The sequence below is a fragment of the Lactuca saligna genome, chromosome 3 (assembly GCF_052625555.1).
Source record: "Lactuca saligna cultivar CGN05327 chromosome 3, ASM5262555v1, whole genome shotgun sequence".
Taxonomy (NCBI): domain Eukaryota; kingdom Viridiplantae; phylum Streptophyta; class Magnoliopsida; order Asterales; family Asteraceae; genus Lactuca; species Lactuca saligna.
In genome coordinates this window covers 8739667-8811755 of record NC_136419.1, presented here as the reverse complement: position 1 = coordinate 8811755, position 72089 = coordinate 8739667, and the positions used below count along the sequence as shown (strand labels likewise).

Sequence of the window (72089 nt, the reverse complement as noted above, 5' to 3'; positions counted from 1 at the left end):
CATAATGAGAACAGTAGAACAGAACATGAGTTTAAAATACTATAGGAGTATTTTGTAATATCATAACTTATATGAAAACTAAATAGATCCTTAATAATAGGTCTATAGTCCCTAAGTGGATACTTTAAGGTTATATGTAACTTAGAAATTATAGACTTAGAATTTGTGGTCATTACTTTACTTCCGTTTCCTTGTTTGGATGTGGACCTAGAGTGGGATCACTTATTCAAAGGTCTATCGTATCTTGTTATATGTAATTAGTATGCACTATGTCATTATAAAAGTAACTAATAAAGATCACCCCCTATAAGTAATTGATAATAGAGTTAGACGCATAGTACTTATCTCCTCCACTTCTATTCTCGCAATTACGGCATAGCAAAATCCTACTTACCGGACGACCGTTACTTTCCTAATCCGAACTCGAGGAATAGTGAATGGTTATGAGAAGAATCATAAGCGGGACCGGAGGTAATCAATCCTCCATGCATAGCAAGGGTTCCGTGAACCGTTTCGACTATAATGAACCTGCGACCCGTTGGGCAATCGTGATCGAGCGTGGAATGTCGACAACAATGACAACAACCACCACGTGGAGACCAACGAGGGTGCTATGACCTCAACCACGGGGGACTGACGGACAGAGCCCTCCCGGCAAAGACCCGGCGGATCGCGATCATTGGGGATCAAAACAGGATGACTACAATATGAGTTCAGAAAACTGCGCACTACTATAAACCCCACCATCTCATGTACCGGTGACTCAGAATTATACTACTATTCCCGAGACCAACTCTCTTTTTAGGACCTTATTGCCACTCGTGAAGAGGAAAGAGAGTAACGGGGTAGGACACACATCATTCAAAGAAAAGATGATTGTAGCCAAGCGTTGATTGGCAAAGTTACAAAATTGCATCGACCTTGCCTCAGGCATCACAAGGGATGGATCATCGTAAGTAGAGTTCATGCCGCTCACCAGACCTGGTAAATTAACTTCATAAGTATGCGTTGGTGCTACTCTATTGTAAGTAAAATCACGACACTACAAATTAAGTGACCATACTAACCCAGAAATCTATCTACTATCAGAGCCCGCCCATGCTCAAATGTGAAGTAGACCTGCATCGAGGTCAAAATTTTCACTGAAACCATGATTTCTAGAGTCATATTAACAAGATGGGTTTAGGATGTACCTAACAGACTCGAAGGACTATCTAGCCTTAATTATATAACTAAACATATATCAACAGGTCGTGATGAGGACTTAGCTTGGGTCAAGTATAAGGTTTCACTTGGAAACAGAACCACTAAAACACATGAGTTTATTATACAAAGAATCTCGTTATAAATTGTTTTCAGAACACCCTAAACAACCGAACTTTGATACAAATCGATATGAGATAAACTTAGTTAGAAAACTCGCGACATATAGCCATCCTAGAAACTCATTATCGTCTCACCTTTAAGCATTTGTTGAGAAGTTTATTCTTCATAGACCTATGGGTGCGATCATACCAGCACTAATGCACCGGATCCCCTCAAGATTCCTCAGCCAAGATTGTTCGGACAAACATGATTCTAAGAGGAGTAAAGCTTAACGTCCGTATGAAACCTACTCCTACCTACTGCCATAACTCCATCTCGGGAGCGTTAGTAGAAACACTAAGGGTAGTACAGTAATGTGCAAAAAAAAAATTATATGCGTAAATATAAATTGTAAGGATGCACTTAAGACAATCAATTCCACTAACGAAGTCATTTTTCGTCATGAAACAGAGCTATGTCTGCACCAAGAGGCGACAAACCAACTAGAAAGGCGCCAACACTTCAGATAGACGCTGCTACATTTCAAGCTGCAGTCGTGGCAGCCGTGGCAGCCATCATGATGCATTTCAATACTAACAACATCAACAAGGGTGGAAGCGATACTTACAATACAAATTGTGGTAACAATCAGGGACACCAATGGGTACCTACCAGCAAAAATTCATCAGGCCACGAACCTTCGAACAAGAAGAGAAAGTTTTGGGACATGAAAAAGCGCCACCAATCTAAGGGATACACTAAAAGACAACAACCTAGGGCCGTCCCTACCATTACAACAGTAGTCATGACAGATGCCTCGACACTAGCCTCGGGGTCTGCCACCCAAATGCCTGCCAGACCATATGAGGGATCACTCCCAAAGTGCAACAAATGTGGCTTTCATCACCATGGGGCTTGTCGGGAGATGCACTGTAAAAACTGCAACAGGAAAGGGCATACCGTTCGTTTCTGTAGGGCCTCGGCCCATCACCTCCCTTCAATCAACTGCACCAAGGTAGGCCCAGTATGCTACCTTGTATTCTCAGGAATTCAGTGAAAACAGGAAATCAACAACGTTTTGAGGATGGGACGATAAATCGTCAAACAGTACATTTTGTATTATAATGTAATTGATGTGAATCATGTAAACATGTGCTTTGATGTAACGTTTTCAATTATATTTGTGTTGGTTGTATTTACTTTGAACACTATTATACTCATTGTTGTGATACTCTACATGAAGTCCTCCACCCCCGGACGTTTCCGCCATCCTTGGTTTGGGGGTGTGACAAGAGTTATGTTGTTGTGGACAATAAATGAATTTCCATCTCGTAGTAGTCTATTAGGTTTGAGGGAGCAAGGGTACATAGCATGTCCTACTTGCAATGAAGACACTCCTTTCGTACCATGCACCAAATAAAGTCATATATATTGTTCATCGTCATTTCCTAGATGCTAATGATCCGTTAAGAAAGAGGTTGGGTTTAACAAGATGGAGGAGACAAGACACGCTTCAAGACACTTTAGTAATGACGACATACAAGAACAACTAGGTCGTCTACAAACTCGTCAACCGGGTAAAGATCCTCAGTACGGAGGTGGGAAGATAAAGCGGCAAGATTTTGAGTTAAACGGGTCGAAACGGAGCATTTTCTTTGAAATTGAGTATTAGTCTTCTTTGTAGCTGAACACAACATAGATTTCATGCATGTCAACAAAAATGTAGACGAGAGTTTGTTAGGTACTCTTTTAATGAACGATAAAAGTAAAAACACATCAAATTAATGAGAGGGCTTGAGAAGTCTTTTGTAAATTTATAAAAGATGTTAAAATGCCAATAGGTTTGGGTGTAACATCAGTAATAAAGTGAACGATACCACTACTAACATTATTAGGTTGAAATCTAATGACCATCACATTTTTATGCAACGTTTGATACTGATTGGAGTTAAATGGTAGCTAGAAAAGACACTTATACACCTATTTTAGACCTTTGTACATTTTCATTCAGCTTTGCAATAGAACACTAAAGGTAGATGAAATGAGGAAAGCAGAATTAAAAATTATTGCAATCTTGTTCAAGTTAAAACTTATTTATCCTCCGTTGTTTTTTGACATTATGCTTTATTTAGTTTTGCATTTACCTGATAAAATGAGATGGGTGTATCTCTTTAAAAGGTATATGAAAAAACTAAAAAACTATATGAAAAAACTAAAAAACTATGTCTGAAACAAGGCAAGGCCGGAAGGTTCTATAAATGAGGGTTATGTTGCTGAACAAGTTTTATCATTTTGTTCGATGTACCTTCGAGATGTGTAGACTCAATGCAATCACCCTGAAAGAAATGAAGATGTTGTCGTTGAAAAAAACAAAGTTTTAGACGTTTGAGTCTAAATGTCGACTGACCAACGCAACTCAAATCAAAATCTAAATCTAACAGAAATGCGTAACATAGAATGGTTTGTACTAAATAACTGTGAAGAAGTCGGACAATATATGTTGTAGTCTTCTTTATATCCACAAGGGCTATTTTAAAAAGACAATCTTAGACTCCACAAATATGTTGGAGAGACAATCTTAGACTCCACAAATATATTGGAGAGACAATCTTGAACTTCATAGTATTCAAAACCGAATACCCAAAATTTCAGATATTCTAATTTTGGTTTTGAAAATTTCGGAAAGTGGATATTGATATCCGAATGTATCTAAAATTTTGAATATTTAAAGTTTTGGATACGGATTCGATACAATATGGGATTTCCAAAAACTCTTAACTTTCTAAAAAAAATCTCTCTATTTAGACCTTATACATTATAAACCAAATTTGTTTTCCTTTTCATTTGACTATTAATTAAACAATTATGTGAATATAGTAAGTCACCACAAAAAATAATGTTAAATAACATATATTTAAAAAAAAGTAAAAAAATAATAATAATAATAATAATAAGACATAGCAAAGTCACTAAGCTACATCAAGTCTCCAAACTCTCCCCATCGATTCGGAGAGTATATCTAATATCTGAAATATTCAAAAATTTAGAAAAGTACTATTTGATAACCAAATCCGAGAAGTCGTATATTCGATATGTCCTAAAATTCAAATAATTTCAAATCGGATTTTTAGATAATCATAATTTTTAACATATATATATATATATATATATATATATATATATATATATATATATATATATATATATATATATATATATATATATATATATAGGGTTAGGTTCATGTGACACGGCTTAATTTTGTGAGACCGTGAGATGCATTTTTTAATTTCTTTTTATTTTTTTTAATTTTTTTTAATTTTTTTTAGTTAATTCAAGTTCCGAAAATAATATTTAAAAAAAGAATTTTTTTTATTTTTCCATTTATTTTGCATTTTAAAATTATTTTTAAAATATGTATAATATAATATTCTATTTAGAATATTTCACGTATTTTTCAAAAAAATAGGATTTTTTTTAATTTTTTTTAGTTAATTCAAGTTACGAAAATAATATTTAAAAAAAGAATTTTTAGATTTTTTCATTTATTTTGCATTTTAAAATTATTTTTTAGAATATGTCAGCGTAATATTCTATTTAGAATATTTCACGTATTTTTCAAAAAAAAAACGAGATTTTTTTTAATTTTTTTTTATTTTTAAAATTTTTTTTATTTATTTTTAGTTAATTGAAGTTCCGAAAATAATATTTAAAAAAAGAATTTTTGGATTTTTCCATTTATTTTGCATTTTAAAATTATTTTTAGATTTGGTCTCACGGTCTCACAAAATTAGTATGGTCTCAAATGAACCTAAACCTATATATATATATATATATATATATATATATATATATATATATATATATATATATATATATATATATATATATATATATATATATCTTCTCCCTATACTAATAAAAAAATAGTTCTTTTGCCACGTGTCACAATATTAGGTCTTCTAATTAATATCATGTCATTTATCAATCTATTGATTTTTTATTTCAAATTTCAAATTTTAAAATTTTCATTTTAATTACATTAAATTAATAACATTAGAACAGAATAAAATAAAATTAATACAAATTATAAGATGATATAGTTTTATGTATTTATTTGAATCAACGATTATAATTTTATATATAACTAAAAAAAAATATCTTTTAAATGATAAGTTATATAAAATATTTAATTAATAGTTTTAAGTTTTTATTTAGAAATTTTAATTAGTTTTATAACCATAATTCTTACGGGTTAAAAACTAGTGTGTGTGTCATATATATATATATATATATATATATATATATATATATATATATATATATATATATATATATATATATATATATATATATGTGTGTTAATTTAAGACCATTATATTTTGTAAGACATGAGGGCACAATCCAATGGAGATAAAAAAATTATTTTTAAAATAAAAAATAATTGAAATTTTTTGAATTTTTTTAAATATTATTTTCGTCATTTATATTTTCCAAAAAAATTTTAAAAAATTATTGTGTTTTTTTTTTTTTTTTTTTTTGAAGTATTTGTGAAATATTCTAATAAAATATTATAGTATAAAAATTACTACAAAAGTGTTAGAATTTTCATATATTCTATTACAATATTAGATTATAAATATTTAAGATATTATTAGTGATTTTACATCTCAAAAACTAAAATAAGCATTTTTTTTTAATATATGGGTTTTTATAATCGAAAGAGTAAATTATTGAAATCGTCCCTATGGTTTGGTCAAAATTGCACGTTTGGTCCCTAACTTTTTTTTTGCACTCGGATCGTCCCTGTGGTTTGATTTGTTGCGTTTTTCGTCGCTATGGTTTGGTAAAAATGCATGTTTGGTTCCTAACTTTATGTATGTAAGGGACGAAAAATGAAACAAAATCAAATCACAGAAACGAAAAACGCAACAAAATTAAACCATGGGGATGATCCGAGTGCAAAAAAAAAAAAGTTAGAAACCAAACGTGCAATTTTGACCAAACCACAAGGACGATTTCAGTAATTTACTCTAATCGAAAATATTATATTTAGAAGCTACTATAAGTAAAAAAGAAAAAAAAAATTATTAAGTTAATATAAAAAAGTTGATGAAATTTATATAAGTGTCTTTTTTCCTCTTTCGTATTGGGTCCAAAATATGTATGGACAACCTTGCATACGGAAGATTTAAAGTTTTTTTTTTAACAAAAAAAAAACTAACGAAAAGATTAGAAAATTTTTCTAACATAACTTTTCTAACAAAAATTGAATTTTTTCTATAAAAATTAAACCGAAAGGCTCTACTTCAGTTGAAGTTGATATTTTTTTATGAACGGATGACGACAGATTCGTTATAAAGTAATCTCAAGTAAAATATTGCATTAAAGGATAGGTGTGATATATTATAGTACAAAAATTCATTAACATAATAGAAATCAAAATGAAAGTAAGGGGACTTCTGAAAAATAAAGATGGAGATGCGGGGTATCGATCCCCGTACCTCTCGCATGCTAAGCGAGCGCTCTACCATCTGAGCTACATCCCCATTTGTTATTAAATGTCCTAAGAGTATAATATTAACTCTCTTCCATAAATGCAAATTATACAAATTTAGCAATCTACACTCTACCAAAAATCTATGCCTTTTGTTGAATTAACCGACGAAAGTTGATCCAAGTTAACTTTAAATATTATTTTGCTGGTAATTTGCTTTTCAAAATCTTTTATTCCATGTTGTGTTCTTTAAACCTTTATTTATTTGTTAGACTATTCATATGCATTACATTCACAAGCAAAAATTTACTATTATTACTCATAAGATTATCACGATTTCGTTCTAAACATTTCATTAAAAAAAACAGAACCTTTACTTCTTTTACTAAGACCTAATGAAACTTTTAGCTTTTTTTTTTTTTTTTTTTTTGAGAAAACACATACATCGGTAACAAGATGATACTACATTAACTTAGATTAAATACCTAAAACACGAAAGAAAACCAAAAAAAAAAAAAAAAAGGTGAAATTTTTTTATCCCTCCAGTCCTGTTACATATATAGTTACAACAAGCATGATGGGAGCCAAAGAAAGAAACCAAAAGTCTCTCTCCTTCAATGATGTACACCCAACAAGGGAAACTTTCCCTTTCCTGTACTACTTACTACACCAACACCATAAACCCTAAAATTATGTACACCAAACTACCAAATTCATAACCAAAAAAAAAAAAGATACAACGAACTACCAACAACATAATTAATTAACCAAAAAGAATCAAACTTTTTAATACTTCCCATTCCCATTACCTTTTTGGTCACCCCTGCTGCTTTTCCACTCCATTGGTACAAGTTTCCGAAGCTTTGGAGGCTTATTTAGTAATTTCCCAGGTGGAGTTGTTGTGATGGATCTCTTCATCGGGCTACTGTTGCTTTGTTCCATGGATACATTCTTGAAAGATTTATTGGGTGACGATCTGCTGGATTGCGGCGTAGTGGTTGGCCAATGGTAATGCGCCGCTTTGTTTGTGGGGTCATTTGTGGAGACACGGAGTTTCTTTTGAGCATGTGTCTTGATGTCACTGGTGGGACCCACAACAGGTCGTGAAGATGGGATCGCGAATAATGCTTTTTCTAGTTTTTCATCCGACATTAATTTGGCGGTGGTTGTTGTCGTTTGTCTTATGGATTTTTGGGAAGATGATTTCTTTTGCCATCTAACGGTCCCGATTTGATCTTGCTTGCGATAGCGCGCTGCAATGTCGCATAATGTCTGCGCAGCAGATAATACCCCTGCAGAATTCCCACCTGTTGAACATCAAACGATTATATACTATTTATGTAATCTTACTTTTAGAAAACGGGGACAAAAATGGAAATTCACCTGGATTTTTAGAAGCCCCACGATCAACCATTGCATTACTGGTAGATGGTAGTTGAGATTTTTCATTTTCGGTGGGCCCCATCCATTTACGACCTAATGGAACTAGGTTTTCATTATAAGTTAAAGACTCAAAATCTGCAAGATAAGTTTTTGTAGTTGTTGTGTCTCCTGATGAAGTATTTGTTTTCCCCATTTTGGCCCATCTGCCTTGACATGTACTTTTACTTGGGGTTGACTTGACCACATCAGGGTTAGCTTTAAAATGGCCTCCCGAGATATGTGACCATGGAAATGTTGGTAAACTACCTCCGTTTTGTACTGGAATCAATCATTAATCATCAATCATCATTCAAGAATGTTAATAGTTTAATATCGTATTATATGAAGATTTGTTATTGATTATGGAAAAATGTAATATAAAGATTTTACCTTTTGAGGTTGAAGTAGGTTTCATGCTATCGAGGAGCATAAGATCGAGATCCTTGGGTGGAAGAAGAGAGAGGCGATCTAAAACATCTTTTGGTGGAAATAACGGGAATTGAAGTATATTTGTGTGATCAGTAACAGCAACCTTAAATAAAGCAATTAATAAAGTAATTAGTAGGGCTTTCTTGTAAATAAAAGAACGATTGTCATGATTAAAAAGATTATTCGGTTTTTTTATTAAAAAAGGGAAAAAGAGACTAACCTTTTTACAAGAAGATGGATCTCCTGCATCTCCTTTATTGTCATCATTCATGTTAGCTCCAGAAATGGCAGCATTTGGTAAGGAAGAAGAAGAAGCATTATGATTATGATTATGATTTCCATCTACAGGTGCCACATTTGGGGTTTGACTAGTTTGACCAGGCTTCTTAAGTTGAAGAATTGAGCAAGCTTCTCTAACTGATAGCAAAATTCTTCCATTTACAGCTTCTGTTTTCTTTTCCTTGTCTTTCATGGAATCAGGACACTTGTAACTACCATCAAGAAGCTCATTCAGTGACACTTCATCCAAATGCTTTCCAAAATCGCATATATCATGTTTCGAACCATATACCCCTGACCAAAAAATCAAAAAAGATTTTATAAAACGTGTTAACAACGAAAAAATTTAATGCCAAAAAAATAGAAGATATACCAAGTATGTTGTTTCCACCAGCGGATGAACTGAAGCTTGACAAGCCTGCTTTTACAGAAAAAGAATCACATTTGCTTTTAGGAATTTTGCCATTTCTTTTATCGCTTCGTTTCCCAGATACAGTTGTTTTCTGTTTAGCTGCAAGTGTAAAAAGTGAGAAAAAAAAAAATACGGGAATAATGGTAAAGTATTAGTGATAGTATTTGTTTTTTATTACCTGAAACGTTGTATTTTCCAGGATAAGAAGATCCTTGCTCCTTTTGTGGATCATTTGCTTCGATTACTCCTGTTAGATTCATGGAAGCTTCCATATGTGCTGCTCGTGACCTTTTAGAACTACTTCCATTGCTTCTAGATGATTTCCCAGACTTTCTGTGTGATTGTTTAGCCTCTGGTACAGAGGCCATATCATGGTCAACAAATGTTTCTTCACTACGATGACTGGACAGTTGACCGGTTGACCTGTAGAGGTCCTCTTCTGACATCTTGTTCCAGAAAACTGGTCTTGAACCATTGGCATTACAGTTGTCATCTGTCCATGTACAGATACATACATCATTTCAGTTCAGGGTGCATCGTTTATTTACTTGAATGGAAATCAAGTAGCATAAAGTAAAATGTGATGTTGTGCAAAGTTGCAAACCCTAGATTGCAGAGATGACTTGTTTATATCCTCTATGACTTCAATCACTAAACAGCAAATGCTATTTCAAAGAACATGTGCAATTTAGATGATATCAACACAAGATTACTGCCCATCTTTACCGAAAAGCTACGTTTTGACTTTTGATGTCAAAAAAGAGTTGCTTTACAGCTTCGAAATTGACATGGATTTAGCTCTCGGAGGAAAAAGAAAAAAAAAAAAAAAACTCTAACGACATCAAAAGGTATATGACAAGAACAGTTAATTTTGAAGTAAAACCCGAATCAATTTTGAAAATGTTTTGCATTAGGTTGAACACCCAAATTTGAAGACTAACCGTATGGAGAACGAAAGGAGTAGAGAATAAATTTGAAGAGGAACGGATCTCAGATAAACTAAATATATAAGTATAGATAGGAAATCAACACCTTTCTCCGGAAGAAATGAGCCACTGCACGTTTCACGCTCCGATTGATTCCCTAGCAACTCCACCCTAGTAACCCCACCTCCACCACTGCAACCTGACGATCTCATGATCTTTGTAACAATAGCAGCTGGAAGTGGTAACTCCACCGCGTCCATGTATTTCACCACCGCGAAATCCAAAACATCGTCGCTGCTTCCGCTATCGTCAACTTCGATCTACCAAACCAGCGATTGACGACCCAATTTTGACCATTTTGTATTGTAAACCCCGATTAGTTAAAATTGATCAAGTAACTAGAATGAAGGCATCGAGTAATTGAGGGTTTGTGAAGAGAACATTTGGGGATTTTCAGGAGAGAGAGAAAGGGGAAAGGGTAGTTGCGGCTGGGCTAGGGCAAAGAAATTATGAGGAGTATATATAGTTTTCGGGAAAAGGGCGGAGTGTGGGTTGGTAGGGTTCGCCGGTAAGTATATTCCGGCGAGTAGTGGGACCCGCTTATCCAAGGAATACAATAAGCTTTGAAGTGTGAACGTCATTTCATATAAAAAGTTTATTCTATTCAAATTTCAATTCCTAAATAAAAATCAAATCTAAAATAAAACTCAAACTCTACTGATTACTTGATTATGTTCATACTTTCCTTGCTTTCTTCTTTATATTTGATCTTAGCAAATGATCATTAATTTACCAACACACATTTGCAAGATCAACAAAAGACAAATATTTCAAATTATATAACAAATTTGAACAAATAATTCCAATTAAGTAAATACTAAGATTTCCTCACAAATAGACAATTAAACACACTTTGTGTGTCACCTAGGATAAATAGTTACAAAACTTCTACATCACACTCGAACCACATATGATTACTATGGAGTATGAACATATAAGAACACAAATTGTAAATTACAATACATAAAGTTTTCTTCCAAATAAACATAATATAATATAAAATGCCCAATAACTTAAATTTTAATTTCACAAAAAATAATAATAATAATAATAATAATAATAATAATAATAATAATAAAACAAAACAAAACAAAAACAAATGAATGTAAAAAAAATGAACAATTAATTTTTTATACATTGAGAACTAACAAGAAACTAGAAAAACAAAACAAAACAATTAATTCATCCAAACCACCCAACTTATTTTCAGTTTCGTAAATCAAAAAATAGACAAATTATGCATGCTAGCAACTATATTATCAAACAATGCATCATTCCTCAACGGCTTGGAGGCATAAATGACCAAGTTACAAAACTTCTATATCACAATCGAACCACAACAAGAAGAAAATAAAGAATTAACATCAATCTATTTGTTAGATTAATCGATTATCTTAGGGAGCCGATAAAAAAGAAGCATCCATACAAATATGTTAACTTTTTTTAAGAACAAAGTTGCACCATCTAGTTTGGAAAACACCATCCACCAAGGATATATTATCAATATGACTCATGAACAAAGCTACTATGAACTACCATCTAACTCCCAACTCCAAGTGTTCATAGTGTCCGAAATATGAACTAGCCCCAACAAGGACATCAAGGCCGAGAATTGTCCCTCCTCGATACCACCTCTTATTTGCCTTCTCCAAGACCATGCCCACTCTCTCATCCTCCTGCGATCATTGTGTACTCGTGTCCTACAACAAAAAAAATTCAATGATACAATTGCATAATAGGAACATCCACAACCCACATGTCCTTTTCAAAAGAGCAACAAACTTACATCTTCAACCTTATATTTCATAGTAGAGTGTGAAATAATACATTTGCATTGTAGATGACTGATAGAGCCAACAATTCGACTCGAAGCCCCACATATTTTACCACCCGCCTCCCAAGGGTCAAGCGCTCTTCCTCCCATGAATAGCCTTGATGAATGTTACCCATAAACCTCCAACACCATCCTTGTAATAAAGCCTTGTTCAAAGCTTTTGCACTACCGTTAAATTGCCTTTTTTTTTCTTTGGAACCCAACGTGACATCCCATTTCACCTAACTTATTTTCTCCCTTTTTCATCACATACCGAAAAAAAATAGATATGGTTGATTTTAGTAAAATCAAACGACCCTCAATAGGAGCGAATTCCACTTAGACAAGTTGGATGTAAACCTTTCCATGCTTACATCCCATGCCTTTCTCGAGCCATATTTACACCAACTAAAATACCAAGATACTTGGAAATGCATCATATCTATACCATAGACAAATCGCATGAGCATTGAACCTCATTTGTACTCAGACCCACACCAAGTAGCATATAAATTTGTAAATTAAGACGGAACCTAAATAAAAACAATGCAACACACTAACAAGATTCTTTATATTTTGTCGAGCCCAATGCCTTACAATCAAGTCATTATCCGTATAAAATAAATGAAAATTGGAACACCGCAAAACAAAAAAACACCACAAGTAGCATCATTCAAAGCCACATGCAAACCCTCCGTCAAGAGAATAAACAAAAAACAAAGATAGTTATCACAAAAGGAAAAAAAATATATCACAACATTTCCTTAAATCAATATATTTCTAATTATGTAAAAATCTCCATAATATGTCAACGCTCTTCTTTACCATGCATATATAACAACTAGGATGCGAACTCATGTTACACATGGGTTAGAGGTGTTTCATTTTTATTTTTATTTTGAAATTTGTCTATAAAAATAAAGACAGTGTCAAAATTAAGTAGAGTACACGAACAACAACACGTTGTAGGTTAGAATCATGAAATGTCATCCAAACAAAACTATAGTTCAATAAATAAGTTCACATTTACATCCTATTTTACTTAATCAACATACAACTTTGATTTGATGCCATCTTAAAACAATAAAAAAAGGTTTCAATTCGAAAATTCTATACTCATTTAGTTTCACTCTACATCAAATAAATAAAAGACTAAGTTGAAAAATACTAACTCTTGAACTATCTTCTTTTGTCTAATTTTTAGCATGGAAATGGATTACCTACTGAGACAATCCAAAGCAGGTTTTAACGGTCCCAGTCACTTTCCTAATCATGTCAAGATTCCATAATGCGTTCAAATCTTTTTGAAGATTGTTCCGCGGAGCTTTCCAAAAAACCAACCTGCATCCGAATGAAAAAGGAACTAAATCAAGAGTCGAGATACAATAAAATAAACAAATTTCAAAGTTATTTCTATGTCTAATTATCTATCAATACTTGTTGTACCAAAAAAAGTATAATGTTATTGCTATAACAAATGGATATTCAAATGTTTTTTTGAGCAACATTTCAACTTTTTACCATGTTATGAGACAATTCGTCACATTTTTTTAACATATTGTGCAAGAATGCTTCGTATTTTTACCAACTCAACAATACCTACAATTTAAGGCTTTAATAATTAGATATTGGACATTGTAAACAAAAGAATTGAGGATCAAATTACCAAAATCTAAACTATTTAGCTTTAAATTTGGAAAAATGTTAGCCACATCAAAACCTTATCATTTCTATAATATTCTATGTTTAGTAGTTATAGATTACCATGATTGAAGTCAAAAACCGCAGCTGCAACCACCTCCAACATCAGCAGCCATCTTTTTAACATTTTTTTTTGCATATAAGCAAATAAAACTTGAATACCATAAAAATTTTATGGATTCTAACTTAATGATGTTCGTCGTGATGTGTGATGTGTGTAAAGTATATCAGTTTTAATCCTAACAAACTCAAATAAAAACAAACACATATAGGCAGTGTACCTATCGATAACAGTTTAGTTTAAGCAAGTATGGTATCGAACACAAGGAACGGTAAACAATTAAAAGTAATACTAATATTATCTAAATAAAACAATTAATTAAAATGAGGGTTTTTCTCTAGTTTTACAAGACTAGAAATTTAAGTAACTTCCTAAACATTTTAGCAAAAAGGCAATTAACAACTAAAAGAGGAACAAAGACAACTATATTCAATCAAATTAAAGAGACTTCCTTTTAGATTCGATTCACTTATTCATATGGTTGATTTTGTGGCAAGTGCAATGGATTAATATGTCAATGGTTACCGATTTCTAATATGATTAGGTTAATGTTCACTATTACTAATCCTTTAGCAAACAAGTTAATTCAAGCAGTGATCAAGTGATTAAACTAACAAGTTTCCTAGTGTTCGGTTCGAATCAAGTAAGACTTATAACATTAGTTAACCAAGTTGGTTGGTTTAATTAACTCATATGAGGTTGTTCATCACATATGCTAACACATTAACTTACTTATTTTCTAGTTAACCCTGGGTTCATGTTCAATAATACTAGGCATATTGTAACACCCCGATTCTCGAATACCAAATTATGGTCATAAATTCTTGTGAGTTCAAGATCTACCGACGAGTTGGTTGCCTAACTCGTTGAGTAGCAGTGGGTTTGGGCCACGTGTTTAAGTGACCAACTCACCGAGTAGGAAGAGTGACTCGACGAGTTGGAGCTGGCGGGTGAAACCCTAATTTCCAGGTTTGGCACCCTATTTAAGGGATCATTAGCCTCCCTTAGTCCCTTTGCAGTCTCTTGGGAGTCCAGAAACCCTAATTCGTGTGAGTGTGCTCCATTTGTGTGTTGTAAAGCTTTGGAAGGTGTATCCTTGTAAGAAGAACTTGAAGAGCAAGTGTCCATGAGCAAAGGACTTGTGGGGATCTGATATCTACCTTAGATAGAATCTCTTGGAAGGTATCAAGTCGTTACCTTGACCTCATTTCATTCTAGATATCATTGGTTAAAGTTTTGGGCTTTTCTAGCATATTGTGAAGCTATTGTAGGTATGAGCTCAGATCTGAGGTTGTAACTTCAGATTTGAACTCTCCTTGGTCTCTAAATCCATAAAGTTATCAGCTTGGGCAAGTATGAACCCCTTCTTAAGTGTAAAACCCCATTTCAAGCTTGGTTTTGGCATTTTGAGTCATTAGAGCCTTGCATGCACGTAAAGTTTGCAAATTTATGTGATAAGCATGCCTTGGAAAGTTGGATCTATAGTATGAATCCTTGGCATGGCTTAAAAAGCATATATATGGATGAAGGACTGAAGGGACTCGGCGAGTCACATGAAGATGGTCATGAACTCAACGAGTTGGATGAACAACTCGGCGAGTCTGATGACGATTACCTTGGGCTCGACGATTGGCATGGTGACTGGCGAGTTGGCAAGTTATGCAAGGAACTCGGCGAGTAGCTGAGGGTACTCGGCAAGTTGAGGTCAACATGGACTGTTGACATTGATAGTTGACTTTGACTTTGACCAAGGGTTGATCGTTTTGACTTTTGAGGATAATTGGTAAGAGGGTATTTATGAATTGGATCGTTGATGGTTATAGGTGTTGGAGTTAGTGTTTCGGGAGCATGATTTTGTGGTTCAGTCTGGCATTGCAAGGTGAGTTATCCTCACTATATCAACAGGGTCTAAGTCACCAAGGCCGGCCCTTTTCTCGGATTGTATACTTGTATTTGTTTGATATGCTTATTGATCTGTTAGATCGGCATCCTGGTAAATTATGATTGTATTATGTTAGTGACCTGGTTTAGGTCGGTATCCTGGTATGTAGGATGTTGCTATGTTAGTGACTGGTTAGGTCGGTATCCTAGTTAGGATTGTTGTTATGCTTTGTGATCTGTTAGATCGTTTTGACTGTTATATATATACATTCTAGTGTTATATGATATCTATGTGTACATGATTGTCCTGGTTATAGGATGATGCTATGTTAGTGACCGGTTAGGTTTTTACCCCGGTTATTGGGATGTTGCTATGATTAGTGATATGTTAGATCGGTTTGACTGTTAAATGATATGAGCTAGAGTATGATACTTATGTGCACATGTTTTTTTGGTTGGGGGTTGGGTTGAGGAGGTCTTGCTTTATGATATAGGCCAACATACCCGGTGAGCGTTCCGGATAGGTTGTAGGCCCTGCGAGGCGGTCCAGTCATGACAAAGGCTCGGGAGCTGTCCAGTCAAGCTGAAGGCTCATTATGCATGTTGCTATGTATTTGTTGATATGGTGTGATTATGATTATGGTTATATGAGGTTGGTATTTTGGGGGTGACTCACTAAGCTTTCGGGCTTACAGTTTCAGTTTATTGTTTCAGGTTCAGCAGATGGTCGCGGGTGCGAAGGCGTGACCGTACACTTCCTCGATTGACGATTATGATTTCTGGAAACTTTGATGTATAAACTAGTTTGAAAACAAATTGTAATAATTGAATGGTTTCAAATGATTTAAAGAGTTTTAAATTGGCTGGAATTTTATGGGTGTTACGCATACAATCTTATTTTCACAAAACTATAAGATTCAAGCAATCAAGAAGATGTTCATGCAACTAAATTACGTAGTTATTAACATAAAATAATTATCATTAGCATGCAATGATCTTTTAACAAGCCTAACAAGACAAATAACCAAATCTATATAATCCAAGCCACTCAATCAAACCATATTCATAAGATCATCTAGTCTAAACAGAAGTATGGAGTATTTAGCTCATAACTACAACAAATAAATCGCTAAAATCGAAATCTGAGGGTTCAAATATGATTCACATAAAATATTAAGAGAAAAGTAATGTTGTTTGCCTTTGATATTTTTAAAATTTCCTTCTAATTATTTCTGGTTCCCAAAGCCTCTTGGTAATGTCTCTGGTCTCCAAAAGTCGCCAAAATCCTCCAGCATCCGTTAGGGTTCGAATGAGAAACGATCTATATAGAGATTCCAAAAATCAATTCCAACTCATCGAGTTTTATGACCCAACTCGATGAGTTTTTCTTAAAACACGCATGTCTGAGAAGTCACGAATTCGGCGGGAAACTTCTTGAGAACTCGTCGAGTTGAAACAAACTCGACGAGGTCTTCTTCATTCCTGCATTCTTTCTTCAATCTCCAATTTCCAATCTTCCAATGCTCAATCCACTTTAGTTTTCATCCAAGCATGTCTTTAAGGCTGAAAATGAAATTTTAAACTAATTAAGCACATTTTTTTCATAAATTAAGACAAAAACAACAAAAGGTATTAAGATATTGTATGAATTATATGACTAAATATGCACATACCAAAATACCTCATAATTGACTTTTTCTTGCCCCCAAACAAAACTAAATTTTAGCACACTAATATCATATAAGACAATCCTAATCGAACCCAGTCATTATTCCAAGACCGCCAATGAATGCATTTGTGTCTAAATTTTTTCCTAATGACCCCCTAACCCTAAGTACTCACAATTTTCATAAACACTCGTCCACTTTTTCCGAACAACGCTCATTTTATGCATCCCTCCGAATCCATCCCCAAAAAACTTTCTTAACCTGAAGGAATATTTGGTTAAACCCCCAAGAATACATATGGTAAAATAACCTAGAAAATAAAAATACAGTTAATATAAATAACTTGATAACTTTTTGCCTTGAATCTTCAATAATTTGCAGCTTTTCTTCATAATATTTCTTCATTCTTCAAAGCTTTGTAGATTCTTTCAAACATTTCATCACTTTTTTTTTCAAACTCACTTTTTCACTCAAACTAAAAACCTATAAAAATATGCTTAAGTAAGGGGATTTAACTTCATCATTTATTGATTAAAGGCATTATTCTTATGTGCAATGACTACTTAAGCTCTGGATATATTTCTGATACACGATGCTAAACATATTGCATCCTTCAAAATAAGCAAGGTTGAGTTTTTGTTCGATGATTTCACTAGAATAAAGGGGGCTACAAATGCACTATAACGTATATAGGCTCAATTAAATATTTAGTTCCTCAAAGAATCATCAAACACAATACTAGCATGGAATCCTAATTGATTTTTACCATAATTTCCTAATTTAATCCTAGCAATTTTTTATGCAAAACATTTTAAAATTATACCTACGATTCTAATGTTACTAATGTAATTAACCCCCTACCCCACACTTATTTATGCAATGTCCCCATTGCATGTTATGCATGATAAAGAACATAAAAGTAAAGAGAGAATTAGAACATACTCCCCTGGGATAAAAGTTGCGAGGTTGATATTCTTCTTTTTAAGCTCCATCTTCAACTGAATTCGGCATGGGAACAACTCATCCACTCCTTGGGTGTCAAAATCTCGTGTGGTTGACACCTCTAAATATTCAAGAAAGATCTTCTTAGAATCGCCTAGAAATGGACCTCATAAATATGTATAATGACCGCCTCGAATGGAATCAAAATTCAGACTTGGAAACAAAAATTATCCAAAGCACGAAGCCTAACTATCATACAAAATTGTTATCTTGTCACACCCCGAAATTTCTAAATCTTGTAAAGGTCAGACATATCAATCAAAGGTAAAACTTATAGGTTTCTAAACCGAATATACGTAAGGGTAGTGTGTAATAAAGTTAACCATGTAAGAACCGAGAACTACATTCGAGCCATAAACCTCAACAAGTGAGGTTCACGGCCGCAAACTAGGTTCATGGTCGTGAAGCCTCCTTTGGCCATGAACCCTACCTTATATATATATATATATATATATATATATATATATATATATATATATATATATATATATATATATATATATATATATATATATATATATGAGTTTGATTCATTTATCCCTCACTTCTTCATTTCTTGGCCGAAAACCCTCCCTTCCCTCTCAAGTATCATATACCAAAAACACCATTTTCACTCTTAAACATCCTTTTTCCTTTGAATCTCCTTAGTATACCACTTAAGATCTTCAAACACTCACCAATCATCAAAGATCTTCAAGTGTTATTCCCTTCTATTGGGTCGTGAACCATTCTTAGGGTCGTGAACCATTCTTGGGCCGTGAACTCCTTTCAATCTTCCAAACTTGCTTCTAACACTCCCGTGGTAAGAAGTTCTTACATCCTAGGTTGTTTTCTAAACATCTTTGTGGTTATATTCACTAATTTCATGCCTATATGTATCATAATATGCTATTTAGGACTCGTTTGTGCTCTGAGACTTCGTTCGTGAGTATAACACCCTTATTTCAGTCTTCAATTGAATCACTCACATAAGGTGAGCTCATACCCCCTATGTTTTTACCATTTTTCAATGTTTTAAGGAGGAATACAAGTTAAAACACAAGGAAATCTTGTGTTATCATTCTAAAAAGTATTTCACATGTTATATAAACTATTAAATTACTAATATTTTGCTTTCATGAAGAACATACTAGTAAACTATAATAGGTATAGTTTAGGGAACACTAATGCTATTTCTCTAATTCATGAACATCATACTAATACAATTATTTAAAGGTATAATGATTGTACATTAATAATGCAAGGTAATTCATACATTTTCAAAGCACAAAAGTACATTTGTATTCTCTTCGTGTCAAGTTATATAGAGATGTGAGGTACTACTTGGTTGTGCCCATCAGGGTACAATCTCCTAAGTCTTATAATTTATAACTAGAGTCTCCTGGAGGGAGAGCGTGAGTTTGTGTATAGATCTATATGTGACTGACAATCCAACACCTTGTTGTTAGCTACAGTGGGACCTGCAGGTCTATGGGTGACAAATGTCATATCTTTTTTGTCGCATACAGAACGTCGTGTTTAACCGGTCCAATTGGAATGGTTATATAAAACTCACAACAATATCAACTAAGGCGTTTAGATTATGGGATTTCATAACTTCTAGTGGTTTTATTAAACAATAGAACTACACCACATAACTTTTTCTAGTAACATGAACATTCAGTTAGATAGGGGCCTATGATGCTTAATTTATGATTCCTTGGTTCATACACCAGGATTATATATCAATAGGATTCGATAGATATTAGACTGTGTGCTTTCCGCTTCATTTCATGTTCCTTGTTTAGTTGTGGGCTTAGAGCAGATTCACCTAGTCTACTATCCATTCGATCTTATATATATATATATATATATATATATATATATATATATATATATATATATATAACCTGTATGCACTAAGTAATCATATGGGGAAACAGGTATGGGTCAGGTCACAACAAACAGGTACATCATATTATCTTCTAGTACAAAAACATCTTTTTCAGATGGAACATTAACTAAGTACATTCATATACAATAGAGTTCATACAAATGCATCAGTTTTACATTACTTTCTAAGTAAAATGTAGATTTCACTCAAAAAGGGCCTTTATTCGTTAATTCATTAATTCCTTAGTTTATACATTAGGTTTATATATAAATAATATCTGATAGGCAGTGGAATGTGTGACTTCCGCCTTACTTCCTGTTCCTTGTTTAGTTGTGGGCTTAGGGCAGATTCACACATTTAACTGTCCATTCGATATTAGGTTATATATAGCTAGTATAAACTAAGTGATTATAGAAGGAACTATTTTGGTTACCATTTTACTAAATAAAACAAGATTTTCTTAAGGAATATGTTCATCACATATTAAAGAACTATTACAGTTAACTATGTAAGCACCTAATGAATACGTCGGGTTTATATACATTGAGGATTTAACAAACAATGGGATGCGTGACTTCCGCATCATTTCTGTTCCTTGTTTGGTTGTGGGCATAGGACGAATCACACAATCAATTGTCTGTTTGATCTGGATTGTATATAACTTGTATTCATTAAGTACTCCTAGAAGGAATTGTAAGAGTCATTTTACTTATAATTAATTACATCAGAAAATATTGGATTTTATGGAGGAACAAACTAAGGTTTTCAAGGAACAAAGTACATGCTTTCTAAAACAAAATATTGTCACACCCCCAAACCAAGGATGGCGGAAACATCTGGGGGTGGAGGACTTCATGTATAGTATCATAACCACAATGGCAATAGTAATTCAAGCAAACACAACCAACATATATATATATATATATATATATATATATATATATATATATAATTGAAAGAGATACATCATTGTATGAATTACATGTTTCCAAATCAATAACAATATGTTGACAAAATATGAAATGTTGACGCCTTAACGTCCCATCCTCAAAATGCACTTGGTTACCTGTTTAGTGATTTCCTGAGAATACAAGTTGTTTGAAAAAGTGTCAACACAAAGGTTAGTGAGTTCATAAGCTTTTGTTTTAACTTGATAAAAGCCTTTATCTTGTAAATGTAATGTTTGTTCCAGAAAAATCCGATATTTTCCTTAAAATGTGTAATGTAGTCTTATATCCAGAGACCAAAATGTATAAGCAACCTTTCTTACGTATAGTAAATAATGCAAGCTTAAATCGGCATAAACTCTTTTAATTTCAATGAAATTTCCGTAAATTCCTATGTTTGTTAATACTTTATGTGAGTTATTATAACCATGTTATGACCTAGTTTTCCTGAAACGACGTTCTTCAGGCGTCGGAAATGTTATGACATTTGTCACCCCAGACCTACTGGTCTAACTGTTGCATGCAGTTAAGGTGTGGGTTTGTCAAACCCAATATAGATCTATATACAACTATCACACTCTCCCTCCAAGAGACTCTGGTTACAATATAGGATTTAATGGTAAATGTGAAGCGAATGTCTCACAAAGTCATTAACGAATTTACATGTAATGTAATGAACATCCCTTTTTGTATAAATGTACTCTTTTTGTATGAGTGTGTTATGTAATGTATAATAAATTATACCTAGTATAGTTTATCAAAACAAGGGTAGTAGTGGTAATGTACGCAAACTATATTTAACATAGTTTATTCAAATGTTTGTATGAAATGGATGTACTTTGATTATAACAATTTGTTATCTTTTATATTCCATATATATGTATCAGAATCCATTTATTAACTGATGCATGTCAAGACAAAATGTCATTTATTTTCAATAACATATATTCACATAAAGATGTACACCTTGCTCGACATGTTACAAGGTAAAATTAAATTGTTAGCATTCTTCTGTTATTAACATTTTCCATTACTATTCTTAGAAAATTTATAGAAAATTTATAAAAGGTCCAAATCAGAATTTGTAAATTCTGGGAGTTAGCAAAATGAGTCTAGTTTGTTCATAAATTTTCCCATGATTTTTAGTGACCTCCAACTTAGGTGAAAACGTCCATAAACACATACTGGTCCAAATTGGTTCTTGAAATGATAGGCAGTTTTGTAAAAATCGCCATAAATTGTAGAAAAATCGTATGGAAATGTGAAAGTAGCCATTTTAAATATAAGAACTTGAAACATTTGCACCTTGTACAGTTTTGAAAACTATAATGTTTTAGTTGACCAAAGCATCCCGTGAATAGAGTCTAACTTTTCTGATGAAAGCTGTTAGAAGCATTTAGTTATGTTCTTGGTGATTTAACTTGTATCCCCCCCCCCTTAAAACTTAAGAAAATATGAAAATATAGGGGTATGAACTCATATTGTATGATTTTGGTGGATGGATGTTGGAGAAGGGAAGTGTTCAACTCAAGAACACTTAGAAGATTTCTTGAAGATTCAAAAATCTAACACAAATATGATGAAGTTTGTGTAAGTAACCCATGAGTTGAGTAGAATGGAGTGTAATAATCACAAGGAGTATGAATTATACTTACCAAGAGTGTAAGAAAGCTTGATGATCAGCCATGGAATCTCGAATTTTTAGAGAGAGAAAGTGAGAGGAAAGTTTTGTTTGATCTTTGGTAAAATGAGAGGAAATGAGTGAAGTGAGGAGTAAGAAGTGATGTTCCAGCTCTAAAATTGTGGGAAAAGGTTTGAAGTGATGAAAAAGTACATTGACATGACCTAGGCATGGTAGAAGGAGTGTGGCTGGTCAAGGAGTGAGTATGAGGGGTTGCTTGTGTCATAAGCTAAAGGAAAGTCAACACTCCACCTTTATTACTCCAACTACTAAATCTTGGATAAGATTTGCATTAAAAACGTGATTAATTAAGACATATGGGTCTTAATATGTTAAAATAAAGTTTTGGGTGAAAATACCGCTTTAAAATGATGAAAAACGGGCTTAAAACGTTAAAAATATTGAAAACCGGGCAAAAATTGTAAATATCTGAAATTCTGGCCGAAGATGCGAAGGTTCGGCTCCTTAGGAGCTTAGAACCGAAGGTGAGGTGAGGTTGTACCTGGGGACCGAGAGTAGAAGAGGGACCGAGAGAAGGGAAAGAAAGAACCGAAGGTGCGAAGGGAAGGGCCGAAGGCAAGATTCAGTGATCAGGCGAGTTTGGGTTCTCAAGGGTTTCGGTCCTAGGGGTTTCGGTTCTCGGCTGCTTCTCGGTTCCAGGGTTTCGGTTCTCGGCTGCCTCTCAGTTCTAGGGTTTTGGGTCTCCTAAGGTTCGGCTCTTAGGAGGGTCTCGGCTCCTAAGAGGGTTTCGGCTCCTTAAGGTTGTTTTACTCGTTTTTACCTCGTTTCAAGCTGTTTTTGACCCGGTTAAGGGTCGGGATGGCACGAAAGACTACAAAAAGTTATGGGAACTTTTGAGAGATATTTGGGAGAGATTTAAAATAGAGAGAGATAGAGTGAATACGATTGAGAGAGGTTTTATTTGTGATATTTTTTAGTGTCCGGCTTCGCAATGCAAGGTCCGTAAACCCCATTAAGCCATGTTTTAGTGTCCTACACACTCCCGATGAGTGTGAAATAGTGTTTTATCGCTTGATTCATTGTTTGGCATTATTAAGGCTAAGGAAATTTAAACATACGAATTTTCCAAATGATATTTTCTAATTAGAATAATGAATTGTACAGTAATTATATAACGTGAACCCTAATATACAAGGGTTAATTGAGTCATACGGTTTAACTTGCTGACTTTGTTTGACTTTGACTTGACCCGAAATTGACTATTGTCACAAATACTTATGAACTCACCAACTTAAATTTTGATACTCTCTTTGAAAATAACTTGTATTCTTAGGAAACTAGTAGACAGGTACACGCACAGGGATTCAGAAGATGGAGCATTGTAGCTTAATGTCTTTGTTTTGTTATTTACTTTTGGAGTCAATCCTGTGTGATTCGAATACAATGTAAACACTTTAATATTAATTCGATGGATTTTGTTGCTTGTTTTACTATGATACATGTGTTGTGATACTTAACATGAAGTCATCCACCTCGGACGTTTTTGGCATTCCGGTTTGGCGGTGTGACATATATGAATCATAAAAACTAGTTAAAAGAATATCTCTTATTTGTAGCTTGTAGTTCTTGGCCTTTCAAGAGCTTAACACCTCAAGTGTGATGCCTCATGTAACACCCCCCTATGGCACGTATCACAATATTGTCCGCTTTGGGCCACTCGGCACAAGGACTTCCCAGGGGGTCACCCATCCCGGTACTACTCCCGCCCGAGCACGCTTAACTGCAGAGTTCTTATGGGATCTGCTGCCCTCACGGCTTTAAAACGCGTTGTGTTAAGGAAGGTATCCACACACCTTATAAGGAATGCTTAGTTCTCCTTCCCAGCCGATGTGGGTTCAGGTGCAACCCACCTTCACCCCCCATTATAGGGTTCGACGTCCCTGTCGAACACATCGACCCGTGCCCTAGCTCTGATACCATTTGTAACATCCCCCTCTTGCACGTATCACAATATTGTCCGCTTTGGACCACTCGGCACGAGGACTTCCCAGGGGGTCACCCATCCCGGTACTACTCCCGCCCGAGCACGCTTAACTGCAGAGTTCTTATGGGATCGGCTGCCCTCACGGCTTTAAAACGCGTTGTGTTAGGGAAGGTATCCACACACCTTATAAGGAATGCTTAGTTCTCCTTCCCAGCCGATGTGGGTTCAGGTGCAACCCACCTTTGATGTGACAATCGTCAATCTTGAGTCAAGTCAAGTCATCAAGTCAAGCCGGTCAACTCTATTAAACCTTGTGTATTAGGGTTTGTGTTATGTTCGTACTGTATAACTTGCTATATTAATGGGAAAACATCACTGGAGAAAAGTTTTGTGTTAAAAACTTCCTAAGCCTTAGTACTAATCAATGAATTAAACTGATGAAAACCATGTTGCATACTCATTAGGAGTGTGTGGGATCCTTAATCATGACTTAACGGGCTCAAGAGACTCGCATTTCGGAACCAAACACTCACAAATGCCACACTTGAAATCTCTCAAATACCTCTCTGTATGAGAAATCTCTCCAAGAATGTCAAATCTCTCCTAAATCTCTCCAAGTATGTGAAATCTCTCTCAAATATCTCTCTGTATGAGAAATCTCTCCAAGAATGTCAAATCTCTCCTAAATCTCTCCAAGTATGTGAAATCTCTCTCAAATATCTCTCTGTATGAGAAATCTCTCCAAGAATGTCAAATCTCTCTTAAATCTCTCCAAGTATGTGAAACCTCTCTCAAATATCTCTTTGTATGGGAAATCTCTCCAAGAATGTCAAATATCTCCTAAATCTCTCCAAGTATGTGAAATCTCTCTCAAATATCTCTCTGTATGAGAAATCTCTCCAAGAATGTCAAATCTCTCCTAAATCTCTCCAAGTATATGAAACCTCTCTCAAATATCTCTTTGTATGGGAAATCTCTTCAAGAATGTGAAATCTCTCCCAAATCTCTCTCAAAAGTTTCCCGTAACTTTTTGGAATCATTCGGGTCATTCCGGCCCTTAACCGGGTCAAAAACGGCTTAAAACGGGGCGAAAACGAGAAAAATAGGCTTTAGGAACCGAAACCGGAATGAGAGGCTTCTTAGGACCAGAGACCGAGTCTCTGGTGGCTAAGAGACCAGAGGCCGAGCCTCTGGTGGCTAAGAGAACCGAGACCAACCGAGCGATCGGTGCCTCTCGGTGCCTCTCCGTCCGCCCCCACTCTCTGTTCGCTATCCCACTCTCTGTTCGCTATTCTGCCTCTCTGTTCGCTATTCCACCTCTCGGTTCGCTATTCCGCCTTCTCTGTTCGCGTCGCCTTCTGTTCTTTCTTCTCGCTCGGTCTCTATTCGCGCGCTCTGTCCCTTCTCTCCCCTCTGCCTCTCGCGCGCTCTGTTCCTTTCTCTCCTCTCTGTCTCTTCGTGCTCTCGGTTCTTCCCTCCTTCTCCTCTCCTCTCGGTTCCGCCTCCCTCTCTCTCTCGGTTCAGCATAAGAGGGCCGAGCCTCGGCCAGATTTCGCATTTTTGTCATTTTCAGCCCATTTTTGATATTTTTAACATTTTAAGCCCGTTTTTCGTGATTTTAAAGCGGGATTTTCTCCAGAAATTTTATTTTAACATAATAAACCCTAAATATTCATAATTTAAACATATTTTTATAAAAATCATTAATTAAATAATAAAGATCTAATGGGGGATTTATTTAAGGTAGAGTGTTGACTTTGCCTTAACTTATGACACAAGCAACCACCCCACACTCACTCTATGACCAGCCATACCTCCCCACCTTACCTATGTCACTTCAATGTTCCCTTACACTCAAATTTCACTCACTCCCACGTTTTTGAGCTGGAACAAACAACCACACTCCTCATTTCTCTCATTTCTCTCATTCCACTAAGTAACAAACACCATTTTTTCTCTCAAACTCTTCTACACAAATTTTCGAGATCCAAGGCTGATTTCAAGTGTTCTTCCACACTTAGTAAGTAAAAATTCATCCTCCCTATTACTATTTCACTTCATTCTACTCAAATCTTTGGTTGCTTACACAAACTCCCTAACTATGATGTTAGATTCTCGAAAACCTTCAAGGCATCTCCAAGTGTTCTTAAATTAAACACTTCCATTCTTCAACAATCATCTAGTGAAATCACTCAAGGTGAGTTCATACCCCTACATTTTCATGTTTTCTCAAGTTTTCAGGGGGGGAATACAAGTTAAAACACTAAGAACATATCTAAATTTTTCTAACAGCCTTCATCAGAAAAGTTCAACTCCATTCACGGACTGTTTTGGGCATCTTAAATATTTTTGTTTTCAAAACTGTACAAGGTGCAAATAGTTCAAGTTTTTAGCTTTAAAATGGCTACTTGCACATCTACATACGATTTTTCTACAATTTATGGTGATTTTTACAAAACTGCCTATCATTTCAAACAACAATCCGGACCAGTCTGTGATTTTGGACTTTTTCACCCAAGTTAGAGGTCATATTAATTTGTGATAAAAATTATGAGCAAACTAGACACATTTTGTGAACTCTCAGAATTTACGAATCTAGTTTTCTACTTCGTATGATTTTTCTATGATTTTTCCAAAACAGGGCAGAATTGCTAAATTTTGCCAACAGCATGTAAATATCATAACACTTTGTATTATGTTGAGCAAAGTGTATAATCATAAGTTCTAATATTTGAATGTGTTTCCATGTTAGTTTATTATTATGAACTGAAATTAAGACATTCATATTAAATATTATTCATTCATTTTAGAACACGTATTATTTAACTATAAAAAGTATAGTTTGATAAATTCATAACACTAATACATTTCCATAAAAGAATTCATACATATTACATACATTTTAGATAAACTATAATAGGTATAGTTTATGATACATCACTCAACGCACTCGTACAAAAAGGGTACATCCATACAAGAAAGATTTATATTCACACACATTTCACGTAAACTTGTTAACCTATGTTGTGAGACTCTCTCTCTCTCTCCCCGTACGTCCGAGTGCGGGATATAATTCCTGGTAGTTATAATCAGAATCTCCTTGAGGGAGAACGTGATACTTGTATATAGATCTATATTGGGTTTGACACCCCACACCTTGCTGCTAGCTACAGTGGGACCTGCAGGTCTACGGGTGACAAATGTCATTTCATTTTCGCGACGCCTGAGAAACGTTGTGGCAGGTTCACATAGTCACAGTATGATTATAGCGACTCACTTAGGGGGATAACAATTCATGAAGTTTACGGGGTTTCATAAAACCGAAGTAGGTTTTAGGTTGGTAAAAGAAATTTACATTCCATAACATTTTAAACTCACAACATTTTTACTAAGAAACGATGATTTCTCATACACTCTAGTCTTTGGCTATAAGGCTACATTTCTCGGATTTCAAGGGAAATACCGGATTTTTCTGAAACAAACGCGACAGTTACATGTGAAATACTTCTACTAAGTTTATTAATAAAAGCTTATGAACTCACCAACCTTTGTGTTGACACTTTTCAAACAACTTGCATTCACAGGAAAACACTAATCAGGTTATCAAGTGCTTTTGAGGATGGGACGTTAAGGCGTCAAACTTTTCATATTTTGACAACATATTGTAATTGATTTTGAAACATGTAATTCATACAAGTGATGTAACTTTTTCAATTATATATATATGTTGGTTGTGTTTGCTTAAATTACTATTAAAATTGTGGTTATGATGCTATACATGAAGTCCTCCACCCCCGGACGTTTCCGCCATCCTCGGTTTGGGGGTGTGACACCTCAAACAAGTCACAAACACCAATAACAATTAGAGGAATAATGAGAGTGAGGTTATGAAGCATAAATCGGCTAGGGTTTAACCTTGGAGTACTAGTCACCGATTTTGCAAGCTTAGTGGTTCAATTTATAGTTTGGAATTCCTAGGGTTTCACCTTGTAAACCCTAATTCACTTGGGCTTTTAATCCAATAACTCATTAGCCTTTTGTACTACTCTTCATGGACTCTCACAAAGATTTAGTCCATGCCTAATCAACATGGATTATTGGCCCAAACTATAAGTATTATTGATTTGCCTAATCAGTCCCTGTTATTTAATCAGTCTCTATTGATCACTAAATTAATTCCAAATTAATTATTGATCAATACCAATTAAATAATATGATTCCTTAATTAATATATTATTCTTATAATATATTAATAAATCACAAATAACCTCTTTCTCAAATATCTTTCTTATCAAATTGTTCTAGTGAAGGCAACCCGAAAATAGGCCATGCTACTATCGGGTCAAGTACATACCAATTATAGTTATGGGCTTAGACACCTAATACAATAGTTTTCATGTCTAGAAGTGAACCCTAAGTGATCTAACCGCATTTTGAGTGTTCGTGAGGCTAAAAGTGTGTTGTTGGTGCACTTCTTGAAGAAATTTGAAGAGCTAGCAACTTGGAATGAGAAGGGGCTTGTAGATCCAGTATCTACATCATTTTGGCATATATTTGAAGGTAAAAAGTCATTACCTTGATCATTATTCTAATATATCTCTTCATCCTTTAGTTTAGGCCATTTCTAGCTTAATGTTGAGGCTATTCCAGTATTGAGCACATTTTGGAATGGGGAGTTCAGATCTGGAATCCTCTAAGTTATCAAAATTTTCAAGCCTTGGCCTTCTCCTTACCATAAAACCTCTTCCTTAGCTTGGTTTTGGCAATCTGGGATTTTCATGCACGTAAAGTTTGCAACTTTATGTGGAAACTATACCCTAGGAAGCTAGATCTATAGTTTGGAACCTTGGTTTAGCTTAGAAACGTATAAATGAGAAAATGACTTAAGGAAATCAGCGAGTTGTATAGTCAACTCGACGAGTCGGATGATGGTTTCCCGTTTTTTGGATTCTGCATGAACCCGACGAGTTAGCAAGGTGACTCGACGAGTTGGTTAGGGTTTTCCCGACATATTGGACATTGCATGGACTCGACGAGTTGTCTGGAAACTTGGCGAGTCAATTGGGATTTTCACAATTCGTTGAGTTATGAAGAAACTTGACAAGTCAGTAAGCTGCACTCGACGAGTCGGGTCAACATGGATTGTTGACCTTGATTGTTGACTATTACTTTGACCAAAGGTTGACCAGTTGACTTCTTAGGGTATTTTGGTAAATTAGGTATTTATGGAAGTAGATCGTTGGTGGTTGTAGGTTTTGGTTTTTGGAGCTGTATTTTGGGAGTTTGACATTTCAGTTTCGATCGGCATTGTGAGGTGAGTTGTCCTCACTATACTAACAGCGTTGAAGGAACCAATGACGACCCTTTTCAGATTTGTATTCGGGTTTATTGCATGTTGATATGCTTAGTGACCTGTTAGGTCGGTATCATGGTATATAGGATGATGCTAGATTAGTGACTTGTTAGATCAGTATCCTGGTATATAGGATGATGCTATGATTAGTGATCTGTTAGATCAGCCTGACTGTAGTATATGCTAGCTTATGATATTATGTGTTGATTGTGTATGTGGGGTTGGGTTGAGGCGGACCTGCTTTATGTTGTAGCCCAACATACCCAGGGCGGCCGGGATAGACTGTAGGGGCTGGGGGCATATCAGTCAGGCCAAAGGCCCAGAGAACAGTCCAGACAGACTAAAGGCCCGGTGAGGGCAGTCCAGTCATACTGTAGACTCTATATGCATGTTGTTTGTTATTATATGGTTATGGTTTGTATGGTGTTGGTATTTTGGGGAAACTCACTAAGCTTTGGACTTACAGTTTTGGATTTTGTTTTAGGTACTTCGGATGATCGTTGGAAGGTGAAGACATGTGTGACAACCCGAACTATTTGGATCAAACAAGGTCTAAATTGTAACCCTATTACAATGAACGCTAAAAGGGAATAGGTGCTTGCACGTGAAAGTGTAAGTCACATACAAGGTAATCTCTTGAAAGTAAGTAAGTGTATCAAGGTAAAAACTAGACAAATGGATCACATTGATATAGATATAAAAACTTGTGTTTATGTTCCAACCTTGAATAGTTGAGCTTTAAGGCTATTATTTTGAGTTTCCTAATCACTAGAAGCATATATACAATCATAAAAATTATATGGGATGTAAACGAAAATTATAGAAATCAATCTCGACCATACACATTCCTATTGGGCCATTAAGGAGTGAAAACACCTTTGTTTGGGCCATCTTGGGTGTAAACACCTTAGTGGATCACACATGGGGTGAAAACTCAAAAGGAAACTACATTAGGGGTGTAAACTAATTAGGGGAATCCATGCCATGGCCATAAACACCATGGTGGACCACACCATGGGTGCAAACTCTATTCTAGGCAGCATTTGGGGCGAAAACACCTTTGGTGGACCCCATATTGGTGAAAACACATCAAATGGAAGATATAAGAGGCGTAAACCCTTCCATCGACCACTCAAAATCCGAAAACAACTTCATATATTAAGGGGTTTACGGATTAGGGAGGGAATAAGACAAAATCAATTGACTTTAAGATCTGATATCTTTTGCCATTTTCCCATGCACTCACAATTCTCTACGTATTTACAAAACATATATCCAGGAAGCAACCAACAGTCCTCAAGGCAAACTTCACATCAACTCAACTCCTCTTATATGAACGAAAACCCCTCCTGTCCCATTCCACAAACCCATTTTCATTTACTGAGAAGCTCCAAAATCTCTCAAGAACTTAAAGCCCAAACCTTAGAAGGTATATTTCATCAAAGCACTTCCTAGATCTTTGTAAGTATTTCATGTTTAGCTAAGTAGTTTCACACATTATTTTGTTAATTTCATCATATTTACACTTCAAGGCTATCACGCCACCAATTCCATTGAATGTTCAAGGCTATCACGCCACCAGTTCCATTGAATGTTCTACGCTTGATATTTGAGAAATCTTTGTAGGTGCAGATCCTTGTAGACCCTTGGTTCATTCCTTGGTTTGTGCTCCCAGTTCCCTAACCATTACCACCACCGTTGTTTCCATTATGAATATGTGCTAATGTTGCGGTAACCGCAACCGATACTACTGTTTGGAATGTAGCAGAGTTTACCTCAGGCGGATGCGGTGGTGGTAGTGGTGCCGTGTTGTTGTTTCTGCGAATCAATCTTCAAGGCATCTTTTGTCACGGAACAGAAAGATGCTGAGTACATAGGAGTTTGTGGTTTCGAGTTCCTTTGGCATATAGTGGTTTCGGTGGTTCAGTTGTGCATATAAGTGAATTCATACAATATCATGAAACAAGGAAAATATAGCACATAGCATATAAAAACGTCACAAATAAAACATAGAACTATTTCATTAATGATAGACTTTATAGTACAATACGTGAAAATTCACCTTGGAAGGCGTATAGTACATAGGGAAAATAAAATTCGTCAGCATAACAGCTCTATGAGTAGTGTAGTCACTTAATCATAGAGTCGGTTCTACATACACTAGTACTTAAAAGAGAACCGTAACAATAGTGGTAGTGGATGAAGCTGATCCTAGTCATGGAGGGAAGTATCTGGTGGTGCAGATGATGAGGTGGATGCACTCTTCAAGTGTTAGAACTCGAAATCTCTTCTCAACATCCCTTCAAATCATCCACTAAAACAAACTAAGGTGAGCTTCATACCCCCATATTTTCAAGCTTTTGTATGTTTTAGGGGGGGGGGGGGTTACAAGTCAAACTATGTTTATTCCACAAATAACTACAAGTTTTTCATCTTTATGTTAAGGATAAATTGTTGTTTGTACAAATTGTTGTATACTTTAGTTTTTGGTATAAATTGTTGTTTGTACAAATTGTTGTACAAATACTTTAGTTTTTGAATGATTGAAATTTTTTTAAATTTTCATGAATTTTATGGATGTTACAAGTACGCCGAGCATACTAGGCCAATACCCCGATTCTAGATCATTAGCGTACGTCGGGCGTACAAGCCATGTATGCCGTACATACGCAGTATATGGGCTTATGAGATTTTTGGGCTTTTTGACTTGTTTTGGTTTAGGTCTCAAGCCCACCCGTAGTAGCAGGACATTTTTGGGCTTTAGGCCACTTTAGGTGCTCTTGGGCCATATTGGGCCTTAAGAGCCTTGTAGCTGGGCATGGAATGCCTTTTTGGACTAGTTGGATTTGGACTTTTGTAGGGAAGGCCCAATAAGGCAAGTGTTAAGCAACCCTTTCTGTTTTAAGACAATAATTAGGGTTTGGACCCTCAGATTAGAATATTGGCCTAATTTCTAATTAGGGTTTTATACTCGTGCCTTAGGGAGAGGATTTCGCAAGTTAGTCGCTAAGTGTGATTTGATACCTTCAGTCTGAAGTGAGTTTCCTTCTTTGTATCTGTGGGTCGAAGGCACCAATGTCGGCCCACTAGTTTATGTTGTAGTATGATGTTTGACTTTGTGACAACTTTCAGTTATGCTTGTGTTTGCTTGATGACACTGTGATTCTTTGTTATGATATTATATGGTAGTAGTAGGGATGAAATAGACTCGATATCCTATTGAAATAGACTGAAGGGGTTTCAAGAACCCATATATGCTAAATAGTATCCGACTGAAATAAACCGAATAGGATTGCAAGCATCCATATATGCTTAACAGTATCCGATTGAAATAGACCGAAAGGGATTGCTAGCACCTATATATTTGCATTCGGTTAAAATAGACCGAAAGGGATTGCAAGCACCTAGATATGCTTGGCTGTATGTTTGTATGGTGGGGGATTTTTGGGGGAACTCACTAAGCTTTGTGCTTATTGTTTCAATTTATGTTTTAGGTACTTCCAGTTCGAAGGGGAAGGGCTCATCCTGATCGCGCCGCATCAACCTATGGTTTCCGCATTTTAAGATTTTGGGAATTTGTACTATGATAACATGTTGCCATGATACAATTTTGACTATTTTGATATAAGTATCATATGTTTTGAATGAACTTAAAAACAAAGTTTCATCTGTATTTTTGGGATGTTACAGAAATAAGCTCATAAATGATGCCTAGGCTTAAAATAAGTGAGAATATGTTAGGGTTTTGAGTTAAAGACTCAAGAGGGTGGAGGCTCATGATAGGAAGGGTCCCTAAGGGGTTAGAGACATTATATAGGGCTCAAAACCATGAAAATATCATTTTTAATTTGTGGAGGTATGCCCAACGAAGTACCCTAAAAACGCGTTCTTCAGCCTAGTACGCCCAACATACTACCATACTTCCTATTTCAAGCTTAACTTCAAACAACCATAACTTTTTTGTTCCAACTTCGTTTTCGATGATCTTTATATGCATGGAAAGGTATTGAAGAGCCCCATAATGCTATCTAATTACTTTTAACTTAAAACGTACCAAATTAAAATCCTTATTACAAGAAAGAAGTCCAAAACATCACTTTTCCCGTTTCACCCCTTGACACCAAAACACAAACCAAGGGCTCAAATTGCATAACCAATATTATCAACATCCAATAGGGTTTAAACCCTATTCCCTTGAATCCCAATGCTTTTACTTGCTCCATTTATTTTCCAAAATCCTGAAATAAGAAACTTCTCGAAACAGGGTGTTACACATAGCCAGAAAATGGTAACTTGCTGGTGAATAGATAGGTTGATTGAGTGAGAGTTGATCACACATAAAAGACGAAGGGTTTTGTGAAGACTTGTGGTAAGGTTTTGAATATTTTTTTCTTGTTTCTTTTTGGAGTTTTTGTTTGCTAGGTGAAAACATGTTGTGTTTGAAAGATTGGGTGATGTTTTGAGAGAGAAAAATGAGATTGGGTGTAGTAAAATGTGGAGGTTTATGTGTGTATATATAGTGGTTAAATGAAAGATTGAAGTTTTGAATTTTATATAAAAAAGACTAGTTTTTTTTTCTTTTTTTCTTTTTTTAACTGGTTAAAATGTATAAAAAAGAAGGGGTCAAAGGATGCCACCATATCAAGAGGTGGTAGTTTCTACCCAAACAAGACTGTAGACATACTCAACAACTTTACATTTGGCATATTATCCACCATGAAAGCTAAAGAATTTGGTATTGGAAGAAAGTGGATCATACAAAAGAAAATCATATGTGTATAATCGGAAAACAACCTCCTTATGTGATGTAAATCCATATCGAACTATATCACCACTAACCGGAGGAAACACATGATGTTTCACCCATGATTCAGCCTCACTCATCACTAACACATCGCATTCACCTTCCTAAATGGCTGGCATCACACAAATCTTTCCACGAAAAACTTTTAAAGTATCTGTGTGGAAATGCATGTTGTCTGGGTTCACTCATATACAATCTAGAAAATGTATCTCACTAAATGTATTTGAATCCAAATTAAATGTGCATATCCTTTTCTCAAAAGCATCATCAAGCCAATGAAGATGGCTACTATAGACATCCGCATAAACTTCAATTTCATTTAAAGTCATTTGATAGGTACATTTTATGCACCTATTTTGCATGTTTATTTCCGTCCTTTCATAGCATCCTACTTCATAATTCTTGCATTTAGTTAATTATTTGGACAATTGCATATTTTTATTAAGAATGCCTGGCACTTCACTATTTTTGATTTATTTTGTAGGCATTATGGAGCATGGAGCATGGAACATGGAGCTTGGAGCATGGAGCTTGGAGCTTTGGAGCATGAAGAGAAGATGGACCGGTCATGCCATGGAACAAAACATGAAGACATAACACAGATCCTTGTTACATTATCATCATAAAAAAGGACTACGTTTGAAACACAGTTCGTGTCATACCGACACGGGTTATGTTTATCCTTTCTCATCTTATATTTGAGCAGTATGACTCGTGGTGAAGCTAGACTGAAGAAGGAGCCAATAATAAAGACTTTGGACTTTTAGAAAAAAAACATGGGCCATGCTAAAAACACATGGTCAAGACAAATAGACATGCCAAAAACACAAGAGCAAAATGCATGGCCATGTTAAAAACACATGGTCTCATGGAATGCATATGAAAAGTTAATTATGGTGCTAAATGGGAGGAGATCAACATTTTTCATAGACAAACGGTTTTTGGAGTTTCCTTTGGCGATTTTGGGAGATTTTTGGGAATTATTGAAGGCTACTAATCATTGCAAACACTTTTGATTTCCTTTTCTAAGAATTAAACATTTCTAGTTCTTGTTCTTAGCCCTGTGTAGCTAAGAAACCCTGATTTCTAGTTCTTGTTCAAAACATGTTGATTGCTTGACTTGAAGCATATGATTTGATGTTTGATTTGTGATTCTATTCTAGTGATTATGTTTTTGTTTAAACTAGAATCCTTGAATTTGATTTGTGTTTGATTGGTCACTTTCATGAATTGAATTTTTGTGTAGTTAATATACTTTTATGGCACCTAATCATTCTAGTAAGTTAATAATTAGTAACAAACAATAAGTTTTCTTACTGTAAAACATATATCACATGTTTTCACACTTCCGAGCGTATGAGAAGAAATGAACATTATTGGGAAGCTTGTATAAAACTTAATGCAGTTTTTCAATACAATCTAAGAGCGTGTTTAGGTTGAATTCGCAACGCTAGGATTAGTCAAAGAGTGTGTTTTGGTTAGATAATTTGGCAAGCGAGAGGTATTAGAGCATGTAAATATCTTTTAGTACCAACTTATAATAGCAATCATGAATTACATCAAGTCATAATCAAGTTGAACAACATTGAGAACTAGAACCAGAACCATTCAATCAAATTGTTTACAAGCTCATTTCATTTTCTGCATGTTTTTAAGTAGATTGTTATTTTATTATTTCATTTTTGCAAACACAACCCCTTTGGTGATCAAAGTACCTTGTGCAAAGAGGTATAAACTTTTATCCCATGTCTTTGTGGTTCGATCCTATTTGCCTTGTACTACTCTTAGTGCGTTAAAGTAGTGTATTTGGAGTCTGTTGTACCCTGATTATTTTTTGGGTTTGACATGCCTAACATCATTGTGAAGTGTGATGGAATCCTTTAAGTGATTAGCCTCTAGTAATTGTGTCTTATACTATACACCTCCACCGGTAGTCACTCATTAACGACTTTCGTTAGCTTAGCGACTTTACAATAATCGGTTTTGGGCAAGTTGTTTTGCAGGTAACTAGATAGTGATGGGGCAGGGTAGGGTGGTGGTGTTGATGGCGAGAGAGGTGGTAATGGTGATGATAATAGTGGTGATGGTGGTGATGACGACGATGGTGGTGGCGGTGATGGGGTTGTGGTGGTGATGATGGTGGGTCAGTGATTACAGTAGTAGTGATGGTGGTCGTGGTGGTGTGTGTGTATGTTTGTGTTTGTGTTTGTAGGGGGTGAGGGTGTTGGGGGTTGGGAGTAGGTAGATGGATAAGGGTAAGGGTGGGGTGGAACTGTGGAAGGGTGATATAGGAGTGACGTGGAGTGGGTGTGTTTTTGGATTTTAGAAAAGTTTTGGAATTAGAAAAAAAAAATTATTAGTTTTCTAAAAAAATTCAAGTTCTTTGTGATTTTGAAAAACGAAAAATTGTTATTTCCGATGAAAATTTTAGAAAAATTATTGTCATTTTTATTGGATAATATTTCCTGAAACAAACTATTTTCCGTAACTAAATATAACCTTACGGCTCCTCTATCCAAAATGGTCAACTTTTATTAGGAACATGTTTATGTTGCCTTTTCTTTTTAATTGTTTCCATAATTTACCATAAAGTCATATTAGTATAACGAGTTCGTCTTATTAGTCTATGGTTTGGGTTCTATAATTACAAATAAGTATTTTTACATGGAGAAATAGACTTAAAGTTTCATATGGAACTAGGCCTAAATCAAAATTTCCTTTTGAAGGTTGATGCTATTGGAAAATCCCACCTTACTATAATCTCTCAAATTAGTCGAACACGATATCAAAATCTAATTCCATGTTCCAAATAAATAAATAAATATCAAGGAAAGAAAATCAGATTGTTTGATTATATTTGTGTGTGAGAGAGCACAAGAGACTTATATTTTGATTACCATCCATTTTATAGAAGTTAGATCACAACTAATAATCTTGCCCTTTTAGGATTATTCTGTGTTCTCATCAATATCTATCTTAATGGTTGATAATTTTTGGATGAATGGTTCTAATCTCACATGTTGGTCAACATTGATACTTACCACATCTTCATATAGATAATCAAATATCGAAGAGATGAACATACTTATTTTTAATTTAGAATATTATATAAATAAGATAGTACGATACGATGGAACGCCTTTATAAAAAAAGGTAAAATAATGTTTAGACACATTTCCCATCTATTAATGGTTAATTTACATGACATGAGTATATTGTTCGGTTGAAAGCATGGATGAGGGCTTAGAGCCTTCAAATTTTCAGACCTATTTTATGTAACTACTTATATTATTTTAGAAAGTTTTTGGTATTAAGTCGTCGTATCTAGAGGCAAAAAATGGTCTCAATTTTTTTTTGCTCAGGGCTTCAAATCAGCTTGAGTTGAACCTGATTGTTCATGTGAGATTCGATGATATTTGTCCCCAAACGTTTTTGAAATTAAGAGTTGTATAATATAATTATTTTTTTATTGAAAATAACCCAGTTGGATAATTGCTAAATAGAAAATGATGGGCGAAATACTAACCATAAAACTTTCGGTTATTTTGAGCTTCTTAACAAAATATTTTATCCCACTTTTTCTGCATGCGAATGTTAGATTCGTGAGTAGGGTCCTACATGCTTTCATGTGTTTACGTATGTATGTTGCGGCGATGCTTGGTGACGACTATCCAACAATTAAGCACTGACTATCCGACAATTTAGCACTTTTGACCGACAAATGACGTAAAAAAACACAAATCATTTGATAACGTACGGTCGGGCAACTACAACCGTTATTCATTAATCTAAAAAGGTTCCATCACGTCATCCATCCAATAAAAATCCAACCCTAAATATATTAGGTTATAGGTATATCATACATTTCCTAAATCCCCTCTCTTATTATTCACATCCGATCGGGAAAATATATATCTATACATATCCTCATCTCTAGTTGGCACAGGGATCTTGATCCGTATTTCGAGAATTTTGTACTATTACAAAATTAAAACTTTATGTAGAAAGAAACTCCAAATTATAAATTTGCCAACATATGTTCATAAATTTTACAAAACATAAAATAGATATGGCTTATAAAACGTAAACCATTTTTATCTATTTTTCTACCCAACTTCAAATGACATAAATGAAAATTCAATAATTTAAGTTATAACTATTTGTATGATCAGAAAAAATGTATTACATCTAGGGATGAAAATTTCACCCGATCTGGTGGGGAACCCGGTTGACCCGCTCCAATCAGGGACGGGTATTCCCTGCCAAAACAGGTATCGGGTATGGGGCCAAGAATCCCTATTATGCTAAAACTGAGGATGGGGTCGGGACTTGGTATAACAATCTCCCCCCCCCCCCCCCCCCGCTTTTATATATATATATATATATATATATATATATATATATATATATATATCACTTATTGAATTTGAATTAAGTCCACTAAAATGAATTGATCTATATTAGACCATAAAAGATAGAGTTCGTATATCAAATTATGTTCCCAATTCCAAGAGTTCGCCAATTGTCACTTTGTTCGACGATCTGTATATCAAATCGCACTTTTCGTTTTGATGCTTGTTAAACTTTATGATTAATGTAAATAGAATCTGATTATGATATCTAGTTTTGATCGCTTATTAAATTTGATATTTTTGTGTATGTTAAGTTTATTATGTTGATAGATTGAGGATGGGCTAGAGAAAAGCCTAAAATACCAAGGGGAGGAGATTTGATTCCCCGCATACGTTGGGGATGAAGATGGGGATGTAAACGAGGTTAGACACTCGGGGATAGGGACAGGGATGGTCAACCCCACCCAATTTTCATCCCTAGTTAGATCCTAATCACACATCTATGTCTAATCGATCCTTAGGTTATATATGCTAAGAATAAGATAATATATAATATATGCTACAACTTAAAAGTATAAATGAACAAGAGATTGTATGATTCAGAATGAAAGTTTCAACAAATATGTAGTGATCTTTAGATTATATGCGCTACATGTAAATGTATGATTGAATGATAGATTCATTTTCTTTAATGATTAAGTCACGAATGACAAATTAAATATGATTCAAAATAAAGTTTCAACAAGGATCTTTTGATCCTTAAATTATATGTGCCACAACATAAATGTACGATTGAATGAAAGATTGTTTTCTTAACGATCAACTCATACACCCGTCAATCCACTACTAAATTACACATTTATCTCAATAAAAACTCGAAACCTCAACCTATTTGTCAAAAGACAACTAAACTACTCCTAAACTCCGGATAACATTTAGAACAATTATCATCGGTGAGAGATTAAGTATTTAATATATTTTCTAACAATTTAGACTGTAGGAACAAACTAACACTACCAAAATAAACATATAAGGTATTTAAAAGTCAAATGTATATTGAATTGTGTGGAAAAAAAATCATATGACATTTTCATTAAGTGTTGCCAACGATCCTGCTCACTTTCTACTCTAGATTGCCATTTAATGCTTTTGTTGTTATAGAGTTTATCTACATTGCCATTGAATGCATCTCTTATCATAACAATAGTTCCCTTTATTCTTAGTATGTAATTTAAAAACATTTACAATCTCTTATTGAATATACCCATAAAAACCTCACTTCAAGATGATTAATTACGTTTTTATGAACGGTTGATTTATAGATCACATGAATTCATATAAAAAATCTAAAAAAGTTTGAGTATCAGCCAAATGATTCAAGAAAATTATTTATTAGAAATGTTATCCAAAGTAAAATTTACTAAAACGCCCTTCTTTGATAGTTGGGTTTTTGAGGACTCTCTATTTTTAGAACGTACGTAAATTCAAAACCAGAAACGTCATCTTCCGGCGATTCACTTCACTCCTCTCCAGTAATGGATATCGTGGCTTTTGATCGGTAGATGCCGTGCCGTGTAAATGTTGTCTTTGCACTTGTGTCCTCCACTTGTCTTACAAACGAAGAGAGAGAAACAAAATTATACCCTCACCGTCGTTCACCGCCTGCTACCGGAAAACAGCTAAAGGCACCGACTGTTCTTAAGTGCTCTTCGGTTCAAGTAATCATTCGGTGGATGAGTACGCAATACATACACGCGTTTAGTAATTAAAGAGTTAGGTTTTGAACTTGAAGTGTGAGTGAGAAGAAAAAAAAAAAAAAAAAGAAGACATAGCTATCGTCATCTTTGTACAGAAGACCGGAAAAACAGCTAACTCAATCGGTGCCCTAGCCCCTAGGTTTATCTATATCTACCCATCCAATGTATCATACTCTAATACTCACTTTCAAAACTTGAACGGAAATGGAGGATGCAGTGATGGAGAAGTTTATCAACAAGCTGTTAGCTGCTAAGGTTGGATCCGTTCCGAAGCTGTTTCCTTTCTCGGAATCGGAGATTCGTAAGCTTTGTTTGGCTTCGAGAGAGGTTTTCCTTAGCCAGCCTAATTTGCTCGAACTTAAAGCCCCGATTAAGATCTGTGGTAACCAAAATGATTTCTTTCCGTATTCAACATTAATTTTTAACTGATTAAATTGTCAAATATACATGAGTAGCTTTTTTGACAAATTACCTTTTTTTTCAGGTGACATCCATGGACAATATCCCGATCTCCTCCAGTTGTTTGACCTTGGAGGGCACCCACCCAACTCAAATTACTTATTTCTTGGTGACTATGTTGATCGTGGTAAGCAGAGCCTTGAAACAATCTGCCTTCTGCTTGCATACAAGATAAAATACAAGGACAACGTCTTTCTTCTCCGGGGAAACCATGAATGTGCTTCCATCAATCGTATATATGGTTTCTATGATGAATGCAAGAGAAGAGTCAACGTCCGTGTTTGGAAGATGTTTTCTGAGTGCTTCAAGTGTCTACCTGTTGCTGCGGTTGTTGAAGAAAAGATACTTTGCATGCATGGAGGATTGTCTCCGGAGCTGAAGAAGTTGGATCAGATTCGGGGCATACCTCGCCCCATTGATGTCCCGGATCAAGGGCTGCTATGCGATTTACTCTGGGCTGATCCTGATAAAGATGTGAAAGGATGGGGGCTGAATGAAAGGGGTGTGTCGTTTACTTTTGGTGCTGAAAAACTTACTGAATTTCTACAAAAGCATGATCTCGACCTTGTCTGCCGTGCTCACCAGGTACATAACAAACAAGTTGTACTGTATTTGACGCCCATTGGGCAATGATCCCAATGGACGGAAAAAATTCACTTTTTTTACCGGTCCTATTCAAGTCAATTGGATATCAAATACAGTACAACTTATCTTATTCTGACACGAAGTATATCAAAAAAGGGAATATTTACTAATTTTGTTAATGATTTTCAGGTTGTTGAAGATGGGTATGAGTTTTTTGCGGACAGGCAGCTAGTAACCTTGTTTTCCGCACCGAATTACTGTAACGAGTTTGATAATGATGGTGCGATGATGAATGTCGATGAAAAGTTAACTTGTTCGTTTCAGATTATTAAGGCTTCTGTGAAGAAAGGGAGGGTTGGTTTTGGAAAATTTAAGTTACCACCAGCAACACCCCCACACAAAGTAAAGAAGGCTTCTTAGTCCTTAGTGATGAAATAGAGCCAGGCGCAATAATAATAATAATAATCTATATAAGTTATGTTTATGTTTAACAACTTCATTCCCAGAATGATGTTGTTTGTAGTGTGAATATGTGTTTGTGTCGCAATAAATTAGAACATTTGCCATATGCAATGTTCATGTTTAATGGTTGAATAATAATAATAATAATATTTTTGTGTGTTTGATAATATTCTTTATTTCTATTTTTTCGTAGTTATGGTTCAATGTACTGTTATTAGTATATTAAAATCACATAAAATGCTCAAATAATGATATTTATTTTCTGAGCATGATCAATTGACCATGTCTAATATGAAACAATGAAATTACTAAAATACCTATAAAAGAGTAATCAGTCTTGGAAACTAGATTTAGTTTCGTATACCGCTTAACCAACTCTTGCCTCATTGTAGTATTCAATTTCGATATGACGATATTTGGTGAGTGTAAAATTATTAAAATGTCCTTGAACTTTTATAGACATTAGTAAATAAAAAGCAAGAATGTACAGGATTATGAGAGTTGCGACATCATGGTACCGAGAAGGATGCTTGATTTATGGATGCTTATGTGTCACGATTCTTGACTTTCACACCAAATGACATACTTGTGAGACATTACTTACCGAAAAACTGTCATTTTGTTTTCAATTATGCTTTCTCTCCGGGCCTTTGCTAAAAACGTTGGAAGGAAATCTGTGCGAAAGCTTTCTGTGGGTAAGGCAAAGGTAGATGTAATATTGCGATATGTGTCTTACCTTGGTAATTCCTTTATTTACCTAGTGGGTCTAACTTTATGTCTAAAGAAGGGGTTGTTTATAATTTGGATAAAGCCGAATTATCAAATTGGACAATCTTGATTGGACTATTTAGTTATATAATTGGATTTTTATTCGTTATAGTAAAATCAAATTATTATTTTAGTTTTTGGATTATAAAATATAAACCAAATAGTCCAAAAAAAGTTAATAAAATTTTCTTTTATATATATATATATATATATATATATATATATATATATATATATATATATAGAGAGAGAGAGAGAGAGAGAGAGAGAGAGAGAGATCCTTTGAAGAACCGAAAGAATCGTGAGAACTTGTGAACTCATAATCAACTAATCATATTTCAATACCAAAAACGTCAATCATCTCCAAATGGTGCGTCTACGTCATATCTAAGCTAAAAAAAATTGCATTTTTTTTGTACGGACTGCTAATGAACACAATCAGCAATTCTACGGACTGCTGATGAACACAATTAGCATTCATATAGATTGTTCATTGCTCATTAGCAGTCCATATAGTTGCTGATTGTGCACGTACGCAGTCCATATGATTGTTGATTGTGTTTATCAACAATCCGTACAATTGCTGATTATGCATACAAGCAAATTTCAAAATTAAAAAAAAAAAAACAACTATCAAATCCTTTTCTTTTAGTCTGGATATGGCTTAGACGCATCATTTGTAGAAGATTGATGTTTTGGTTTTGAAAAATGATGATTTGATTATGAGTTCGCAAATTCACACGCTTTTTTGATTCGCACAATAACTTAGCTATATATATATATATATATATATATATATATATATATATATATATATATATATATATATATATAATCATTTATTAATTTACCAAATTTTATTTTAAATAGATTAGAAAAGTCTCACCAATAAAAAAAACATTAACATGTATTTATTTTTCAAAAGTTTTCTATAAGTAAAATATTAAATTTTAATATAGTTTTTTATACGCTTTTATGAATTTTCATGTAGCATCCAAAAAATTCAACATATTTAAATCTTTCAAAACAACTCATTTACTAATCAAAGTGTTTACAAAACATTATTTAAAATCAGAGTCTCCCAAGATCCAAACAATCGTAAAATCAATCATGTGTATGCTCATACCTTCGCCTAGCCACTGTCTTTTGAAGTACCTAAAACTATAAACTAAAAACTGTAAGCACGAAGCTTAGTGATTTCCCCCAACGTACCATCACATAAACAAATCACATACACGAACACTCATGTCTGGCCCAATCAGCCCCGAGCTGGAGTAACATGCATGTCTACGATGGGCCCAATCATCCTCGGGATGGAATACCCTCGTATCATAAGCATGTTTGGTCTAATCAGCCGCGAGCTGCAATACCGAAACATTTCGGGTCCAAACAACCATTGGGTTGGAATACCCCAGGCCTAATTAACCTTTACATCCAATCATCCTTACGATGGAATACCCCAGGTTGGAATGCCAATGTATAATGGGTCAACTCAGTCATTAGACTGGAATACCCCCAGACCCTCAGTACGAGTCTGGTATGCCATCCCCTCAGGTCGTATCTGGAATGCCCCATAGCCCTAATTATGAGTCTGGCATGCCACCCGGCTCTCAGCTCATATCTGGAATGCTCTTGGATTTGTTGGCTATAACACAAAGTAATATAACCTCAACCCAACACAATATGTCCACATATAACAGATAACAAACATATACAGATAATCATGCATAAATAATCATAGGTAGTCCTATAAATCTACCAGACTAAGCATATCAGCAACTAACATATAATCATGTAGATCTATTCCATACTCAGCATATTAGTGTATATTAGGATATCAATCCAATGGGTTGACCTTGGTACCTTCGACCCGTAAGTACAATAAGGAAAACTCACATCTCGATCTGATCAATAGCTGATGAGGTCCTGGCTTCGAATCTCAGCTCTAACTGACACCTATTCATCCAAATGACCAATTCTCAAACACCATTTGAAATACCCAAAATACTTCTTGGTAAAACTTGCTCAAAGTCAATAAATCAACTAAGTCAACTTGGTTGAGTCAACTAAACCGAGTCGACACAGTGCACGTATGTGGGGCGTACTCTAGATGTATGCGTGGCGTACTCCTTCGTTGACTATATTGGGATGGCTGACTGAGTACGTTAATGTAACATCCATAAAAATCATGCCAAAATTTGAACTTTTCAAAACATTTCAAAACAATTAATTATTACAAAACTTGTTTTCAAAATAGTATAATATCAGAGTATCCCAGAAACAAATCATAAATATGAGGAGTTGTACGCTCACGCCTTTGCCTTCCTGCGATCATCTGATGTACCTGAAACAAAAATTGAATCTGTAAGTCCAAAGCTTAGTGAGTTTCCCCCTAAATACCGATACACAACAACAATATACATAATAAAAACATGTAATGGGTCCGCAACTCTATAGACTGGATTACCCCTTAGGCCCACAGTGTGAGTCTAGCTTGCCTTTCGGGCCTATAACTCACATTTGGCCTGCCTCAGATCCCACATCATAGGTTTGGTTTGCTTTCGAGCCCAAAACTTATGACTGGCTTTCCCCCTACAGTCATAAGATTGAAACATAACCGATCTACCCTCAGTACGAGTCTGGCATACCACTTGGTCCTCAGCTCGTATCTAGCATGCTAATGAGTCCTCTGTATGAGTCTAGTATGCCTTCCCGACCCTCAACTCATATCTGGCATACTCCAGGGCTTGTTGGTCACTGCACGAGGTAGTGTAACCTCAACCCTACCCACACCAACATGTCTACATATACAACTAATTGCGCATACAAATAATCAAACGGTGACACAGGTAGTCCTACAGATCTATCTAATTGGCATGGCAAACTAGCATGTATAACTATCTCATACTCAACACATCATCAAACAACTGGGATATCTAATCCAATGGGTCGAACTTGGTGCCTTAGACCCCTCAGTAGTGAGGATAACTCACCTCTCAACTTTCGAATCGAAGTGATAAATCAAACTCTCAAACCAAGACCATGAACTCCAACACCTATAATTACCATAAGACCCTTTCCATAATTTCCAATTTACTAAAATACCCCAGAAGTCAACTAGTCAACACTTGGTCAAAGTCCAAGTCAATGGTCAAGGTCAACAATCCATGTTGACCCGACTCATCGAGTGTAGTTCATTGACTCGTCCAGTCCTTCCTGAACTCGATAAGTCTTGAAATCCCAAGTTGACTCGTCGAGTTTCCCTAAAACTGTCGAGTTCATGCATGTCCAAATGTTGGGGAAACCCTAGCTGACTCGCCGAGTCACCCTACTGACTCGACGAGTCCATGCAGAAGTCCTTGCATGACAATCTTCATTGGACTCGCCGAGTTGGCCATGCAACTCGTCGAGTCCGTTCATTCCTTTTCCCATCTAGACGATTTTAAGCCACTCTAAAGTTCCATAATGTAGATATGAGCTCCTAAGGCATGCTTCTTACGTAAAGTTGCAAACTTTACGTACATGCAAGGTGATAATGACTTAAATCAAGCTAAAGAAGATATTCTAGGCAAGGGAAATGCTTTAGCATGCTAAACTCTAAAACTTTGTGATTATAAGGACTAAGATGAGCCTAGATCTAAAGTTGCAAATTTCAGATCTTGGTTCATCACTCGAAATGGAACACCAACATGCTATAATGGCCCTAAAACCCAAATATAGAAGGATCTAGCTAGAAGGAGATCAAGGTAACAACTTGATACCTTCAAATGATGCTAAATTTAGGTAGACTTCTGATCCTCACACGTTCCTTGCCTCAAACTTCTTGATCTTCAACCTCCTCTCACCAAGATCCACCTTCCAAGCTTAAAACACACAAATATGGAGAGAAAATGGTGATTTAAGGTTTCTGGACTCACAAGGGACTGTAAGGGAGGCTAAGGGAGGTTAATGACCCTTTAAATAGGGTGTAAAATCCCAGAAATTAGGGTTTCATCCTCCAGCTCCAACTCGTCGAGTCATGTCCCCGACTCAGTGCGTTGGTTATTTAAACACATGGCCCCAAAAAGTTCCTATTCGATGAGTCAGGGCATCAACTCGTCGGGTAGACCTTCATATGTGAAAATAAAGTTGTAAAAAATTAATACATGGGAGTCGGGGCGTTACAATTCTCCCCCACTTGAACTAGACTTTGTCCTCGAAGTCTGCTCCAATGAACATCTCCGGATAGTGCTTCCGCATCTCAGCCTCCATCTCCTACGTCCACTCGGACCCTCTTCGGTGCTCCCATTGTACCTTTACTAAATGTATCTCCTTGTTCCATTGAACCTTCACCTTCCTTTATAGAATGGCCACGGGTCTTTCCACATAATACAGACGCTCGTCAACCTGAATGTCCTCCAATGATACTAAGGCCTCTTCGTCCAATATGCACTTTCGCAATTACAAAACATGAAAAGTGTTGTGGATCTGATTGAGCTCCTCATGAAGATCTTATATGTAAGCTACCTTGCCAATCTTGGCAATGACCCTAAACGACCCAATATATCAGGGACCTAATTTTTCCCTCTTCCCGAAGTGGATCACACCCTTCCAGGGCGAGACCTTCAGGAGTACCATGTCACCGACCTAGAACTCTAACTTTGATTGACATCGGTCGGTGTATCTCTTCTGTCTACTATGTACCATCTCACCCCAATAGATTGGGGTGCAACATCTCTGACCGTACAATAGCTCAAAAGATAGGGTACCGATACTAGAATGATAGTTGTTGTTCTATGGGAACTCTGCAAGGGGTAGGTGGGAATCCTAACTCCCACCGAAATCGATGACACAAGCCCTCAACATGTCCTCGAGGGTTTGTATAGTCCGCTCGCTCTGGCCGTCGGTCTGTGGATGATATGTTGTGCTAAAATGCAGTTGTGTGCCCAGCTCCTCGTGGAACTTATGCCAGAAGCGGGAGGTGAATCTAACATCTCGGTCGGAGACAATAGAGACAAAGAACTCTGTGGCGAGCAACGATCTCACGGACATACACGTCAGCCTGCTTCTCGGCCGATGAACTCTCCTGTATGGCCATGAAATGAGCACTCTTGGACAATCGATCCACAATAACCCTTATAGCATCGTACCCCTTCGCCGTCCTCAACAACTTGGTAATGAAGTCCATCTTGATATGTTCCCACTTCCACATGGCAATCTCTAAAGGATGCAGCTTGCCATGCGGCCTCTGATGCTCGGTCTTGACCATCATACAGGTTAACCACCTCTCAACATGCCAAACGATTTCTCTCTTCATGCACGACTACAAGTAGCTCAAACTCAAATTTTGGTACATCTTGGTGGATCCCGGGTGAATAGATAAATGAGACTTATGAGCCTCCTCCATAACCGTCTGCCTGACTGCACCAGACATCCGAACCCATACCAGACCGCATCGGGTAAAAAATCCCCAACTATCCTGCACAAATCGGGTGTTCTCACCCATAATCCTCTCCATTTCCAGTTCTCTGGTCGCATTCCCTCAACCTAAGCATCTCTAATGTGGAGAATCCATCGATATCCTCATACATATCGCTGGTATGGAACACCCAGCTGACTTGCGGCTCAGAGTGTCCGCCACAACGTTCACTTTACTTGGGTGCTAAAGGATCTCACAGTCATAGTCCTTGACCAAATCTAGCCACTTGTGTTGTCTGATGTTCAGGTTCGGCTGATCCATGATCTGGGGGGGGGGGGGGGTGGTGTCGGGAGGTTTAGATAGTGTTTCTAGAGAGAGAAAGAAGGGGTGAAGGTGTGAGGTTGAGGGTTGCCCCGGAACCTCTATTTATAGTGCTCTTGGAGTGTCACCACGTCGTGGTGTTGCGTAGGCTCCAAGGTTTCACCTGGTGCTTACACGTGGCGTTGCACATAGGGTGGAAATCAGCCGATTTTCAAAAATTCATAACTTTCGTATACGAGCTTCATTTTCGATGTTATTTATATTAAAATGTAGGTAAAAATAAGATCTACAACTTTCATTTTGACTCCATCGGCTAATTCTCGACCGATCTCAAATTTAACAGTAGGAGGCGTTTAGACTGTTAAATGACCGCGAAGAATTCGAAACTCCTTCATACGGACTCCGTTTTCATCTATCTTTTTACCGTTGAGTTCCTATTAATGAGATCTTCAACTCTCATTTAGGTCGAGTAAGCCAAAAACCACTCGAACTAGAATTTGAGTTTCGGGCTGTGCACTGCTAATCCGAATCTTCGAAAAATCATAACTTCCTCATACGAAGTCAGATTTGGGTGTTCTTTTTATGGAAACTCTCAGTTTAACGTATTGTATGACTTTCGTTTAGATCACTAAGGCTAAATCTCGCTCTATCGTAAATTCACTATTTACGTTTCCCGGTATCGTGCCGGTTCCGTCGCGAAACTTCGACGGGTCATAACTTCTTCGTTATAACTCGGATTTCAGCGGTCTTTATATGTAAGGAAACCTTGTAACATATACTACAACTTGGTTAATATTATTTATTCTAAGTAATATTTTGCCGAAAAGTCATTTTCGACACTTATTGCCTCTAATTTGACTAGCCTGGATCTACGGGCGCTACACAACTCTTAATGTTTTGAGTCCTTAATTCATATAGTCTTCAACTCCGACTTTCCAGGAAGCTTTAAGGAACTCTAGAGGTTCATAAAAATGATAACTTTATGGACATGCATGCTCCATGCATGTCCACTACCCAACTTAGGGAAAAAGGAAAGAAAATGACCTAAAACTCATGTAAGGTTCACAATCCACATCCAATCCTTAGATCCATGGGATAAGATGCTCTAGGGATTCTGGATGACCAAAAAGTTTCCAACTTTATTCCATCAATTCACTCCAACCAAAACCATGAAACAAAAAGGACTAAAACAAATTAGATCTAATAGAATAACCCATAAAGGTAGATACTTGACTCCTTACAAATGGTCCAGAAGGTGATATCAAAGATAAGAAGGTGTTACTTGTTTGATCCTTGCACCAAATCTTCTTCCACTTCCTTCAAAGAGCACCAAAACAAGCAATAAGGATTAGGGTTAGGTTTTTCTGAGGTTTGAGAGTGATGGAGGCTGAAAAATGAACCTTAAATTCGAATATAGCGTATTTAAATATGAAGGAAACCCTAAAAGATCATGGCTTGAGCTGCAACCGTTGCCACGTCGTGACCATATACATGGCACGTCGTGACTATCCTCTAAATAGACATTCTTCATTTAGCTGGTCACGTCGTGATACCTGGTTTTCCCAAAGAAACATGCTTTTGACCCCTTAATGTCTTAAACCGATCCATTCTAGAAAACATGTGTTACAACAACAACAAAAGGACATATTGGATCCTACTTGTTTTTATGTTGGCACTTTCTGGGCTTTACCTTAGATACCTATCGAGGAGCTAATGAACAAGACTTAACCTGTTAAGGCTTAAAAATGCTATTATGTTTATGAGCTGACTTTTGATGTTGCTTATTTACCATTTCCATCATTTTTTTTATAATAGCATCCTACTTTCATTTTCGTAACATAATATTGTACTTTGAAAAATCTATTATAATATAGCAATATCAACCAATTACAAAGGAAAATCCATTTTTATAATCAAGTACATTTTTTTCAAGGTACAATGTTGTAATAGAAAGAAATGAAAGTAGAATGATATAATAAACATAATAACCGAAATTACATTGCTATACATCTACTTACTAATTCCAACATCGTACTTCCATTTTTTCCGCTTTAAAACAATGTACTTTGAAAATCTACAAACTAAAGCTCCCACTTCGACTTTATGCACAATTTCAAAATCTACTGCGTACATCTGTTTTTATTTTTAATCATTTTAAACCAGCTTACTTTCAAAAATAAACCAATTACAACATCCTACTTTTATTTTACTTCTGTCCAAAACACTCCATTTGGAAATTTATCGATTAAATTTAGTTGAGAAAGCAGATCATCTGGAAAGATTGCAACTTTGGTTTTTACTTCCAGGAATCTATCAAAATTAACAGAAACACACACCTAAATCTATACACTCTTATGGCAATGTCATTCGTTTACAAAGTAATTTTCACGTAAAAAAAAGAAAAGAAAAAACATCATGGGGCGAAGCCCGTGCTTATCTTCTATTTTAATATAAAAAATACGTAAATAGCTCGATATATTATAAAGTGAAAATAGGCTCACAAGGTGACCCTTCAACTGCACTTGTAATTGCATCTACTGATAGAGTTTAGAGGATTTGACAAATTTGAAAGACGGTAGAAGTTGTAAGTTCTGTTTGTTGTAGCTAGGGTGTGTGTTTGGACCGTTTAAACGGACCAAATTGGTACCAGTTTACAAGAATATGTTTGTTATTGGTTCTTAGCATTGTCCAATTCGATCTGATTTTTTACCGACCTGGTTTAACCGGTTCTGTGTACAAAGTGGTTAGGACCAAAATTTTAAAACTTTTAATATTAAACTATTATTTTTGTATTTTGTCTTCTGTGAAAACTTTAAAACAAACATATCTCATTTGATTGAAGTTAGATTGAATGTGTTTTTTTTTAAATGTAATTTGTATTTTGTACACAATTTTAAACTATAATTTTGTCATTTTTGGTTTCATATTCAATGACTTAAAGTCCTTTAAAATCAGGATATCATAGCTGAATTTTTTTAGCCTTTTATTTATTTATTTGTATTTCATATTTTGTGAAAATTTTAAAACATGTATATATAATTCGTTTGAAATCATGTTGACATTCGGTTTTTCCACTATATAACTTAAAGGTTGTACAAGATTTTAGAATATAGTTTTATCGATTTTTTGTTTCTTGTTCAATGACTTACAATTCATTGAGGTCGGATGCTAAAGCTGAAAATTTACTACTTTTCAGTTTTTTTAATAAAATAAATTTCCAAATCATACATATCTCATTTGTTTGGAGTCGGATTGATTTTTTTTTTTTTTGAATTATTTTTGAATGTGTACTTTAGAGTTTATAGGTGATTTAAATTATAATTTTGTCTTTGTTGGTTCATATTTATTGACGTACAATCCCTCGAAGTTAGGATAAGTAATCACATAATATCTTTTATCTAAAACGAAAAATCAAACAAAATCTTTTATTTTTGTTATAAAATGAATACTCAAACCCAAAAACATATTTGTTTTAAGCCTTGTAATAGATAAACGAACTTCAACATCAAAAAACTAACTTTTGGTAGTGCTTTAATTACTTATACCATATGCAATGAAAGTTGTATTGGTCCAACGGACATAAGAGTCGGAAAACTCGTTCTTGTACTCAGAACCGATAAGTCTCCATAAGTCCGATCGATGATCCTTCTATTTTTGCCAAACCCATTCGATGTGACCGATTCGGTCCAAATACTCACTCTAATGGTTGCTGTAAACCGTATTTTAGGGTTAAAAGTTTTATATTATAGTGGAATTATTTTAAATAAATTAAATTAAATCAAATTATATAAAAATAAAAAATAAATACAATAATAATTTCAAAAGTTTCAAAGCTAATTAATATAAAATTAACTAAATCAAAATTAATTATATCTGTTTGTACGATTAAAGACATTTAAGATTTGAAACTAAAGAATTATATTTAGTAAATCTATTTAATTATAATATAGTTTTATTTATAAGAAATTTATTAAGAATATTAAATTAGAAAATTAAAAGGCAAAAAATTATATACAAATATATATATTTTCTTCTCGTTGACACAAAAGTTCAATCATTCTAAATTACGGGTGATTATTTGGATCGGAATGGACTGAACCGATTTTTAGACCGAATTGGTTTTATAGGAATTGGTGGACCATAAATATGACCTGAGGTTTAGGTTCAGGTCTAGGTTTCTTTCTTGAATATAAAAGTGAATATTTGGATCGAACCAAACCGGATCAACTATTGGACCGAACCTATTTTATAGAAATTGGTGGACCTTGAACATGACATATTAAGATTTATTAGATCCATGTCTAATTTTCAATCCGATGATCCAAATGCTCACCCCTATTTAACACCAAATAATTTAAAATATTCGGTCTTTTCTATTATATTGTACAAAAACTTAGTTATAAGAAATGATTTTTATTAGTTATTTTTACTCATGAATATTTGAAGACTATGTGTGAGATCTGTGTTATACATATTTATTAAAAATAAAAAGTTTAATATGAATATGTAAACATTAAACATTTTATAAAGTAAATGAAAAAAGAAAGTAAATTAATGAGTTTGTAACATTTATGTGAATTTATTTTCAAATTAATAAAATGATAATCTTACATGAATAGAATGAAAACTTTTCATATATAACCGTAAATTCTGAATATTTAATATAACAATGAAAACCTTAAAAAATGACAAGTAAAAAAAAAAAAAAACAAAATGAAAAAACCATGTGACAAAATGAAAAAGAAAAAGATATATGACTAATTTTTTTTAGATTTTTTTAATTTTGTGGCATTTTAATCGTTTATACGAGTTAAGTTATTTTTTTTTTCTTATAACGTAACTTTGTATGAAACTCATGTTAGGTGGTTGTTTAGATATAGTTGCCTTTTTTTATTTGGTTTCCTTTTATGAATTCTCTTTCTTTTTCTCTCTCAAAATCTTTTCAAAATCAATATAAATGAATTATTTTTAATTGCATCCGTAACGGCAAGAGATCGGAACAATACTCCGAATAAAGTTTTAAAATTTACTTTCTATTTTTTCTTGCGTTCTTGATTTCGCCGAGTCGGCCTGCGAGAATGACCGGAACGGTGGACATGTCCACTGCACAGGCACTATCGCCGTCGTACGTCAACTCTTTCCGCATCTCCGCCGTCAGTAGCCGATTACTTGTCCACCTTCGCGGCGATACCCATACCGAAAATACAGAGTTCTTCAACCTCTGCCTCTCTCTTGCCAGGTGTTCCTTTCTTATTTCGATTTTTTTCCCAGTTACTACTGTCTTTTTGTAGTCGATTAGCTTTGAATTATTCTTACGCATGATGTGTGTATTTTGCTTGTCTATAATTATGACGAAAGAGCTCTGATTATAAGTGCTTCAAGCCCTAATTGATAGTTCATCCCGATTTCTTTCTCACATACATACACAATCTGATTTTGAAAAGTTCATGTGATTTGGGAATAAAGAACATACTCAATTGCTCAAGAAAGAGCTACACTTTTTTTATGTAGGATTGTAAGCTATTGAATTCTCAGGTCCCAATGATTAGGCTAAATTTACTGAAAAGGGGAACTGAAAATCTCAAGGAACACATGTGCATGGTATAGCATACACCAAAGGGTGCAAGAAAACCTATAAAACAAGAACCCAAACATGAACTATCAAAACTCATATATGCTCTTAAATACTGACTATGATACATATTGACAATTACAGAGGTATTGACTATGCTGTTGCTAACAATGAAATCCCTGGAAGAGCTCCAGATCTTCCCTATTTGATAAAACAGGTTGCCTTTTTTTTTTTTTTTTCCTTCCACTATTGTTGATAAGTGATAACTTCTCTTTAAGTGTTCATAATTCAATATGCTTCCAGAAACAAATTCTGATGATACTACTATGTGATTAGGTATGTCAGCGGAAGAATGAATCACAATTGCAAGCAGCTATTATGGTGCTAATGATCTCTGTAAAGGTACAATCAAGTGCATAAATTTTCACTTTTTGTTATTTCAGTAATCATGTTTCTTTCTTTCTTTTTTATTTATATATTGATAGAGTGCATGTAGTAGTGGGTGGTTCAATGAGAAAGAAAAGGAAGAACTTCACCTTCTCTCAGAAGAGGTTTGTCAATGGTTTTAGCCTTTTAAGCACCCGTTCTCTTTCATCTTTCCATAACATTCTCTTATAAATGAATTGAATAATAAATAATTCTATCTGTAAATTATAGATGCAAAGCAGTTTCTGTAGTGTGAATGTTAAAGATATGAATTCCAATATGAAGAACAAGGAGAGCAACTTGCATCCCACCATCTCCACCATTATGTCAAGATACTTTCCAGGAATGAAAATGGGAGAAATACTTTGTCTTGTTGAAGCCATGGTAATCATAACGTTCAATTTTTTTTTTTTTTTAATCATGCAAATCTGTTATCTAATTATTGTTCTATCTATAAATCATAGACTGGTTATGATTCATATGTGACCGATCTTCATATTTCAAAAAGTGCAAGAGCTTCTACTAATGACAAGATAGTAAGCATTTATTAATTCTTATCATGTTTATTCAGTTATGTTTTACTTTTTTATTGATTGATATTTAATTATTCTGCAGTATTTATTTGTTGCTCAAATAGATAATATAGAGACATCATCATGCCTCATAAGTCCACAACAAGTGAAGTATGTACTTAATTTCAATACCTCAACCCCCCTTTCCCAATAAATTAGGCTAACACATGTTTTAATTTTCTTGTAGTTTTTTATTGAATGGTGAAGGAGTTGAAAGGAGGACTTGTATCTTTAGGGTTTGTAGTTGTACATTTGTTCCATGACTTTTTATATAATGTGGTTTCAGTGAACACTAAATTATTTATTTATTTTTGAAAAATTTATAATCAGGATCCAGGCCCACAAGCTCCGACACCTGTGACACATATGCTTAAATATGGAAGTAATCTTCTTCAAGTTGTGGGACAATTTAATGGTAAAATAGTAAAATACACAAACATATTTCTTTTTATTCTAATACAATTTATATTGTAAAGTCTAAACTTTTATATAATTCTATTTAGGGAGATATATTATAGTCATTGCCTTCATGAGTGTGGTCTCAAATCCCACCTGTTCTCCCATTCTAGATTATGTTCCAGTAGCTGCTCCTGCACCTGATTCAGGTATACCCATTTTATAAACAGTTAAGATTAAAATATGAAAGGAATTGAAACTTATTTTTTAGGGTTCTTTTTTTCCATTTTTTAGATAACGAGATAATTGAAGGGCCATCAAGAATATCACTAAAGTGCCCAATAAGGTAATACTAAATTACTAATCACAGTTTAAATTTAATATATTCTTAACAAAAAAAAATGGATTTCTATAACTGAATATTTTATTTTATTATACAGCTTTAGCCGTATCAAGATCCCTGTTAAAGGACATACATGTAAACATCTTCAGGTAAGTTCTTTTATATTCATGCTGCATTATATTTAAAAAAAAAAAAAAAAAATCTTTTTTAATTTTGTTTTATAATTTACTCTTTTACCCCTGGCAGTGCTTTGATTTTAATAATTATGTGGGCATAAACACAAGAAGACCACAATGGCGATGTCCTCACTGTAGTCAATCTGTCTCCTTTCATGACATCCGAATTGACCAAAGAATGGTCAAGGCAAGTCAAAGTTTCGTATTCCTCTTATTCTTCTGTTTACCTAATATTTTCCTATTTTGTTTTATTAAAAGAAAATCATTAATGATTATTTAGGTTCTTAAAGAGGTAGGAGAAGATATTTCTCATGTCAAAATCTCTAGTGATGGTTCATGGGAAGCTGTCACTGAAAGTAACGAAAATAGTGACAAACAAAATGACGCGCCACCTGTCCATCAAGACACCAGTATCCAAAATATAGATGACATTATGGACCTTACTGAAGGTGATAATAATGAACTGGATGATAAAAAACCCAGTGTCAATAATGTTAATAAAAATATCGCACCACATATGGAAGATGGGTTTTGGAGAGAGTTTTATTCATCTTCTCTTCCAACTAGGATTGTTAATACACGACCAGATGCTGCTGACATGTTGCCTGGAAGACCCATTTTCAACTCCATGCCTGGTCAAAGTCAAAGTCAAAGTCAAAATGATAATTCGATTAATGGTAATGCACACTCGAGGTATCCAACACACGTGTTGAATGTAACAAGAGCACCAAACACTATTCAATCACTGCCAGCTCAGACAAGTTCAAGATCAGCTGATGTGGACAGACAACAACAAAACTTTTCCCAAATTCTAAGTAACCTTCAATCCGCGCGTATGAGTTCTCAGGTATAAATACAATGTTTTTATTTTCGATTTCTTTTTCTTTTAAAAAATTCAAAAATTCCAACTTTTTTTTTGGTCATCATCAGATCCCACAACAAATGGGAAGGAATATGTCGCCTCTTCCACCGGACCGTTTCTGGTCACAGCCACCGCAGTCCATGAACCAGAGGACTCCGGTTCCGGTTCCGATCCGACCATCGGCTCCATCTCCTCCGGCGGCTCGTCCGCCTGGCGGTGGTGGTGGTGGTGGTGTGGGCCCCAATCCTATGACCAGTCAATCCCATTATTCATTGGCTGATATTCAACGAGCCACCAATGTTTTGAGGACACCGTCTACACCCGTTTCAATTCAGACACCCGCACCATCTATGCCAGTGACATCAACCGGAGACCAAAGAGGTACGTATGAGTTTTGTTTTTTCAATTTTCATTTCACCCCCTTGGAGTTTACACAACGATCCCAAACTCCCCCTTGGTACAGATCCAGGGAGTTCAGTGGATGCTAACTGGAGGCCAACCGGACGGATGAGAGGGAGTTTATCAGGGCGGGCATACTCGGAAGCTTTGAACCAGTACATAATTCATCCGAATCAACCAGTTCAAGCTGCTAGACCACCGGTTTTGAACACTCCTAGACCATTCATACCGCCACATCTGCAAGCTCTCATGGCGAATAATTTGAGATCTCAAAATGGAGAAGGTGGTGGTCCTGATTCAGATGGTGGGGTTTTGCCAGATAAGTAAGTGATTTAGTTGTTTATGTATGATTTCGTAATGTTATTGTTGGTTGTTGTAATTGCTTTTGTTCTTTGATGACCTTGAAACATAAAAAAGTGTGGTGGCATCCAAAGTGTATGTATTTGGGTGATCAGTTTAGAATCTTGAAGTTTAGATGATTAGTTTTACTGTTTGCTTTGGTGACTTAGGTGGCATTGTTTCTGATACCCATGCATTAATTAGGGATTTAGAGGTGTGTTCGTAGGGTTGGATTTTGAAATGATCAAAATGCCCTTGTTTAGTTCTGGCTAGTCTGTGTATCATGAATTCTACTTGACAATCCCAGGGGAAGTCTTGGAAGATCTTCATGATATTACTTTTTAATGCTTAGGTTGCATTTAGTTATGGAAAAATGGTTTTCATTTTCTGTTTTTTGTTTTTCCTTTTCGGTTTTCGTTTCCGTTTTCATTTTTCATTGAAAAATTTAGAAAACGCGTTTAGTTAAAACTTACTTATTTTTTGTTTTCAGTTTTAGAAAATTAGAAAACGTGTTTAGATGTGTATTTTTCTACCACACTAGCATATCAAAACTAGCATATATATATATATATATATATATATATATATATATATATATATATATATATATATATATATATATATATATATATATATATATATACTCGTAAGTACAGTGAGGAAAAACTCACCTTGCAACTGAACAAAACTGATGAGGCCCGACTTCGAATCTCAGCTCTCTACGTAATACGTATATCCACTAAGTGATTAATTACATCAAAATCCCAAAATACCCAAAATGCCCTCAAAGTCAAACTTGATCAAAGTCAAAATCAAAGACAATTGGTCAAACCCACTAAACCAACTGAGTCAACCTAGCCGAGTTAACTCAATAGAGTCAAATCAACAAGGGATGACTCATGCGAGAACACGGGGCGTAACCCAGAGGTACGCTTAGTGTACATGAAGCCTCGCAATGACCAATTTATGGGGTGGCTGACCAAGTACGTGGGGCGTACTCCCACATACGCATGGCATACCCTCGCACTCTTCAATATCCATTTAGTGCTTAATAGATTAAGCACTTAAGCCCACACTTCAGATCTACGGTCTAAATGCACCCTAAAGTCATAAAGTTTCCAACTTTATGACTAGTCCACAAAGTGCTTAACACCAGCTCTTAATCCATTAGGACCTTTTACAAGATGCATGGAGAAATTCTAACGAAAGGGACTTCATTTTTATGACTAAGGACCCTCTTAGGGCCTGACATGACAACTGAAACATCCAGAACATGCCATGCTCAAGATGGGACTTTTGGGACCAAAAAGTAACATAAAACACCAAAAATGAGATCTAACAAATAAACCATTAAGGTATGAACTTTATACCTTGAGATGATGGAGAAAGGAGTAAAACTTCCATATCCAAGCCTTGCTTCAAGCTTCCAAGCTTTATCACCATCTTCTTCTTCTTCTTATGGAGCACTCACAAACTCACACTTAGCCATCCAAGGGATCAAGAGAGGCTAGGGTTGCAAGGAACGGCTTCTGCTGAAATGTAAGGAAGAAATGAGACCTAAGGATGTTTAAATACTTGCCAAAACCTAAAAATTAGGGTTTCAAATTTTAGGAAGTATGCCCTGCGTACTAGGGCGCGCCCTAGTACGCTTAGCGTACTCCGAAGCCATAATTATCATAATGCCATTTAGGACCCTTATGCTTATAACTCTTGAACTTTAAGACCAATTGAAATATCATTAAATTAAAGGATTGGAAATAGGGTTACCTTGACATCATGATGTTAAAATTCTCCCCCACTTGATTTAGACTTCGTCCTCGAAGTCTGCTGCGGTGAACAACTCAGGATAATACTCTTGCATCTCCACCTCCGGCTCCCAGGTCCACTCGGAGCCCCTCCGGTGCTGCCACCATACCTTTACCAAAGGTATCCCCTTGTTGCACAAAACCTTCATCTTCCTCTCCAAGATAGCCACTTACCTCTCAACATAGTTCATACACTCATTGACCCGAATATCATCCAAGGAAACCACTACATCCTAATCCAATACGCACTTTCGCAACTGCGAAACATGGAAAGTGTTGTGAATCTGACTGAGGTCCTTAGGAAGGTCTAATATGTAAGAAACCTTGCCAACCCTGGCAATCACCCGAAAAGGCCCAATAAACTGAGGAACTAATTTCGCCTCTTTCTGAAGTGTATCACACATTTCCAAGGAGAGAACTTCAGTAATACCATAGCGTCGACCTGAAACTCCAACTCAGATTGATGCCGATCGACATAACTCTTCTGCCAACTCTGAGCGGTCTGTAGTCACTGTCGGATCTGCTGAATAAGCTCTATGGTCTGAAAGAACACATCAATCTGCCCCATAACCCTGTGACCAACCTCGCCCCAACAAACTAGGGTACAACATCTTCGCCCATACAAGAGCTTGAAAGGCGGAGCACCAATTCCGGAATGATAACTGTTGTTGTAGGAAAACTCTACAAGAGGCAGGTAGGAGTCCCAGCTCCCACCGAAAATCGATAACACAGACCCGCAACATATCCTTAAGGGTTTGTATCGTCCGCTCACTCTGACTGTTGGTCTGTGGATGATAAGCAGTGCCGAAGTGGAACCTCGTACCCAGTTCTTCATGGAACTTCTGCTAGAAACGAGAGGTGAACCTAACATCACAGTTTGAAACAATGGAGACCAGAACCCCGTGGCGAGCAACGATCTCACAAACATATACATCGACCAACTTCTCGGCCGAAGAACTCTCCCGAATCACCAGAAAGTGGACAGTCTTGGTCAATTGATCAACAATGACCCATATATCATCAAAACCCTTTGCCTTCTTTGGAAACTTGGTGATAAAATCCATCGATATCTTCTCCCATTTCCACATGGGAACCTCTAGAGGCTGCAGCTTACCATGCGGCCTCTGATGCTTAACTTTAACCATCCTGTAGGTCAAGCATTTGTCCACATACCAGGCTATCTCCCTCTTCATACATGGCTACCAATAGCTCAATCTCAAATCCCGATACATCTTGGTGGCCCTCAGATGAATGGAAAAACGAGACTTATGAGCCTCCTTCAACACAACTTGCCTGATCCCACCAGAAACTGGAACCCAAACCCGACCACACCGATTCAACAGCCCGCGACTATCCGTGACAAACCTGTTGTTGGGGTACAAAGTTATTCATGATTGACTTTGTAAATGTTTGACTTTTGTAAAACTCACTTGCATGTGAAGCATTAGCCTTTTAACACATGAGAGATAGAGAGTGAGAGAGAGACATGTAAACACCTCTATATAAGGTGAGTTTGTCCACTTGTAGAGGTGTGCTTGAGAGATGTAAAAGTTGAGTGTGTGTGTGTGTGTGTTATTTATGTAGTCTAGATCTAGATCTTTTTTGTAACACCATATACAATCAATACATCTCTTGAACACCCAAATAACCATGTTCAATTGTGCAAACTTTAATTCCACATGCCAAACCATGTTCTTTGTCACTACAATTGATATCAGAGTGGGTCTTCAAGATCAAAGTGATTTTTAAAGAACGATTCTCGGTTTGGCAACTTTTGTCGCAATTTAAGCAATTTTAGTGAGTCTCTCTCTATGATCTTTCTTTATCTCATTGAATCGTGCGTTACGTTTTTTTTATTTTTGATCATTTGACTCATTGGATCAATTTTTTTCTTGAAAAACCCATTTGTTGTGATCCAATAAATTTTTTCGTTGATTAAAGCCCAATCCAATCATATTTACTGTTTGATTCTATTCTCAAATTTATGAAATTAATCACTTGAATTTAAATATTAATTCTAAATAAGTTTGATCCTTCGATCCTTTGTTATTAAAAATTTAGAGTCAAACAAATTAAGCCCAAAAGTGAAATCGATCTACTGTTCATAAGCCCAATTATCAATGATTGATTATTTCAATCTTGCCCATCGATATTTTTGTTAAAGCCCAAAACTAAGAAATATATTGGATTCTGATTCACAGTTCATCATTCACCGTTATCATTCATGCTTTATCAGTTGTAAATTATGGTGTTCTTGATTCACATTTCATTCAACCTGTTCTTATGAATTTGATTTCGTTTCATCATCTCTAACATTAGATTATCATTGATTGTTATGTTAGTCTTGTGAATCACGAGATCGATTATATCTCATCCAGTCACTGTTTATGAGTCAATCGATCTTTAAATACTTAGTTTTTGTTCTTGCTTTTTAATATTTCTTGTGTCGATATTCATTTAATCGAGAAATCAAATATGAGATTTACTTCTGGAACTTTGATTTGAGAAGGCAGAATCAAATTGATATTTTGAAAACGAAAGTCAACTTGAAAAGTCAACATTCGTGTTCTTGATAAATTGAACACAAAATTAAAAGTTAAACTAGATTTGGAGATTGATTATTGATGTTGATTTTGGTTGATCTAATTTCGAAGCCATAAACTCGATTAATTTTTGGTGTCGACGGTCATTGAAAGTGAAGAACGAACATGTATTGAAATCAGGTTATTTGGTTAGGGTATGCTTGTGAACGAAATCGTTTTGTATTGGTTTGTTGATTGATGATGTATAAAATTGTAGAACGAAGGGTTTGATGTGCGAAGGATCAATGTGCTAAGAAGTCGATTTTGGTTTGAAGAAGTTCGATTGATGTGTACTGTTTGAATCCAAAGCATATTGCGACTTTGAAGTCAAAATTAGTTGATTAGGTCCTTTGATTACGATAGTTGAAGGGTACGTGATCAACTGAAATGGGAATGAGGATGATGGGAATTGAATGGTTTGCTATCAGTGATGTAGTCGATTGGGCTGATGTACGAAGGTTTCCAGGGTGGTCAATGATCGGGGAAAATGGAATTATACGAAAAGGGTTTGAGGAGGATGAACGATTTTTGATTAGTTTGGATATTGCTTGATTATCTGATAACAAAGAGTTTTTGGCTTAAGAAGATGGGTTTGGGTTTATTGTTTTCAAAGACATGTTTTGATTTCGAATGGTTAACTGATGTGTGGGTTAACGACGAACGAATCGTCTCTGTATTGTAGATGATACGAAGGGGTATTTGGGAATTGAACGAAGGATTTGTTAGGATTGATATACGAATGGAGTATTTTGATTTATACGAAGATGAATATTTGAAGGGGGTGTTTGGGATTTGTACAAAGGGTTACTGTTCATAGGAAAAGCTTCGTATGCTTCGTATGATTTTGGAAAAAAGTAAAAGTTTCGAATTTGACCTCTGAACCTTCGAACTTTTGACACTTTGAAAATTAATTCAAGTTTCGTATGTTTGACACTTTTCACCTAAATTCGAAATTTTTTTGGAGCTTCATATATTTGGGTGATTCTTCGTATGCATTGAGAACAAAGGGCAGAATTTTCGAAAATAGTCCATGAGGCTTCGAATTTTTGGTAGTTTGCACCCAAATTCGAAAAAAAACTGTTTTTGCTGAAAATTGAAGAAAATGCATTTCAAGCCCCTGCAGTTTGTGCAAATTGATGCTTTATACTTAGATTTGAAGAAGGGGAAGAGTTTTGCATATTTTGTTGTTTTGGGCACAACGGGTCACTGCAGAATTTTGAAATTGACAATTTCTACCTATTAAGGAGCCTATGGAAATTTTCTGTGACAACAATAGTGCGGTTGCTTTAGCTAAAGAACCGAGAGATCATGGGAGATCCCGACACATTGACAGAAAATATCACTTCATAAGACACAAGATAGAAGAAGGACTCCTCGTGGCAAAGAGGATGTCGTCAGATGAGAACCCTGCGGATCCCCTTACAAAGGGACTGACGAGGGCTAAGCATTTTCAGCATGCGAGGCACATCGGGCTGAGGGACGATATTAGTTTTACAGATTAGATAGATTCTCTAAAACTTGTAAAATGTAATCGACATTTGATGATGAATAAAATTGTGATTTATTTATGAGTAAGGTGTTGCTATCATTGTCAATTATTTACAATTGTTTCAGCTTTGCATGTTTTGACTTCCAGAATAATTAATTTATTCAAACCTCCACAATCGGTCATACATCGGAAGTAGGTATGATACAAGATTGTCATGAATTGGGTTTGTAGATGGCTAAAAGTGTTTAGACATGGCAATGGTTGCTACAAAGTTCATGAGTACTCATAAGTTATGAGTATTGGAATAAACCCACGCTCACTTGTATCACTTCATGGAATTTATCTCGAGTGATCGTGAGACGGTAATATCATATAAGTCTTCAAACCTAGAGATATGAGTTGTTACCTATCTGTTGGTTGTGCATTGATTGCACGTAAACACATCAGTAACTTGATGTTATAAAACGTGCCTTTGTGTACAATTCAATAAGTAGTAGAGCAAGTATATGAGTCGAAGTTTATCTGTTCCTTCTAGAAATAGAAGCGATATCTGGGCCCCTCGATGATTTTGTGTTGACCCATGTACCGGGCCCGGTCAGAACTAAATTGATGTGTTCAGTTGAGTTCTTTGTCAAACAAATCGGAAATCTAGAAACAATTGCCAGACAATAAGCAAGACATAGTTCCATGTGTTTGTCCGGCTGATATCATGAGAACAGAGGATTGTATGATCACTTATCTTAAAATGGCGCTTCATAGTTCAACAGAGTTTTCGAGAGCTACGATTGCTGGTTGGTTCCTGAAGTAATATAGGCAAATACAGTTATTAGACTTATCCAAGTGGGAGTCTGTTGGATAAGGTGTCTAAGTCCATAACTTATTTGGTATATACTTGACCCGACCTATGGTCCATTTGGGTTGCATTTCATCCAAACTATTTATGGATAATTTTATGAGAGTTATACACATATGATTATTAATATATTATAAGTTAGAATATATTAATATGAAGTCATGTTATTTAATTAGTCTTAGTCTTAAATTAATTTAGAGATTAAAAGGAAGACTAATTAGAGTGTGGGCTATTGGTTTTATATGGTGTGGGCTAACACTCATTTAATTATGGGCTAGGCTTGTATGGAAGTCCATGGAGCTTTTAACCCATGGATCCTTGGAAAAGGAAAGGTCATGGGTTATTAGGGTTTCACCCTAACCATGCACACTATATAAGCATGCTTATGTTGCATGAAATAGCCACTAGAGTGTGTGTTTGTGTGTGGCCGAAAATTGTAGTGTGTATACACTCTCTCAAAGTTTTCCAAGAGTTTGTGGGGATTTGTGATTCCATTTGAGGCATTCACACTATTGGTGCTTGGCCCTTAAACTCCTTAAGAATCAAACTCATCAAAAAGTTATGTAATCTCATCTAATTCTTTTATGTTTAAAAGTACCCCATGCCATGTTAGATAGGTTATGAACCTTGGAAAATTATTATTTTGCATGTATTTAGACAAACATAGATCCAAGGTTTATTAGGGTTTCATGCACACTTAAGAAGTGTTAGATTGCTCAAAACCCAACACAATCATGTTGGGCCGTCAACACTTCATGTGCTCTTGGGCTGTGATCACACCATAGGGTCGTGAACCCCCCTTCAACCTCCTAACTTTCTTTTAACACTCTTTTGGTGAGTTTCTCTTGCATCCTAGGTCGATTCGCTAACATCTAGTGGTTATATTCACTAATATCATGCCTATATGTATCATTATATGTTATTTAGGACTCATTGTGCTCCAGAACTTCACTCGTAGGAGTAACACCCTTATTCCAATCTTCAATCAAATCATTCACATATGGTGAGTTCATACCTATATAATCTACCTTTTTAATGATTTTAAATGCTTTTAAGGGGGGGATACAAGTTGAACACAATCTACATTGTGTTAAAGCTTACCTGTGATATCAAGCACACAAAAAGGCTTTTATCATGCTTTAAATATTGCGTTAACAATAAAAGATTACCAAATACTTCCAAAATGACTTAAAGTTAGGTAAACTCTTTTAAATACAATAAGACTCTTTTAAAAATGTTTTATAAACTCTTTAAACTCATAATTGTGAAAATCATGTTTATATATGTATAGGTATATAAATAATACTTAAAGGACTTAAGACTGATGGATTGCCTTATTTTCTTTTCCTTGTTTAGATGTGGACTTAAGGAGGAGTTATTTGTCCGAAGGTCGTTTCCTTCTTGATTATATATATATATATATATATATATATATATATATATATATATATATATATATATATATAATCAAGATCAAATAAGAAGGAAATTTTTGGTAGGAAGGTAAGAAGTTTTTTTTCTACATATTTTTTTTCACGAACAAACAAAATGAATCATTAGATGATTCATTTGTAAGATGATTCCCAAGAAAAAATTCTCAAAAAAACATCTCGATAATTCATTTATATAATGATTTTGTTGTTATTCACTAAAATTGTCATAAAAGTGAATTTTTTCTTAATTTACTTAAAAATGAATCATAAAGATGTTTTTTTGAGAATTTTTTCTTGTGAATCATCTTATAAATGAATCATCTAGTGATTCATTTTTTTTGTTCATCAAAAAAATATGTCGAAAAAAAAATTCTTACCTTCCTACCAAAAAAAATTTCTTAACGGATCTATATATATATATATATATATATATATATATATATATATATATATATATATATATATATATTATATTGGAACATAAAAAGTTACCTTATTCCAAAACTATCGCATTTGCTTCAAGTTGAGCAAAGGGGGTACTTTCCTGAGTAATCATGCTAATCAGATAAAACATATAAATTATACACGAATAATTTATGAAATCAATTAAGAAATCTAGTCTTACTAGATAAGTATACCAGGTTTAAACTACTTTGTTAAGAAAACGATATAATTAACTCTTTACTTAAACCACTTAAACAAAATATGTGAGATACTACTTCATGGATTAGCAATATACTTGTTAGGATTCGTTTTGTAATTAGAGTCTCTTGGAGGGAGAGCGGGCATTGTATATTTGTATTATAGATCTATATGGGACTGACAATCCCACATCTCGATCGTTAGCTATAGTCCGAGCTGTCAGGCCAAGGGGTGATAAATGTCACATTGTTTCGACACTAGAAGGTTGTTATGTATACACTAGTCAATCAGTATCGTTTACAACCATATCACATATTAACCCTAATTAATAATCTTAATTACACGGTTGTTATTTCATCAGTAGTGCATGTTTAATAGATACTACTGCATTAATCATTTCAAACAAAAGGAACGATTTTATGGGATTAAAAACTACTTTTACAAATAGAACGATTTTATGGGATTAAACTACTTTAACAGAAGGAACGGTTTTATGGGATTAAAACTACTTTTACAAATGGAACGATTTTATGGGATTAAAACTACTTTTAACAAATGAAACGGAAGACATTCATCTTATAATATTATGGAGAGTTAAAATTGTATCTAAAATAGGTTATAAGTACAATAACACTTAATTAGAACGGTTTTATGAAGTAAAACTACTTTTTAGTTGTAAAGCAGAAAGTATAGGACTTTCTTGAGCAAGCTCATTCATTTTCTTGAAACCAAAACAACTATAACTAAATACTTATGAACTCACCAGCTTAAATGCTGACCCTCTTTTTCAAAATAACTTGTATTCTCAGGAATCTAGAAGATAGGTACACTCCCGGAGCTTCAGAGAAGACAGCCTAGCCGCGCTGCGTCTTTTGTCTTTTACTATATCTACTTTTGTATGTCGAATATCTAATGTATGAATACTTATGTAAAAACTTATACATTATTAATGTAATGGTTGTTGTACTTTGATTAATATAATGCATGTGTCTTGATACTTGACATGACGTCCTCCGCCCTCGAACGTTTCTGCCATTCCAGTTTGGGGGTGTAACATATTAGTATCAGAGCATTGTTTATATTGAACTCAGTTTATCAATTCACAAAAGATATACAACTCAAAATACAATGAGATTAAAACACTTTGACTATGAGTTATACATTAAAACGTATTAATATTTTATAAAAGTATATGTACATTCAGAATATATATACTAGAACGAGTATCGCAAGAAGAGCAGAATAAAAGTTTTTGGATGTTGGACATTACCGTCAAACCTGGACAGTTATGTAATCATATCTGAGATAAATATAGTCTGATCAACTTCATTTATTTGAGATACAACCGACATGTGCTTGGGAGTGATGGTGGTGTTGCAATAAGTCTAAAACTTACCAAATCTATATCCAAAGAAATACTAGAACCAAACAAAAAAGTTTAAAACACTATAGGAGTATTTTAGGATGCTACATAATAACAATAAACCTAAAAACGTATCAAGAAAATTTAGAATCAACCATATAATTAAAATACTATACGAGTATTTTAGACACCATAAATAACTTATGTGAAAACTAAAAGACCCTTACTGGTAGGTCTATAATTGTAGAGTGTATACTTCCAAGGTTATATTTATTAAGGATCTTATAGACTCAAAATGTGTGGTTTCGCTTTACTTCATTTTCCTTGTTTGGATGTGGATATAGAGTTGTATCACATATTCGAAGGTCTATTAGATCTGAGCTATATATGATTTGTATGCAATGTGTGATTTTAGAAGGACCTGGTAAGGATCACGCATTAAAAATGTTTTGATTAACCTCTTAAGATTCTTTAGACATTCCCAGTCTCGTATAAACCACTTAGAAGGATGTAGCCACTCCAACAAATAACAGAGGAGTCAACGAGGACCCAGAAGAGGTTCATTAGGAGGTTTTCTGAGAATGAGACCGATGAATAGTAAAGAAGATATAGAAATCACCATGTGCCTTTACCTTATTAAGGACATCGGTGAGAAGTTCGCATGAACATCCAGGATTAAAAACTCTCCATTATGAAGTAATGGAGATCAGTGTTAGAATCGGAAGTAAGATGGCACGGGAATTCAATAAACCTGCAAAGGAGAAGGAAACCATATAGATACGAGGAGAGAAAAAAATCATTGTCGCCCAGAGTAGAAAAAAGAACAGAGGGAAGCCAAACATGAAACATGCGAAGTGCTCGTGCACCTGTAGTGTCACCTTAATAACCAATAAATAGATGTAACCTAGTGGGTTAGTGATTATACTACTCATACTATGTGATAGGCTTATCGCCTTTTCTGGAACGACTAATAATAGTAAATCGGATCACGAAATCTCAATTGAGAGTGAATATTTCTAAAAATCCATAAGTATTTCTTATGTAGTCTCTGTTCTGTATTGTTTTCAAATCTTATTGAAGCAGGAGCGTGATATTCACCAATATAAGATAACTTATTTAGAACGACACTCAGTTTATGACTTTTCCAAAAACTTATTTGTAACCTTTTTCCAGGACTGCATCATAGGGATGTAGGTCGAAACTTTGAGAACCATAGATCAAAACGCGGAAAAAATTTATATGTATGTAAATAATTAGAATACATCTAGAAACGACCATCGTCGCTCACAAGCTTGTTTTCTCATCGTCTAACAGAATCATGCCTCCGAAGAAACTTAACCGACCTACCGGTAAAATACTAATCCTTCAGATAGATTTGGCTACATTTCAAGCTGCAGTCATGACATCCATAGACGTTGTCATGGCTCACCTTAATGCTAACATTGCAAATGTTAGTGGAAATGCTATCGGCAATCCCGTTCGCGACGATAACCAAGTACAACAACGAGTGCGCGTTTGTAAAGACACTCCAGAACTCAAACCTAATATCTTGAAATGAAAGTTTGAGAAGGAGAAAGGGAGTACTTTAACTCAAAGACCTTCCGAAGGGCAGCAAACCGGGGCAGCCAATACCCCTATCATCCCTCCTGTCTCAACACCGACCATACCGTACTTAGGAAACCTCCCACACTATAACTAGTGCAATTAACACCATTATGGAGTCTGCTGAGAACTGTATTGCGTTAGATGCAACATGAAGGGGCATACCGCCTGCATCTATAGGACTCCGGTCGAGTTCATCATTTCATCCACCAATGTTGAGATCAGTCCAAAATGCCATCTCTGTGGTGAAATAAGACATTTTAAGAGGGACTGTCCAATAGAAAGAAATGGCGGGGGAGTAGGAGGAGTTTAACCCCGAAACATGAAGAAGCATCAAGGAATCCTACTATGGTTTTGGTACACTTTCAAACCCCAATAATTATTCATAATTATACTTACTCTCTCGTTCGAACCAAATCTCAGCACTCATATAAAACTCAAAACCGTATCAGGTATACTATAATGGCTTAGTGTTCCTTGGTTGGTTGTAGATTTAGGGCAGAGTCACTCAGTCCACTGTCTTTCCAAATCTTAATTATACATGACTTGTATACATCGAGCGATTATAGAAAGACCAAGTAGGGATCGTTTCATGAAAGTTCATTATTTAAAATTATCAAAACCCTCGTCTAGTTTGGAATTGTTAATTTTGTTACAATAAGGTTTGTAGTATTAATGCCAAGGATAAAACCGAAAGCACTGAAATCATATGTGCTTATTATAACGCATCATCCTGATAATCATTTCTTCCAAATTGATTCAATACCTATTATGTCGAGGAGTTCCAACATCGTCATCCGTCATGCTTTGGACTTGGTCCTCACCATGCAAAATACCTATGTTGTGTAAAAGAACTTCCACCTTAATCAATCGTTCAAATAAAATTCTTTCAATCTAAAACGGAAAACTTGATACGAGCCCTCAAGTCGTCTCTTGATTCCAAAATTCAGAAGTATCCAAGAGAGGGGTACCACGTCTTGTTAGCCTATCCAGTAGTCAATAGACTTGAAGTGAAAAACACCAAAGATGTTCCAAAAGTCAGTAACCACCCGAAGTATACCCAATAGATCCCTTAGAAAGACCACTCGTACAACATTGTGTAGTTCGTGAATTGAGATTAAGGACACATGGGATTAGCCTATTACTGCCAAGTGTATGCAAGGGAGTGGTATATAATTTAGGTCAATACGGTTTTAGATGTGTGATTCTGCCCTATCTTCTGTTCCTTGTTTGGTTGTGGACTTGGGGCAGAGCCACCCATCTGAATATCTTGTCAGTCTAAATTATATATGACTTGTATACACGTAGTAGCGAGGAAAGAGCCAAGTATGGGTCTTATCATGAAATTTAAATCAAATGCCTTCATCATATACCCGATCATAAGGAGCTCAACATTAGTCAACGATCGTGGGTTGAGCTACAAAATGAATATGAATGCAAAATTCTTTATCATCCCGGTTAAGCCAATGTAGTAGCCGACGCCCTTAGTCGGAAAGAGTAATCAAGTCGTAGAGTCAAATCATTGACTATGACAAAGCCATTGACACCTGTTTACACAAAGTAACGAGGCTCAAAATGAAGCCTAGAGAACTGAAAAATGGGACAGGTGAAACCCTAAAAGGGATGGATAAATACTTAGGCAAATAAGTCAAAACCCATACACTTCGTGCCATAAAAAGGAAACAGATGGGATGGAAAAGTTGACAAGAACGTGTGTCCGAGAGATTAGTTAGATTGCACGGTGTTCAAATGTACATTATCTCTATACGAGATAGTGTAATCACCTCACGATTCTGGCAGTCACATCAGAAAATCTCTGAGAACGAGGATAGACATGAGCATAGCCTACCATCCATAAAACGACAGACCGAATAAGAGAACGATTCAAATAGCATTGGAAATTGCTCCATTCAAAACCCTCTTTGGTAGCAAGTACAAATCCTCTCTGCACTGGAACAAAGTAGGTAACTCACAACTAGCTGGAGGCAAAATTCCATACAACACCTTCTTTGATCCAGGAATCAGTTGAGAAACTACCAAGTAGAGAGTACTAATCCGAAAGCGATGTAAAGCTT

The 72089-nt window shown here is 35.3% G+C and overlaps 2 protein-coding genes, 1 non-coding gene and 1 pseudogene across 3 annotated transcripts; 2 read left to right on the top strand and 2 right to left on the bottom strand.

Moving 5' to 3' along the window:
• Positions 1-6781: 6781 nt before the first annotated feature.
• On the bottom strand, positions 6782-6854 carry TRNAA-AGC (transfer RNA alanine (anticodon AGC)). The gene has a single exon. It is a non-coding gene; the product is annotated as a tRNA-Ala (tRNA).
• Positions 6855-7313: 459 nt separating this feature from the next.
• LOC145034401 (uncharacterized) lies at positions 7314-10781 on the bottom strand. The gene is made up of 7 exons (XM_078982805.1): positions 10377-10781; positions 9523-9837; positions 9306-9443; positions 8874-9226; positions 8615-8756; positions 8186-8503; positions 7314-8109 (listed from the first exon to the last, which is right to left on the bottom strand). Exons 1-7 carry the CDS (start codon positions 10528-10530, stop codon positions 7589-7591), a joined length of 1941 nt encoding a protein of 646 aa, XP_078838931.1. The 5' UTR covers positions 10531-10781; the 3' UTR covers positions 7314-7588.
• A 30590-nt stretch (positions 10782-41371) lies between these two features.
• Positions 41372-42631, top strand: LOC145035177 (serine/threonine-protein phosphatase PP1 pseudogene; annotated as a pseudogene).
• An 11490-nt stretch (positions 42632-54121) lies between these two features.
• On the top strand, positions 54122-58394 carry LOC145034400 (E4 SUMO-protein ligase PIAL2-like). The gene is made up of 16 exons (XM_078982804.1): positions 54122-54399; positions 54877-54949; positions 55069-55134; positions 55218-55283; positions 55390-55542; positions 55623-55694; positions 55774-55841; positions 55918-55966; positions 56061-56145; positions 56234-56335; positions 56421-56472; positions 56567-56618; positions 56716-56832; positions 56926-57492; positions 57576-57888; positions 57971-58394. The coding sequence occupies exons 1-16, from the start codon at positions 54239-54241 to the stop codon at positions 58231-58233; spliced, it is 2259 nt and encodes a 752-aa protein (XP_078838930.1). The 5' UTR covers positions 54122-54238; the 3' UTR covers positions 58234-58394.
• The last annotated feature ends 13695 nt before the right edge of the window (positions 58395-72089 follow it).

Bases quoted from the DNA above. Each gene is read 5' to 3' on its own strand.
- LOC145034401 (XM_078982805.1), bottom strand. From the start codon at position 10,530: ATGGACGCGGTGGAGTTACCACTTCCAGCTGCTATTGTTACAAAGATC. The intron at 9,838-10,376 runs GTGTTGATTTCC...GTACATGGACAG, and splicing joins CTCATTTCTTCCGGAGAAAG to ATGACAACTGTAATGCCAAT. The intron at 9,227-9,305 runs GTATATCTTCTA...TTTTTTGGTCAG, and splicing joins TGGTGGAAACAACATACTTG to GGGTATATGGTTCGAAACAT.
- LOC145034400 (XM_078982804.1), top strand. From the start codon at position 54,239: ATGACCGGAACGGTGGACATGTCCACTGCACAGGCACTATCGCCGTCG. The intron at 56,473-56,566 runs GTAATACTAAAT...TTTATTATACAG, and splicing joins TCACTAAAGTGCCCAATAAG to CTTTAGCCGTATCAAGATCC. The intron at 57,889-57,970 runs GTACGTATGAGT...CCCTTGGTACAG, and splicing joins ATCAACCGGAGACCAAAGAG to ATCCAGGGAGTTCAGTGGAT.